The sequence below is a fragment of the Physella acuta genome, unplaced genomic scaffold, assembly GCF_028476545.2.
Source record: "Physella acuta isolate Inbredline_101_S28 unplaced genomic scaffold, ASM2847654v3 ptg000319l, whole genome shotgun sequence".
NCBI lineage: Eukaryota > Metazoa > Mollusca > Gastropoda > Physidae > Physella > Physella acuta.
In genome coordinates, this window is record NW_026731838.1 from 547,144 (window position 1) to 619,232 (window position 72,089).

General features: G+C 34.4%; 2 protein-coding genes across 4 annotated transcripts in view; one reads left to right on the plus strand and one right to left on the minus strand.

Annotated features, from left to right (window-relative positions):
* Positions 1–17,266: 17,266 nt before the first annotated feature.
* Positions 17,267–47,193, plus strand: LOC131940502 (adhesion G protein-coupled receptor L3). Of its 3 annotated transcripts, none has more exons than XM_059299159.1 (27): positions 17,267–17,453; positions 18,557–18,656; positions 21,530–21,727; positions 23,001–23,110; positions 26,157–26,201; positions 26,622–26,633; positions 28,083–28,215; positions 28,604–28,912; positions 30,476–30,760; positions 31,742–31,803; positions 32,052–32,243; positions 33,915–34,077; positions 34,435–34,584; positions 35,149–35,224; positions 35,700–35,820; positions 36,423–36,469; positions 36,572–36,692; positions 37,438–37,538; positions 37,815–37,917; positions 40,898–41,045; positions 41,722–41,791; positions 42,289–42,355; positions 42,908–42,993; positions 43,863–43,989; positions 44,814–44,855; positions 45,408–45,497; positions 46,237–47,193. In XM_059299159.1, the coding sequence occupies exons 2-27, from the start codon at positions 18,593–18,595 to the stop codon at positions 46,297–46,299; spliced, it is 2,985 nt and encodes a 994-aa protein (XP_059155142.1). In that variant the 5' UTR covers positions 17,267–17,453; positions 18,557–18,592; the 3' UTR covers positions 46,300–47,193. The 3 variants fall into 3 exon arrangements, with proteins under 3 accessions (XP_059155142.1, XP_059155143.1, XP_059155145.1); XM_059299160.1 differs by having other exon boundaries at positions 17,267–17,364; XM_059299162.1 differs by lacking the exon at positions 26,622–26,633.
* A 23,071-nt stretch (positions 47,194–70,264) lies between these two features.
* LOC131940472 (protein starmaker-like) overlaps positions 70,265–72,089 on the minus strand; it is a 7,075-nt gene continuing 5,250 nt past the window's right edge. The window contains exon 2 of the mRNA XM_059299133.1: positions 70,265–71,390. Within this exon, the coding sequence (XP_059155116.1) occupies positions 70,405–71,310 (906 nt within the window). The 5' untranslated portion in view covers positions 71,311–71,390 and the 3' untranslated portion in view covers positions 70,265–70,404. The remainder of the gene's footprint in view (positions 71,391–72,089) is intronic.

The following is a 72,089-nucleotide window of genomic DNA, read 5'->3' on the forward strand; positions in this document are numbered from 1 at the left end:
GCTGAAACGCTCCTAACATATGTTTTCGTTTTTGAGACGAAATTTTTAATTTGTAGGATATAGTCACGGTGCTAATAAGCATGATGATTAGACTTAAAGTAGGACAGGTAAAACCGAAAAGACGATTAAAATCCATAAACTTTTGTCCCTTTAGGAAATAAAAAGACGAGTATTGATAAACAGCGATTGTGTTTTTGAGTTCTTCGCTGTATTTCCAAACAATATCAAAAACAAAAAATAAGGGGATAAATGAACCGAATACAACCGAATACTGCAAATAATGAAAGTCAGTTGTGGGGTAAGTAGATGTTTCAACTGAAAGGGAACTACCACACTCAGGCACCGCTCGATGGCCAGGTACGCGCCGAGCAAGAAGGAAACATTGCCAGATATAACTTGAGTGAAAACGAGGTTCGTGTACGTAATGTTCATCCACGATCGCCCCAAAGCCGGAGAGACTAAAGATATTGGACCATAAAACCGGTGCACAAATCCAGCCACGACCCGAACCAGGTCCCAAACGGCGATGAATGTCATGGTGACATTCACCGTGTCCTTGAACCCTTGTCTTGAGAAAACGATGATTTCTAGAATGTTCGTGAGGATACCCAGCGCGCAGACGAAAAGCGAAACCCAGACGTCTAAAACGGTTGAGAAGATGGGCACTAGACTGTCCGGAATCAGGGTTTGGTCCAGCATCGGTTTACGTGATTCGATGCTGGCTGTTACTGCAGCGGATGACGTCAATAGACTTCCGTCTGTCATAGTAGATGTTGGTAACATGCCGTCTGTCATGGATGAATACGTTATGTTTATGTTTCTATACCAGTTTATACTAGCTGTCACGCAAGCAATATAACAGTTCGCTGTGTAATTTGGCTACCAAGTACTATTTAAAATCATTGTTCCGAAAATAAATTAATTTTTTTTTTATATTCCCATGAAAATTACATTCTACTGAAGTTAGTATCAATTTTGATTGAAGGAGATACATTGTTAACTTCGATACTGATTTCGTTAATAACAAAGTTTTCTCCTTCATGATGCACTACCATTTATTTTGGTAGCAATTATTCTCATTTATGTTGCAGACGTATAAGTAAATTTTAATTACGGTTATTTATAAATATCTGGTAATTTTCTTTGAAAAATGACTCGGATTCTCCTCGAAGATTCAGTCAATTTTACTATATTTTAATTACTGTAATTATATCCGCGAGCAATAAAGGTTTCTCTATGAAAACCTATTTAACAGCTGAAATAGATTTACTTATCTAGTTTTATAATAGTCTTTTGGTTTTTCTACGAATATTTGGTCGAGATTTTCGAAAGCAATTATAAACATTACAACCTAGTGTAGGCTATGTGAGTGGGGCAAGGCGGCCTAACTGGCAATATAAACTCGGTGGCCAGATGATAAGTAAAGTTTATCAACAGCGTGGTTGTAGATGTGGACTTACGTTTTTCTATGGTCTTATACAATATTTAATTAATTTCTGCGATACATAAAGTGTGAGAAGTCAAATCAACGCATAGTTTGAAAGCACAACTTTAAAAAAAAAACCGTTAATTTGTTCGGAATATTCATACTGTTAAACGTAAATTTCAGTGGTCAAACTGCTTGAATAATCTGTTTTATTGTTCCATTTTGCTTTGACAAAACATCAATAACATAAATATATAAAGCTGTGGCTTTAGGTGCAAAAATCGATTATACTTTTGTTCAAGAAAACTCAATTTTAGAAGTTTACTATAGTTAAAGCTTTAGACAAAAGTATATTGTATACATTTTAATATATTGTATTCTTTCTAAACGATAGCTATGCTGGTTATTTCAGTGAAAGGACTTCTGTATATACTAATACTTTGTTTATTGATTTTCTACCTTACGCGTTTTCTTTATTACAATAATATACACATAAAACATTACCAATTGATTGAATAAAGTTTTTGTTCATCAATACACTAGCTTGAATTGTGAAAATTATTACCCTTCTAAATATTTTAGTATCGTGTTATAGTGATGTTAATGACAATTTTGTTTTATATATGCGCGAGGGCTTTCTACACACATCTTTTGGCTCGTTCATAATCTTAAGAGTTCGTACTTCAGCGTATCAGTTCGGTCTTCATCACTGCTGGAGTTTAATTATAAGATTTTTCTCTACTATATTGGGTCCTGTGCCAAGTTGACGAGCCTCATCTACCTTGGATTAGAACTCGGGACTTATGACTCGCTTCCAGTCGTTTTCCATTCTCTTAGTTAAAATCATTTTTTTTTTGTTTCATACGTTCTGAAACTTGTTCTACGTGGATTGTTGTTTTTCCGACCGCTAATCATTGTGCACTTTATCCTGTTAAGGTTTTGTAATAATAAGGCCTAACAATAGTATAGCTGTTTCTACAACATTCTCAACATCTATTCCTTGCGTCAAGTGTTTGTTTGTTGGATGTAAGCTGTGTAATGGGACACGGCAAAAAGTCTTTCTGCCACAGAGAACTTTGATCTTTTAACGTTTGAAGAATCTTCTAGAAGCATTTGTCTTTGAAGCATGAGGTGTCTAACATGTGATTGACTTGACTGAATCATTTACTATGTGTGTAGCACAGGGCATCAAACATTGTATTTCCCTTGTCCGTTCACCTATTGTGTGTAACTTAAAGTTTTTTAAGGGCTTTGAAAAGTCCAGGGCCTAGGGGGGGGGGGGGGGGACAATGATTTAAATATATTCTTATATACAGTATGTTTTTTTTTCTTTTTTTTTTCGTCCGAGGGGCAATATGTATGCTCCGGGTTGGGGTTGTTGCAGAGGGAAAGGGGCATCGCGGGTTGACGGTGCCACCCTTCCCCCACACAGTACACGGAGAATTTCCTAAAAGTAACACTGGTTACAGGGGTCTTAAGTTATTTTTTATGAAGCCATGTAGGCCTACATTATGATTTGTACATTATTTTAATCTCGCAGAATTGCTATTAGGTTTTGTAAATGTGGCTTTGAGAGTACTGTGCTCGTGAGCTTGGTATAACATTATTAGCTTAGATTATTGCCTGGTCAATCTACAAACTGGGTGGGTATCATCGGTATACTAAATACTTTGTAACTCTGCCTTGCTTCTTGACATCATACAGATATTCTTTGGATGAGACGGATATGTACATATGTAGGCTGATGATTTAGTTATTAAAATACCTTTTTTATTGTGTGTGCCTCAGACGTATCACTTACAGCGTCAGTTTCCCTGTCCATTGTCTCTGATTAAGTGCGTGTGGTCTTGTGTTTCTATCTGGTATTCTGTACTGAAGGGTTGTATTAATTTAATTATGAAAGGTTAGAGTTTCTTAAGTAAAGTTTTTGTCAATATTTTATAATAACTGTTGAGTAAAGATGTAGGTCTGTAATTTATCATTTTTTTCCTGTCCGTCTCATGGTTAGGAATGAGTGTTATATATGCTGTGTCAGAGGCGTAGCGAGGGGGGGGGGGGGGGGGCGGAGGTGCGAACCGCACCGGGTGACACCATTTAGGGGGGTGACACCAAGGCAAAAAATAGCAAAATATATAGAGAAAAACTTGACGGGGGGTGCAAATCGAAAGTTTGAGGGGTGGGGGGGGGGGGGGTGTAAAATCGTAAACCTGAGCGGAGGGTGGGGGGTGCAAATTGAAAATGTGAAAGTTTGTCCCCGGGAAGGGTCGCTACGCCTCTGGGGGTGACACCATTAAGTGCCGCACCGGGTGACACCCGACCTCGCTACGCCGCTGTGCTGTGTTAAAATCTGTAGCACAATCCTCTCTTTCATATAAGTCTTGAAACGCAGTATGTAAAAGGAGTATTAAATCATTTTTGAAAGTTTTATAAAATTCACGGGTTAGTCCGTCTGGTCCTGGAGCTTTATTTAGTTTTAGTCCGTCTATCGTGTTGGATATTTCCTCTTTTGTAATTGGAGCGTTGATTTTGGTACAGTCATCCTTTTCTAGCTTTGTTGTGTATTTAAGGTACGTTTTCTTTTCCTTTTTTCTTTATTAGTTTTCTTTTTCTCTTTTTTTTTTCGCCTAAGACATGTAATTTACAGCGTCAATTGTCCTTGCATGTTTGTTTTAGTATTACAGTTGTCATCATCGCCTTGTGAGGACTGATACAGATTTACAATAGTAATACTTCGTTCTTACATGTAGCCTATTTTAATTCATTTAAGATGGTTTACAATACGTCTAATTACAATTTTATTTTTTAAAAAAGTCCTGAAAATGCAAATGTGTAATTAAATGATAATTCAAGGGATTTTATTTTCATCAGCGTTGTGGGTTGAGGGTGTTTGGGCTTTTTAGTAGAGCTGAAATAAATTTGGAATTAAAGAAAAATAAAATCATAAAAAAAATTAATCAACAGGAATGCTATGTTGAGTGTAATGAGACACATCAAATCAAACATTATTCCCTCTAATACTTCTGTATCTATAGCAATCCTCCTATTAGTTTTTGAGAGTAATTTTTTTTAAAGTAATTTTTTTCCCTTTTTTCTTTTTTTCTTTCTTTGTTTAAAGTAATAATGTTTTTTTTATATTCAGTGAAATGGAGATTGATTTGATACATACCTGGAAAAATTTGTACAGGATTAAAAATATATTTGTAATGCTTAATGATTTTCATTTAGACTACAGAATGATAATAATAATGTATTATTATCGTTATATAACTATATTGAAAGATGTACTAACATTTGTTTCTTAAATAATTGTTGTTAAAATTCTGGATTTTATGCATATTTCTCCCACAGATCAGTTTTTATTTTTTAGTGCATTCGGAAAAATAATTTGTGAGTCATTTCCCTTGTTAATGTACAACTAGAAATGGGGAGTAACTAACACATTTATATTCAGTACTTAATAGTAATATTTTTAAAAATCATATTGAGTATTTGGGATTGATATATATATATATATATATATATATATATATATATATATATATATATATATATATATATATATATATATATATATATATATACATATATATGTTATATCATCTTTTCGCCATCGACTTGTTTCGATTTATTTTAATTTAAGCTGTGCAGTCTATTTTATAAATGTTACAGACATGTTAGCAGCATACTTGTCTAGTCTCTATCGCTTAGGCCCGCCGTCCCATACGGCTAAGTAGACTCCTATGGATTTAGCAGAGGCGTTTCGAGGCAGGTGGCGGCGGGTGCGGACCGCACCGGGTTACACCATAAGGGGGGTGACACCAAGACAAAAATAATTGCAAGATGTATAGAATACATTTTTTTTTGCCAGTTCATTGGATGGTTGATTAGAGTTTTAAAAAATATTTTTAATTACATAATGACGATCGCTACAAAGGGGATGGGGGGGGGGGGAAACCATGACATAAACATGTAAACTATAGAGAAAACAATGCTACACCCAGTTGTATTAACCACCGACTATAGATAAACGTCATCTGTATTACATGTAACCACTTTAAAGCTTTTAGGGGGGGGGGGGGTTGACACCAACTACACAATTTAGAGATTTAAAAAAGGGGTGGGGGTGGTGACACTATTAGGTGTCGCACCGGGTGACACCCGACCTAGAGACGCCACTGGGATTTACAAATACTAGTGCATCGTTCTAAGGCGAAGTAGACGCCTTAGAATTTAGATACATGACCATAAATAAACTGCATATAAACAATGTTAGTGAGTGTAACTTTCATCCAAAGCTAACTTGGTACCAGGCTTTGATAGCAAATTTACTATGTAGGTTTCAGGAAAATGTCCTTTTGCCATTGTAATAGCCACGTTGTCTTAATAAGTGAAAGTCTACGTCACATTCATTGCAATCAATTTTTTTTTTCTATAATAAAAAAAAAATTCACACAATGACCTGGCTTAGTAAAAAATCAAAATGGATTATATTTTTATTTCCATCAACGTTTGCCAAATAACTTTCGTTATTATCTTTGAAAGATCAAGTTTAACCAATCATTATTTTTTGTATTAAGTCGAAAACCAGAAATTTTCAATCGTATATGTTTCATGATAAAAGATTCTTAGTAGTAAAGTTAAACGTACTGAAGTGAATTCTATGTTATTCAATAAAGCATTTTATAACTAAATATAGTAATGTAGACCAGTGGCGTAGCAAGGTCGGGTGTCACCCGGTGCGGCACTTAATGGTGTCACCCTCCCCCCACCCCCCCCCCCCCCCCCCCCAGAGGCCTAGCGACCCTTCCCGGGGACAAACTTTCAAGTTTCGATTCGCACCCCCCCCCTCAGTCAAACTTTCGATTTGCACCCCCCCCCCCTCAAACTTTCGATTTGCTGCACCCCCCTCAAGTTTTTCTCTATATATTTTGCTATTTTTTGCCTTATCACCCCCCCCCCCCCCTAAATGGTGTCACCCCCCCTCGCTACGCCCCTAATGTAGACTACTACATATTTCTGTTAAAGTAGTTTTATTCTCTAATAAACATGAGCAAAAGTGAGCAAGAAATGTAAGATTTAAAAATGTTTTAACATAACTGTATTTAAATTATTCAAGTATTAGTCTCCCTTCTCTGTTAATACTAGTCTACTCTTTCGCAGATTATAGACTACATTGAATATTTCTTTTGCTTAATAACATTTCTACCTATATGTTTTACATGATATACAGTGTATCTAGGTAAGAAACACCGTTACTACCTTTTTTCAATACACATATAATAAACACTATTTTATGACGGTATATGTCAACCATAGTGACATGACGCAAATGTGTTTGGATACGCAGATGAAGTTCAAATATGAGTATATAAGCATGCGGGAAAATATGCGGGAAAATATGCTGATACAAACGGCTGTGTTTAGAACACATTCCAATGTGAAATATTTGAACGTCTTATTTTATTCAATTAAATACATCGATATGAAATACTACTGCATGGAAATCGAGTTTGTGTTCTATAATGTTCATCAAAGCCAGCATGAAAAGACGTTTGAATATTTGAACGTGTATGATTTACAGATTAGGTGTACAGTAAGAGCTACGATCTTATATGAAGAAAGGATTTGTGAATACTAAAAGTCTCGTGTTATTGATAGTTGTTTGCTGACAAAAATATAAATTTCATTTTGACTTTGAACATGAACGGAATAACTTCACAAATGTTGTTCTGAATCTTGAACTCATTGAATAAAATATAAACACAAGTACAGTCGGGTGGATGAAATCTAAGAAATATAAAACATACATCATAACCCAGAATATATTGTTATAGTACCCAAACATTAAATAGTCTGGTTTTAGTAAAAAGAAAATGTAATTTACAACTCTGGGCACAAGGTTTAGCATGTGTTGGGAGATAACCACCAACAACATTTTTACTATATGTCTTTCCTTTGTTCACATTTGTGTTGTCCTACCTGCATAGGTAAAGTGTGTGAATCTCCCTTAAGCTGGCATCTCTTCACAGAGGGTTGTCTCAAATGATACGTGATAACGAAACTACTAGTTGTCAGAATTGCCCGGCATAAAGAAGGACATACAAATCCCATAATCCTGTTAAATGCCATAAACTAGTAGCCATGGTTAATATAGAAGTTTGAAAACTGGTAAATCAAAACGTCTGTTTTCAGTTCCTCGTTGTATACCCACTTAAGCTCAAATATAAATAAGATAGGCATAAACAAAATAAACACAATTATTGATATAGCTATACAGAGACTTGTAGTTATTTTAGGAGTGAAAAGTAGCTTCACTTTGAAAGGTAAAGCAATACTAGTGCATCTTTCTATGGCTAAGAAGGCTCCTGAGAAATTAGACACATGACCGGAAATAATCTGAACATAAACAATGTTAGTGAATATAACGTTCATCCACGATAATCCTAATCCAGGAGACATTAAGGCAATCGGACCGTAAAACATGTGCACAAAACCAACTGACACCCGAACCAGATCCCAAAAAGCAATAAAAGTTATCGTAATATTCACGGTTTCCTTCAATCCTTGTTTTAAGAAAACGATCAATTCAAGAATGTTCGTGATGATGCCGAAGCCGCAGATGAATATTGATACACAAACATCTAAAGCTGTGGAGATTACTGGGACCACTTAGACAGGGACTAAACTTTGATCGTAATTTACTCTGTAGGTTTCAGATACATTTACTTCCTCCACTGTAGTAACAACTACCTCTGATAAAGAGGCAGTTTCCATCACAGTTATTCTAATACATTTTTGTTTACAATTACTAAATTCGAACCATAAATATCGCTTTGACAAAAATAAAAAAAGGAAAGTGAATTATATTTTTATTCCAGTCAATACCGACACACATACAACGCGTTTGTTAATAAACACAATTTGAAAACTGATTTTTTTTTCATTTTATTTTAAACTTTAGTTATTATTTTCATAATATCAGAATTAACCAATTAGTTATTGTGATGAGTAAAAAAAACCTACTAATTTTCCAACGTATGAGTAGCAACTACTCCCACAAAGAGAGATTTAACAACTAAAATTAATTTAAAATGATTGAAAAACATTTTTAAGAACGGAATGTCAGAAGAGGTAGACTATTACATATTTCTATGAAAGTAGTTTTAATTCCCTATTAGAAGTTAGTAGTAAATGTAAATTTTATAAAACCGTTTATATTACTAAATTTAAAGTAAATTATTCGATTATTTAGTAAAGATCCTACCACTAACGGTTTATTTTCTAAGACGCAGTAGCGTTCCTTGTAATCATTTTGTTTAATGACCAGGCTAATGTTTTCTAAATCATAGAACACAGTTAACAGTTTATTTCACTTATGTAATCATGAACCAAGTGTTTGCATATGTTATGCTGTTTTTTTTTAAGGAAAGAGAAATACCTTTACTAAGATTGCCTACCTGTCTTCATTATAAAGTAAACGCCACCTTTATATGACTTTTATATGTCAAATATATTGGAATGTCTTATGTTGGTTCAGAAACAGTGAATAAATTAACATGCGTATTTAAGCATGCGAGAGAGTATGCTAACGAAAACCGTGAATAAGTTTACATATGAGTATTTAAGCATGCAAGAAAATATGCAGATACAAACACGTAACACTCTGGGATATGTGTACGTCTTATTTTATTCATACAAATACATCGATGTGAAATAATACTGCGTGGAAATCAAGAATGTGTTCTCTAAAGTTCATCAAGGCCAGCTTGAAAAGACGCAAGGATATTTAAACGTGTCGGATTTACATATTAGATGTACAGTAAGAAGAAGGCTTACAATCTTAAATGAAGAAATGACATGTAAAAACTGAAAATTGCGTGTTAGTGATATTGTTTGCTAACACAAACCGCAATATGGATCTATGAAACGTGAAAGTAGGTGTTATGTTTCTAGCTTTGGCTGTAAACATTTCAGAAAGTTGTAAGTTTAGATCAGAGAAGTATATTTATTCTAGCTAGTATAGTAAGATAGGTTAATGTATTGAATATCAATTGGTTAAACATTAATAAATATATTTTTACTCTGTGTGATGAATTCAATGTCAAAGTAAACATTTATAAACATCTTTATAAACTTCGGCACACTACAAGACAACATTAGATTATTATAGACATACCTACAAAAAAAGCCACCTGTATTTTAAATCAAATTTATTGTTTAATGGTAACAGAATCAGTACTTTTGACCTAATGGTCCCAAAGAATAATTACCGATAAGCTTACACTTTGAAAACGACGATGTATAAACCTAAACTTATCATTGTCCTGACCCTAACTATAGTCCAGGGCTTTACACTTACAGCAAAAGATCATGACAATCTTGACCTAAACAGTTTTAGTCCGAAGCGCGAATTAATAATAACACAATATTTTATTGAAATAGATTAATTGCGTAAATTTTGTATTGGAATGAGTTTTTTTTTCACGTTTGTGCGCAAAAAACTTGGGGAAGATGAAGTAGAGTTCACCTGTTTCAAATGAATAGTATGGTCAGCACCATGCCCAGCCGCCTAACGTTAGTTAGGTACCCATAAGAGCTGAGTGGACTCGGGGACTTTCTACTGATTTGAATCCCGGTTCCAACTTGAGACTTTCCGGTTAGCAGTCTAGTTTTCTACCGCTAGGACACAATGACCTTGTAATGAACTATTGGCAGAGGCGTAGCGAGAGGGAGGCGGGGGTGCGGACCGCACCGGGTGACACCATTTAGGGGGGTGACACCAAGGAAAAAAATATCAAAATATATAGAGAAAAACTTGAGGGGGGGGGGAGGGGGCGCAAATCGATGTTTGAGGGGGGGGGGGGGGGGAGGTGCAAATCGATAATTCGAAAGTTTGTTCCCGGGAAGGGTCTCTACGTCTCTGGGTGGTGACACCATTAAGTGCCGCACCGGGTGACACCCGACCTCGCTACGCCACTGACTATTGGAATGAGTTATTTATCGAATCTACATTTACTAGGTATATTTCAATACAGTAGAAAGCATAAGTAAAATTGGGCAAACGCAACGTTTAAATACGTGTTAGTTTTTCTATAATTAACTTATATAAGAAATGCAATGCACAATAAAATAATGATACCATTTCAAAAAATAGTTATGATATTCCAGAAAACATCGTCATCAATTGGAAAAGCAAGACAATTTTTGAAGATGTTTGCATTGGGTAAACCTTGGTCGTTAACTTTTCTTTCAACGAAATATTGATACGAGACTATGCTGATAAAGCTATATAAACGTCAATATATTAAATAACTGTTTATATAAAAAGATAGAGTTCTGATTAAACAGAAAGCGTGACACTCCGAAATAAATAAATGTAAAAGTTAACTGAAAACAAACTTGTAGTGTTTTTCCTGATTAATAAAACCTGATTTCCTAAACAGCTACCAATATCAGAAGAAAATAAAAATACAAATTTGCTCTATTTTCTCAAAATATATGTCCAAATTAAAAATCTAATTTTAATGCATGATTTGGTATGAAACATACCCAGTAGTGTGGCCCTGAACTTGGAACTCATGAAATAAAAAATAAACAGATGGGCAGACGGATGAGTAAAGTCTATGAAAAGCATGACATACAACGAAACCCAGAACATGTTGTTATAGTAACCGAAGGTGAAATACTCGGGTATTAGTAGCAGGAAAACACAATTCACTACTCGAGGTAAGAGAGTTATTATGTAAAGGGAGATCACCACCAATAACATTTTCACAACTTGTCTTTCCTTTTTTGAAATATTTTTTTGTTTACTTCCAAAGGTTTTAAGTGACACTCTCATAAGGTTCATACGTTTTTCTGAAGACATTCTCAAATAGTATGTTATAATTAGACTGCTTGTTATCATTATAATTAGGCTTAAAATTGGACATATAAATCCCATTGCTCTAGTAAAAGACAGAAGATTTATACCATATAAAATATAAAAGTTAGAATATTGGTAAATCACTACGTCTGAATGAAACTTTTCGCTGTATACACATTTCAGTTCAAACACAAAAAGCACTGGCGATAATAATGTAAATATTATTACAGAAATACTTGTGTTAATTATAAACGTTATTCTCGGAGTGAGCAGTAGTTTCACTTTAAAAGGTAAACACACACACACGCATCTCTCCACGGCCAGGTAAGCACCGAGCAGGCTTGAAACGTAGCCGGCTATGACCTGAATGTAAACAAGATTCGTGAGGGTAGCGTTCTTCCAAGATAAACCCAGTGAAGGAGAGATTAACGAAATTGGACCATAAAATCTGTGGACTAATCCAGTGCAGCCTCGAACCAGGTCCCAGAAAGCCATGAAGGTCATCGTGATGTTGACGGTGTCCTTGAACCCTTGTTTCGTGAAGACGATCATTTCTAGAACGTTCGTGGCGATACCCAGGGTACAGACCAACAGTGAAGCCCAGACATCTATAACTGTAGAAACCACTGGAACTACGTCATCTGACACCAGGCTTTGATCGTAGATCACTTTAAATCTTTGCGTTATTGTAGAAGTGTCTACATAATCACTCTCCAGGCTTTGATCGTAGATCCCTTTGAAACTTTGAGTAAATGTAAAAGTGTTCGCAAGAGTAACGTTTATTATCAAGTTCATCTTAACTTGCTTGCTACAAATGTCTGACCTAGTGTCTTGTTGAATTTCTCACAAGTGACATCTGTTCATGAACAGCTTTTATTCACCTTAACGCCGTAACACTGAACTTTCACCCGGCGTCATACGATATATTCTATAATATCTGTTATTAAAATGTCAATCAATTCAAAATACACTGGGCTCCAAGATTCTCTCTTGAGGTATACAATAATATTGACATTTTTTTCTTTAATTAATATCATCCGATGTAACGCTTGCGTGAATATTTCGAAAGCTAAAATTTTAACACAGTTTTTTAGAATAATATCGATTTTAAAATTTCAAACTGTTAAAAACGAAAGTATTATTTTTCAAGCTAGAGTTTATTTAAGAAAATTACATAAGATTAAATACTTGTTTTTCCAATATAATTTTGAAGGCAGACACTTATCTTTAGAAATAAAACTACAGTTTTTAAGCGTGAATCCTAGCGTAGGAGATAATACTACCCCAGGTAGCGTTGAGAGTTAGAATGTTCAATTTTCTCACACGTTGAGTTCACACCTATTCATTTATTCTGTGGAAATGTTGCTTGTCATTCTTTTTATAATATGGATAATTGTAAAGAAATACAATTCTGAATTTTAGAAAATCAATGAGTTTCTTCACTTTAGAAAAATCGATCAGATGTTTTGTGAAGTACAGAAGAACTAGACCTATGCTTCTAGTGTGAATGCAAAAGAGAATTATATTTAAGGAAGCGAAATGTATAAGCTTTGTTAAATATGCAACGTAGAGCTTTCATTAAGATTATTTTAAATAACGATATAGTGAATACTTGTGAGTAAACCAGTTTTTTTTAATAAAATAAACGGCGGACGTACCACAGACAAAACCACCATCTCAAATGTTAGACTACTAGAAAAGGTGGAATAGAAGCAGTTTCCGAAGTAATAAAAAAAATAAGATTGTGTAGGATGGGACACGCCGTAAGTAAGAATGAATCCAGATGATATCACAGAAATAGCGCTATACTTGACACCTCAAGGAGAAATAAAGAAAGGAAAGCCAAGGTAGATGTGGAGGCGCACGGCCGGGGAAGCAGCTGGCAGAGGCAGGACTGTCATGGGGGACTGCCAGGTAAATTTGCTGGTGACCGACAAAAGTGGATGAAGCTTTCTGAGGCGGCCCAGTGCGTCTTGAGCACACAAAAATGAGAATATGAGCATAGCAGTAACTTTCTTTGTACATTTTGAAGCTAGCGGCCGCAATTTATAAAGCTGCAAGATAGTGTATTAAGAAACATAATGTTTTATACATCCAGAGTGAGCATTTATTAACACTGATGCTATTCTGTAGCGAGGTAAAGACGGTGTTAAATAGTGAAGATGTTTTATTAATAGAGTGAATATGTGTTAACAATAATTGTAGTTGATTAGGGGCTCAACCATATATGACGTTACGCTTTTTATGTAGAGTTTTACCTCCCTCGCTCCCGACTTTAGCACATCGCTATAAAAAACCAGCCCTCGATCCTCTTAAATGTCTTCTCATCATGAGAGTACAACACCCCCCCCCCACCCCTGCCTCTGATTAAAATTAAAGTGTAAAATTTTTGAAAGCATCATTTTTTCCAAAGATATAAACTGAGCAATGTATGTGAATTAATTTATATTATAATATACTAAATTGGTTTCAAAAACGCAAAATAAAAAACTTAAATTTACTGTTTTTATTATTGTGATTTTGAAAATGCTGCCAAAAAAGATACTTGATGGATTCTTCTGTCTGCCTTTAGAATATAAATATATAAATGTGGTTACAACTTAAAGACATGTTTAATGTCACAGTTTTGTGATAAACGCGATATTACAAATTTAGGATTATAACTACTTTAGTATAGATGGTGTATCACAAGTTTGGGATAGACAAGATCCTACGGCTTTAGGATTATTGGATTTGTACAGCTTAAGAAAAAATACCAAGAACGATAGACAGATTCTCGCGATGCCTCAAGATCAATATTGAATGGATCTAAAAACAGAAGTATGAGAGGGAGGTAAATTACCGGTCGATGATACCAGAAACATCAAGAGGGGGGGATGTGGAGGTGCAGAACGCAAGGGCGGCTCCATTTTGATGTGACACTAGATAGAAAAACTGTAAATTGTATTGTCTAAAGTCTAAACAATGTTTTAACTATTTTCCAATAACACAATAGTAGGGGAGAGAGGTGACACGATACTGGAAATGGTAAATTGTGGGATTTGTACGGAGTGTCTCCCGAAGTTCTGAAGCCTTTGGATGATATCAATCATGATATTTAAAATAAAAATATCAAAAAATACAGAATTGATGTTTTAGTTATTTATCAACACGGTAGCGTAAGAGTAATTGGGTGACACCCGACCTAGTGGCGCCACTGGACATCGCAATCATAGTATTCTTAAGCTAAACTTAAGAAATAAAGAAACTAAAACACAATCACATTTTAAATTTTGAATTAAAGTTTTAGTTTTTATCAACACTTTAGTATGGGCGTCATGAGTTACAATCCACGCTTAGACAAGTGGTAAATAACTGGATGGCGGGACGATACATCAAGGGGAGGTAAGAGCTCAAGAGAGTTGTACAGAATCATCAAGGGCGACAACTTGAGAGATACTCATTGACATAATAGATGGACTGTGTACAAAGGGGAGATAATTAAGGACAGAAAGTCAGATGGTAATTATAGTTTTATTTTAATACAAAATGCTAATGACCATTTAATTTAGAATTAGTGGTCAATAACACAGATGAAGTAGAGTCTATCTAATTCTTAGACATTGGTATAAAAATGTATAATGGTCAGCTTTTTTAAAAAATTTTTATCTAACAGTATTCAGGGTACGTTGTATACATGTGTGAGAATCAAAGAGTGATGATAATTTAAGTTAGCCTGTCACCCCTCCTAGGTCATAGGCCTCTGAAAAGAGCTTTTTAGGCATCTCTGTCCTGGTCTAGTCTCTCCAGTTGTAGCCAATCTTCTTGGTGTCTTTTTCCAGGTCACATCTCCAGGTCTTCTTTGGTAGGCTTGTATCTCATTTACTGTGGGTTCTTGGTAAGAACATGTTATGCTGGATACAGGCTTCCTGAGTTTGTCGCTAATCCATCTCCATTTTCTCTGGAAGATCTCTTCTTCAACTGGCAGTTGATTTGTCCCTTGCCACTATACCTCATTTCTGATGGTTTTAGGCCAGTGTATTCGAAGTATATAAGGCATACATTTATAAACATTAATATTTTCTCAGCTGTGGCAGTTATTCTACATGTCTCAGCTTCCTATAATAAAATAAGATTTACTAGTGTGTTGAAGACACGGGTGTCTATTCCAAGAATTACTTTTCCAGAAACCCAAACATTTTTTAGTTCGTTGCATGCTGTTCTTGCCTTGCCCGTCTTAATATGTGTGTATGCTTTTATCATTCTTTGCTCACTTGTAATAATTCCAAGGTAGATGAATCCATCCAATTCTTCGATAGCTTATTCGGCCAATGTTACAGGCAGTACTGATGGTGAGCGATATTTAAATTGTATTTAAAAAAAAAAAATGTGCACAGTAAAAACCCAGCCACACTTACTCAACATCCGGCGAGAGAGAGACTTGTATTAATTTGTATTACAACATAGGTCAAGGGTTGCGTCGTGTTGAAACCTACGTCACAAGAGGTCAACCTACTTAACACTTATCAGAAGTCGCAGTATTGTTGTCAAAACGTATGCGTCATGTGATTTATTCATTAGTTCATCTCGTTATACTTTATACTTTAAAAATATGTATTTAATATACAGGATACAAAAAAAAATTAGAAGTAAAAATTGTAAGTGGGTTAAAACACTTTCAGAAAATTATAAAACAGTTGCTTAAAACATATTGTCCTACTGTTTTCAGCTTGATATAACGTTACGTTTGAACGTGTATTTTTGTAAGAACATTGACATCACCATTTTATCGGAACAATCTATCGTATGTTAACTAAAGAACAAACGAGATGTGTGTGTGGTGTTATTAGAAGGATGAAGCTACGATTAACTAGGGTAATTTTGTAACAAATTAACCTAGCAAAATGGGTTAAAATGAAGGGTTATTGTGTACAATTTGTTATATATTTATGTTATATATATATATATATATATATATATATATATATATATATATATATATATATATATATATATATATTTAAATATTTATATATACATGTATATCTTAACGTGTATATGTTAATCATTTTACAGTTTAATTTATTCTTACAAATGTGTTGCGCACATCTTCCATATGTGCTGCCTATGATGCATTATAAGTGTCACATGGGAAGACCTTGTCTCCAACCAAGACTTCTTAAAGCAAGCTAATGCCCTTAGTGCTCAGAGAATGATAAAAATCAAATCAATCTCGTTTGTTGGGGGGGGGGGTTCTATTCTGCCGCATATTTGACCGCCGAATCCCGAAAAATATCTTATACGGGGTTCTTACCAATGGCAAAAGACTTAAGGAACGATACTTGCTGAACTACAGACGTGTCTGCAAACAAGAATTGGGGCAACAGACATCAGCGATCACATGATGGAACAGCTGGCACAAGACAGAATAATGCGGAGACACGTCATGTGGAACGGCATCCTCATTGGTGAAGGAAAAAGAGAGAGAGAAGACGGAAATCTGCCAAAAAATGTAACGCTAACTATGATCTGCAGTAGCTGTGACAGATATTGCCGCTCCAGAATCGAAATGATCCGCAAGAAAAGAGGCTGCACAAAATAAAAACATCTTAAATCTCTGTACTGAGTCTGTATACATTCCACTCTCTCGAGGCAAAATGAGACGTAAATGAAGATCTTTCATATGTCACAAAAATAACAAAGGCATCTTACATCCTTTAATTGTTTCTGTGAATTAGGCTCTGGGTTTTCATAACAAAACAACAATTTACGTCAATTCTGTGTAAAAAGTTAGCATGTAAAATCTAAAGTTTGAAGTGGTGGTTCATTATCAAAATTACCATCCGTTAATAAAATGCTGCAAGGTTATGATAAACAGACAGATGGTATTTAAGTGGAGTCTAATTAAAACTCGGCCTACGACTGGTGCATTTCGCAACAAGGAAGTGAGTTATATAGGCGTTGTATCGTGTGTAGTGTAGGTTGGTTTCAAATTGAAATGTTCGTATCCATGTTATATCTTTGTTCTTTATTTCGCGCATTACCAAAAGTGAACATTTACATGCCAATAATTTAAGCTGTTTCGGCTAATAATGTGAGTTGCAATATATTTCTAACTAAATATGGACAAATAATTTCTGTTTTTTTTCTTGGAGAATAATATATAATTTCTTGCTGATAAAAGTATGTATTTTTAAAAATAAAATGTAATTTACATGAGGAATACGGATTGTTGATGCAATTAGGTACTTTTATATTTAAATTATATTTACTGTGTTATATTGCGTCTTGTTTATAAAATCACGTATTTAAAACAATGTATTTTATATGTGAGATAACTTCTTTGTGATACATTTACGTGCTGTTATAAAATGTTTTTAATTAATATATTATATAACTTTTTATTGATACAATCAATGTCTAAAAAAAGTATATCATGTATGAGATATTTTCTTACAGCTTAAAGAACTTGGTTCTAAACAAAACTGTATATCTAAGTAACAAAAAGTAACACAACCCGAAAAAAAATAAAACTTTGTGTCTTGAGCTTGGACTGATCTCCCTTTGCAGAGAGCCGTAATAAGCCACGCCTACCTCGGCAGTTAGATGGTGACATATAGACTGCAGACACATGCATTGACAGCATATATATTAACGACCGTGGTGTCTGTTTTCGTTGTTTGTTTTCGTTAGGACCTAAAGGTCTATGGCAGGTGAAGTAGAGTTCATCATGATTATCCTAACACGGCGAATAAAGATAACGTGTGGTCAGTACTGTGTCCAACAGTCCTAACTTTACCCAACAGTAAGTACTCATTAAAAGCTGAGTGAAGTCACTGGAGCCCGAGACTTTTGGGTTAGAAGCCGAGCGCTCTACCATCACGGCCACACTGACCCATCCGCGGCCTTCAGAGTTTCTTCCAGGCATCTCTTTCCCCCCCCCCCCCCCCCCACTCCCCCCCCCCCCCCGAAAAAATTCTACCGCCACCCCCCGAACGAAATGAAATTTATATAATTTATATAGAAAATATATACTTTTAACAGTGCCAGCACCCCCCCCCCCGAAGAAAGTACCGCCCCCCCCCCCCCCGAAAATTTCAAGTGCCCCCCCCCCGGAGAAAAAATCTGGAAGAAACACTGGCGGCCTTTACCTTCGACAACCTAATCTGCACCAATAAGCATCCATCTTTTACTACTGTCAATGCCGCCAGCCACAACAATAGTTTCTAATTTAACACATTTTTTATGACGTTTAAGTTTTAACTCCTTGTTTCTTTTATATACAGATAATTCCTTTATAATTAAATTCGAGAGACACCAACATGGAACAGCTGATTAAAATAATTTTACTTACATCACTGATGACCTCACTGTGCCAGACTAAAGGTAAATCATCTCAAGCGATGTTATAGTCAAACATGTGGATACTTACTTAATCAAACTCACGTCAAATATCGCGAGTATTTAAATATTTAAACAATTTTTTTAACATACAACCTGACATGTTTAATAAATTCTTATATAACTTGTCTCATCAAGTTTTTTTCCCTCCAAACGAGCGAGAGGAATTGTGACCACTTCTACTTGACCGATTTCTTTCAATTTTGACACGTAGGTTAAGATCGATCCCATGACAATGAAACATGGCATAAAATTTGAGTTCTATTCAATTAAGATTTCAAAGTATTAAACATTTAATAACAGAGATTTATATACGACATAACAATAAAAAAATTAGAATACGGTGTAATAAGGTTTAATATAATTATACATTTAAAGAAAAAAATATTATATATTTACACACATATATATATATATATATATATATATATATATATATATATATATATATATATATATATATATAATGGTTTAAATATTGTATAATCAGTCATTCTCTTTAATAACTATAAAAAATTCCATACGTCGCAAAAGATCAGCTAAAATAATAACACCTTACAGCTTTATGGCTATTAGAAATGCCAGACGCTTAATTTAAAAGGTGATCAAGTATTTGATCAAATACATTTTGATAGGTAGTATTTGCTACACATAACTAGAGTGAACTGTTATTCAACTGTATCTGTGACCTAGGCTTATGAAAGGGATACTGTGGTCAGCACTATGCCTAGTCAACTTTACAGAAGGTGAACTCTACTTCATTTGCCCCACAGACCCTGACGTTTGAAAAAAAAACTTTAATAAAATATTCCTGGCGCCATAATATTGAAAACATCCTTGATGTCAAATGAGGTTTAAGTGGGCATTCTGTTTAACCGCATGAAATAAATTATGGACAAGGATGCATTGTCGAACTTATTCTAAATGGGGTCAGTAGGTCTTTTGCTTGAGGTCAGTAGGTCGTAAGTGTGTACAGTAGTGTGCTCCGACACGCGACTATGTGCTACATTCTCTCTTGAGGGCATCGCTGTGTGCTCGCATATAGCTCTAGAACACACCAACACACGCTCTTGAACATACACTCATACTTCTACAAACACATATAAATGCACATATATACACATACATTTAACATTATCCATTTTGAATATTTATTGGAAGGCGTGGCCTAGCGGTAGAGCGCTAGACTGCTAACCCGAAAGGCTCGGGTTCGAATCCTTCAAGTCGTGGGGAAAGTCCCTGTGTCCGCCACATTTTGAACTGTACCTAACTCATGTTTGGGAAAAGTAAAGGCGGCTGGGCAATAGTACTGACAATACTATCCTTTCACATACCGAAGTCACAGAAGCAGGTGAACTCTACTTCACTTTCCCAGTGGACCGTCAGGTTCAAAAACGGAACATTATTATTTCAAATACTCAAAAGATGAATTATGTAATCTAAATGTATTAATAATCTAAATGTAGTAATTACAGTTACAAGTACATACGCATACATGATGGCGCTAGCGTGTGTTTAATTAAAATTATAGCAGCAACATCTTAGACTACACTTAACTTCGTAGATCACATTTACACAAATGCTGTACTTCAATGTTATCGATTGGAAACTTTATGACTTTTAGCCTACTGGATATCGCAAATACCAAAAAGCTTTAAAAAATAAAAAGCATTAAAAATTTCCATTAAGCGGATGTCATGAGTTTAAAATTGTTAACTAGTGCCTCTTTTGTACAAACGATGTTTTTTTTATTTACTGTTTTTCTTCCTTTCCTATCTTGGACTAGTGTCTTAATGTACCGTTTAGTATATATTGCTTTCATTAACCAACAGTTTAGTATATTGCTTTCATTAACCAACAGTTTAGTACAAATCGCGTTCATTAACAAACAATTTACCACATATCACTTTCATGAACCAACAGTTTAGTACAGACCACCTTCATAAACCATCCGTGAGTAACAAATGCCGACAACATGATTTAGAGTTTCTTCCAGGCATCTCTTGGGGGGGGGGGGGGGGGGGGGTAAACCCCCCCCCCCCCCCGAAATTTTTTTACCGCCCGCCCCCCTCCCCGATCGAAATGAAATGTATATAATTTATATAGAAAATATATACTTTTAACAGTGTCCCCCCCCTCAAAGAAAGTCAACCGCCTCCCCGAAAATAAAAAATGCCCCCCTCCCCGGAGAAAAAAGTCTGGAAGAAACACTTAACATGATGTGCTTATATTAACCACGAGAGAAGCGCCTACTGTCACCAACAAGGATGTAGAAAAACACTTAAAAATAGATGTTTCTATTTCTCCTTTACTAATGTTCTAATTCATTACTGTCCAAGAATTGCTTGTCTATGGAGCCACCGCTTGTCTGACACCCCCCTCCCCTAAAATAAAATATATTAATTAGGCTAGAAGTACTGTTTATTACTTATTGTTAATTAAGAGACGAGAATTGCATCTTTACATGAAATTGGATACATTAAAAGTCATTTTCAAAAAAAAAAAAAATTATGTGAGAAATAAAAAGGTTTTTAGCTTAAATAGTTTACCTTCATAAAACTTGCCTAACGCAGCAACGATATATAACTGGTAATTAAAAATATTTTTTCAACATTTTATCTCAGCTGACATAGTAGATAGTAAAAATCGCGCGCACTTACATACCCAAACACAAAGAATGTTTTGACCAAATATAGTTTTGTAAACAAATATATATATATATATATATATATATATATATATATATATATATATATATATATATATATATATATATATATATATATATATGTCTGTCGGTCAGATCGATAGCTGCATATTTTACTCTTATCATACGTCTTTCTTTTTTTAACGAACAGCGACTGAATTCTGCAAAGGAATAGACATAGACCAGGTTCAGTTGAACGGACAAACCTGGTGTATCAAATACGACAAGCGTTTACGAACATTTGACAGAGCAAATGCAGAATGTAACAAGTTTACCGGCGGGCCGAACAATTCGCTTCGTGGACATCTTGTAGAGATCTTTAGCCAGGAAGACAATCATGTTATTAGAAGTAAGTTTTTTTGTTTTTTATAATTACTAGCTGCATACCCGTGCTACGAAGCTATTTTTTTTTAATGTACTAACTTGGGAACAGAACATAACTAAATGCAAAAAACAAACGCAAACGCAAACACAAACGCAAACACAAACGCAAACACAAACGCAAACACAAACGCAAAAACACAAACGCAAACGCAAACACAAACGCAAACGCAAACACAAACGCAAACGCAAACACAAACGCAAACACAAACACAAACACAAACGCAAACGCAAACGCAAATGCAAACACAAACGCAAACACAAACGCAAACACAAACGCAAATACAAACGCAAAGATAAACGCAAACACAAACACAAACGCAAACACAAACGCAAATACAAACACAAACATAAACGCAAACACAAGCGCAACCAAAAACGCAAACACAAACACACAGAAAGTGATAACGAGTCTGTTTAATTTTTCCATTGAGTCGAGTTATCCGTTTGTTCTTTCACATCGCAAGCTATGTCTTATGTTGAGCGACCATATCCACTTGTAATTTCACTTTGTTGTCAAGAACTATTGTCGCGTAGGTCTATGAAACGGATGTTAATGTCGCAGAGTTATGTCCAATGAATAGACGTCAAAGGTAGGAAACGGATAGGGAAATTGTGACATGCATAGATTGAGACGGCGTGGCTAAGTGTTGGTCAGCTTACCCGAAAGTCCAGGGTTTGAATCCGGGTTGAAGTAAATAAAACACCATTAGGTACACCCTTCTGTTATGGGTACCTAACACGTTTGGAAAACTACAGGCATCTGTGAAGTGGTGACCGCATATTTCTTAGTCGAGTTTATAGAAACAGGGGAACAATGGGGCCTACTGCACTTGTGCCATTGACCATAAGGTTCAAAAATAGAACTTGATGATCGTAATCATTATTAAATCACACTTTAAAATGATCACGGTATATGTTATGTGATAATAATTATTAAATAATCATACTTTGAAATAACTACTTCATATGTTATATGATATAAATTATTATTTAATCGTAATTTGAAATAAATACCATTTAATATATGGTAATATTTATTATTTAATATTATTTTGAAATATATATAAATATATATATATATATATATATCTATATATATCTATATATATATATATATATATATATATATATATATATATATATATATATATATATATATATATATATATATATACATATAGCTATATTATGATGATAATAATTATTATTAAATCACACTTTTGAAATAACTACGCCAGGTTTTATACACAAGCAAAAGAAAAAAGATCCGTTAAGTGGTCCTGAATTTAGAGCGTTCATCGGACTTTACCATAAAAATAACACATACAAATGGGTCAACTCAACTCAGGTAATTTTTACATTAATGTATTAATTGACCTATTCTTTTGAAAATCAATAAGAGCCCTGATTTGTAGATACACCTCTCTACCCGGCTCTGTATTGAGCAGCTCTCTCCATTTAACCAGCTCTTTCTTCTCATTTTATTGTTCTTAGTCTTAGTTAGAAAGTTTGTCAGACTTCAATAAGGGCTTCACTTGTATGCATATTTGGTTATCCTGAAGAGAAACTAACTCGAATGAGATGGCATTGGGTTGGTGTATTTTCAGTTTCTGTAGATTGTGTATTTTTACGAGGCATAAACTGTTTATGGGCTAGTATGCATATTTGGTTATCCTAAAGAGAAACTAACTCGAATAAGATGGCATTGGGTTGGTGTAATTTCAATTTCTGTAGATTGGGTATTTTTACGAGGTATAAACTGTGGGTTGTTTTATTTTAAGAAAATAAAACAATAAAGAGGTAGTTAAAACGCGGTAGAATCTGACCAGTCTGGTAAGGCTAGTAGATAAACTGTCTGACAGTTTGTTTGCTATTTCTTGAACGCGGTAGAAGAAAGAAAATAATGAACTAAATTAGCTCATGGTAGCTAAATCGAAAAGTCTCGAGTTCGAAACCTCGGGCATATGAGACTCGACAGCCTCTTCTAAGAGAGAAAACTTCAATATCAAACAACTGCATCCTTTGTAATATGTGCTATGAAGGACAAAGGCTATGGAAGCAAATCAAATAAACCGGGAGTGATCTCCCCTAAACTTTCTCGAATATTCATATATATATAAAGCTCAGTTCTGTATGTAACGCATGTTTGTCCTTGGTCTTGCATGGATTTAAGTGTTGGAATATTATCGTGCGCATTTGTCTAAATTTATGAGTTAAAAATTAATACTGAAAGTTTTGGGAAATAATTTTCATTTATCAAACTGAATGTAATAATTTTCTGCATGTTCATTAAACAAAAGTTTTAAAAAAATATCATCTTTTACAAAAATTCAAATTATGTCTTTATTTAGTCCTATAGCACTTACTTCCCTTTGATAAATTAGGAAAAACACAATTACTTCCCTTTATAAAACATTGCAAATCCTGGAAAAGAATTTACTTTTTATTACTTTGTTTTCGTGTTGGGAAAAAAATAATTACACAATTAGCGGGGATTGATCAAGTGCAAATGTTGTAGGTATTTTACGGATAAGCTTGGAGTATTATAATTGTTCATCAAATTGAAATAGGCGCGTTCGTTTAAGTGAGTGCAAAAGACTATGAATAAGTTGGGGTACTATCGTCGTTCATTAAGCTAAAACAGGTGATTCCGCCCCGGGCGTTTATGTTCGCGTTAGTGTTTTCTTTGTGTTTAGGTGGGTTTGCGTTAGTGGTTGCGTTTTGATTTGGTTCGTTTTTGTTCTTTCTTTTTTCGTTTTTGTTTGTGTTTTTTTCTTTGGGTTTGTATTTGTGTTTTTGGTTGGTTTTGCGTTTGGATTTGGTTTGTTTTCGTTTGCTTTTTCGTTTTTTTTTGTTGGTATTGGTGTTTGTGGTTGGGTTTGTTGTTAGGTTTTTGTTTTCGTTTGCTTTTTTGTTTGTTTTTTCTTTGTGTTTGTATTGGTGTTTGTGGTTGTGGTTGGGTTTGTTGTTAGGTTTTTGTTTTCGTTTGTATTTGTAATTGTGTTAGCGTTATGTTTGCGTTTTGTTGTTTTGGTTTTGGTTGGTTGTGGTTTGGGTGGGCAATGCCGGGTTTATGATGATTACTAAACACACAGGTGATGGTCTTTAACAGCAAGGTTTTTCACAGAAGCCAGAGCAGGGCCTGGCCGGGACGGCTAGTATTCTTATATAGCTTGAAATATAGACATGATTTTTAATTACTTAAACTTTTAAAAATAGAATATAATCTCATAGAAAAAAGGATTGCGCACCAAGCGGACGGCAAAACAAAATGTGCATAATAGTGCGCAATATTATTAGTACTTTATACATTTACATGCGATTTTTGAGAAATCGAAAATAGCGTAAATTAGTACTTCCGGTCAACGGAAATTACTCAAAATTTGAAAGAAGGTAGAGAATTAGATCTTTTACTTATATGTGAAATAACATTTATCTATCTGAAATAGTACTCAAGTTATAGGCTTTTAAAAAATTCAAAGTAGAAAAAGTACCACTTCCGGTTATCGGAAATCGCTCAAAAGTTGATCAGTATCTACGTTTTGATAAACTACTTATATATGACATTTCAACAACCTAGCAGTAACGGTACTCAAGTTATCGTGTTTACACACAGACAGACAGACAGACAGACACACAGACATACGGACAAGATTGCAAAATTATGTTTTTCCGTATCAGTGAGGTAAAACGTCGAGATTTGTAAAAATCTCGATTTTTTTTTGTGCACGATTAAAAGACTTTCTCTGTACGAGAAAGTAAAAAAAAAGGCAGGCTGAAATTGGAGCCAACGGCCTACATTTATTAAATGAATTTATTAAAACAAAATATCAGGCATTTAATAATAAAACAATTGCCTATTGGCATTAACCAAATACAATTGAGTATTACAGTGGTAATTTCCTTAACAAATACAGTTTTGAGAGACAGAAAACTTAAAAAAAAACAATTACATAACCAGTTCAATTACAAAACCCAAATCCTCCCTCATACTTCTATTATATGGGACAGAGTGGTCTAGCGGTAGAGACTGCTAACCCGTAAGTCTCGAGGTCAAGTCAGTCCCTGAGTCCACCCAACGTTAGGGAGAGTAAAGGCGGCTGAGCATAGTGCTGACCACACTATCTATTCATATGCTGAGGTCACAGAAACAAGTGAACTCTACTTCACTTGCCTTATAGACCGTTACTTTTGAACGGGAAACTTACCTCTATTATGGTCACATTGATGACGAAACCATTATTAAGCTAATGAATATGGTAATTATAGCATAAAATCAATTCTCGCTCCTTGTTTATATTGGACATTTTTACAAACTCAGATTATATTAATAACATGTTATATTTTACAACCTTTCTCTTGTTGACTTTCTCTGTTTGCCTTTTTTTAACTAGGAGCCAACATATTTTGATGCGGGTGATCCAAGTTACTCAGGTTCGGTAAGTAGGCCTATACATGAATATTGTGTTCTAATATTGTCCCTTAGTTTCCACTTTCGTTTTCAGTGGTAATTGTGTAACCCCTGGATAATGGGTATTTCATAATCAGCAACATGTTATAAAATATAACACATAATATCAGACGTTATACGCGACAAATTTTGCATTATATTATTTAAAGAAATTAGTGAGTTCTTAATTACAGCCTATATTTTTGTATTCAAGATGATATTCTAAAAGTGTTAGAACTATGTTAAGACACTGTTGATTATTTTAGCCGGGGAAGGCACTCAGTTATTCCAACCTCGAGATTGTTTTAAATCAAACAATTTAATTTAAAAAAAAAATGAATTAAATATTTGTTTTCAATGTGTTTAGATTAAATAACATATTTCCTTACTAATACTGTTTCTATTTCAGAGGCTAAAAGTGGTAAGATGAGCATGTATTAACTGAAGCCAGATGTAAAGAATATACTTATACCCATATAATATATAACATACCTAGAGCCAGCCCAATATAAAACGTGTTATATTTCGAGCCTGCAATATATTATCATTGTATCCTCTACTTTCTTCATTTATACATTGACATATCTAGAGACTGCCATATCTACATGTCTTATCTAAAGTCGGTCATATCCAGAGCCAATCATATCTAGAGTCTGCAATATCTAGAGTCTGTCTTATCTAAATCTTGTCATATCTATAGCCTGTCACATCTAGAGCCTGCTATATCTAGAGTAAGTCTTATATAAAACCTATCATATCTAGAGCCTCTCATATCTAGAACCTGTCTTATTTAAAACGTGTCATATCTAAAGCCTCCATATCTAAAGCCTGCAATATCCTGACTCTGTCTTATCTAAAACCTATCTTATCTAAAGTCTTGTCATAGTAAAACCTGTGTTATTTAAATCCCGTCATATATAAAGTCTGCCATATCTAGTGTCTGCTATACTTAGAGCCTTAGCTAAAACCTGTCATTTTTAGTTTATCACACCTTTCCACTCTCTTCTTAAGCCTATCACCTTCCATGACTGATCACATTTGTAATCTGCCTTGTCGGGTCGTGTATAATATATCAGTCTAGTACCTTCCTTATGTATAGAACCTATAATATATACAACCTGCCATATATAGAACTTTAGTAGAGCATGCTATTAGTAGAACCTGACATATAGAATCTGGCAATATATAACCTGCCATTAGTATAACCTGCTTATATAGATCTTACAGTATATACAACCTGCCATATATAAAACAAGTCAATATATAACCTGCCATTAGTATAACCTGCTTATATAGATCTTACAGTATATACAACCTGCCATATATAAAACAAGTCAATATATAACCTGCCATTAGTATAACCTGCTTATATAGATCTTACAGTATATACAACATACCATATATAAAACAAGTCAATATATAACCTGCCATTAAGATAACAATGCTTATATAGAGCCTACAATATATACAACCTGCCATATATAAAACATGTCAGTATATAACCTGCCTGTAGTAGAGCATTCCATTAGTAGAATCTTCCATATATAGAACCTGCCATATATAGAACCTGCCATATATAAAACCTGTCAATATATAACCTGCCATTAGTAGAATCTGCCGTATATAGGGACTACTATAAATAAACCTGCAACAATTATATTATTACAGAAACTTCTATATAAAAAACTTGGCATTTATGCAAACTCCCATTAGGAGACCCTGACATATTATTATTTAGACCCAGGCCAAACATTGCATCTCAACCAATACAAAAATACTCAATACATAACTTGAACACTATTGAACTAATTTCTCGTCCCTGTTGCCTCATACAACACACCACATCTTTAATGTACGATTAATTCTTCAGGACGAATCTATGCCAACAGATGGAATTAATAAGGGCAGTGATTGGCAACCAGATGGCCCAGTTGTAATTACTGAAACTGATTGGAAAATTTATGACACAAACTCTACGACTTTTGTCTGTCAAGTTCCCCCCAGTAAGTTTAATACAGATTTAAATAGAAATAATACTTTTTTTCGACAGTAATCGTTCAAAAATAAACTAATTATAAAAAAACATATATATATATATATATATATATATATATATATATATATATATATATATATATATATATATATATATATATATTTACATAATTATGCTTAGATGGGATCCGAACGCTTGCTTGAATGTCGTTTTCCCAAATGGACATCTGACCAAATTTGAGCATTTGTCGCATTTAGAAAATCGTCCATTCTGGCTATGTGCCGTATTCGTTCAATTCTCACTTCGATATTTGCCTCAATCTCATTTAGATATATTTTATTTTGTACATGTACGCTTATATATACAATACATTTAACACATATTTTATAACCTAGATACCTCGATGAGCATTGCCTGCACGGATAAGGAAGAAGGCAGCTCAGGAACACTTTTTGAAGCGACACTTACTAGTCCTGACATTCTTAACTTCCGTCAACAAGATCTGTCACAAAACGGAAGAATAATCGTAGTTAGAAGAAACGGGCATGTTATCCGTGATAACTTAACGGTAAACAAAGACACAGTAACAGTGAAGGTAATGTGTGATAAGTGTAGCCTTGCCGATGAAGGACGTTATGTGATCAATGTATCAACTGTATTTAGGTGGAACAATTTTGAGGAAACGTGTGATCTGACGGTTTATCGTGAGTGCAACATTTTTTTCTTTCTGTGTTGTCGTGAATTTGTTCTATACGACATGTTATAATCTGTTATATGTGATAGCTTTTATTATTCCACTAAGCGTTTCTTTCACGCTTCAATCCAAGATGGGGGGGGGGGGCTGTTCAGCCAATGGACATTTATAAAGTCCAGATGTGCATATCGATATTTAATTGAAAAGTAAAATGTTTCTTAATCCCTAGCATTTTAAGCTACATAATAAACACACAAGTCATGGTCCTTTACAGATATGTTTTTCACAGAGGCTAGAGCAGGGCCTGGCCGGAAAGGCTAGTTCTAATCTAAGCTAGTTTTGAAACCAAAATATGTGCTAACTTTAAAGTCATTTTATGGTTATTAAAAACAAAGCTAAAACATTTGCATATAATTAACTGTTATTAAACAACTGTTAACCTTGAAGCCGTGATTTCAGATCCCGGGTTCAAGGCCGTCAGATGTCCCTGAGTCCACCCAGCCCTAATGGGTACCTGACTAACGTTAGGGAAACATAGGCTGTTGAGCACATTGCTGACCACTATATCCCCATGTATGCCAAGGTGAAACGGATGGACTCTACCTGGTTAACCCCATGTGTCTCGAGCACTATTGTGAACACGAGGACACTCCTTTTTAACACGTTTTTCTTAACTCAGCTTCGCGTTTGTTTGTTTGGATGTTTGTTGTTAAAATTGACATCGAAAATTAGCCCACTTCTGATTGCTCTAGAGATCTGAAATTTGGCATGTAGGCTACTTTCGCCTAACAATTTTAGATGCAATCATAAAAACTAGCAATTAGAGACCGTAATTAGCTTAATTTAATTACGCCCCAAGGACCATAAAATTGAGGACATGATTTCTAAAGATACCGACAAGACTGGAGGCCTATTGACACAGTTACTTCGGCCCCAATCGATGTTTTTTGTCATCAAATGTATGAAAATTTATTTTCTACTTTTTAGTCCACAAGAAAAACGTGGTTTTTTTTAAAAGTTTTTTTTAAGTATTTTATACTGGTGATCCAGTGTGTTGCAACATATAAGACGAACAATCACAAAATGGTCACAAAACACAAGACTGAACAAAACAAAGGCTCATCAATACTAAAATAGTGTAATACTAACTAAGCTATCAACACAACACAGACTATTCTAAATAGAAATACATACGCTGGTACATAAACTAAGATATACTTGTTAAATTAAAGTACACAGAAATAGCCTACCCTAGGCTTGTAGAAGAACTGGACTTAACTGAGGCAATCAAACACATTCTCACTCACTTTATATACATGTACACAAACATGTACAAACATCACTGGTACAACTCACCGTACGATGATTGAACAGGGACAGGGTACAACGTACAAACAACATTCAGCCCCATTTATCCCCCTTCGCTCATTCACAACAAGTACGAACGGGAAAAGATGATTTTTTTATGTTTAGGTTAATCTCGCTAATCCAGCTCTTAACATTCCAGCTAGGAAGCAATGCCCGGCTGATCTGAGTTAAGTTAATCCCGCTAATCCGGCTCTTAACATTCCAGCTAGGAAGCAATGCCCGACTGATCTGAGAGCGACTAACATTTCCTTTGAAACGGCCACGCTGACCTGGTCTCAAGCAATCAGTCACGGCAAAACGATGCGATACAACATAGAGCTGCGGTCAATTCACGGACAACTCGTCAATAATTGGACAGTGAATTCGGCGAGCAATTCACTCATCTCACATCAGATTATGTCCCTTGAGTCGGACACGTCCTACCTTGTGTCTGTCTACCCAACGAACATTTTTGGTGCTTTGAACTGTACACCAGTGAAATTAAGAACAGGTAAGCGTTGATGATAAGTATATGTCTTATTATTAAATAGTTAAGCAAGAGCTATTTATAAGACAACTAATTAATGTATTATTAAAAACGATTTAATCAATGTTATGTCCGGGTTTAGTTCAATTCAGAAAACAATCTTGACAATCTTTACTACTTTATTTTGTCTCAACTCTCCAAATTACAGAGTAGCCCTCGCTTTAACTACCAATTAACCCCTTTACAATCGTTCACTCAAACTTTTATACAGCATTCGACCTTGGGATAACAATACATAAGCACACCGGGGTTAACTATAATCTAGGGTAAACTCAACTCACACACACAATCTCCCCTAGTTCTAGATTATTCTAGCTTATTTCTATTTAAACTATTACTGACCCGTAACAACCAACAAGTAGAATTACAAACCATAGGTTATCAATAAAGTATCCTCAAGAAATACGCAAAAATAAACATTTGCGTCAATATTATCACCTGCGCACGAAATTTTCTATGCGTACAATTTTCGACGAATAATATTTACTTTAATTGTGGCTTATTCGAGAGTAATGATGGCTTCTTTTGCTGAAAATATTAATTTGTAACCTTTATCGTTATGTTTAACACTTGATATGTCCACAATAGTAGAATCTTCATTAAGTGAGGGGGTTAGGTTAGCGTTAACTGTAAACTAATACACTTTTCAAATATCAATGCTAAATATACAGAAACCCAATTTCTAATTATAACCGTGGTCATTTTTTGGGCCTTAGCAGTAGATCTCATAGTTAAGTACTTCTAAAATGTAGCACATCTTTTTTTCGGAAATATGCATCGTATTACAATGGTATTGGGAGTGCTCCTAAAATCAATAACTGATTTATATTTTTTGAGTCGTAAGAAATGTAAACATTGAAATAAATACATTTATGACGAGTTGCGATTTTAATGAGCGGCGCTCAGACTGACCATGAAGGAAATTGTTTCATTTTTTTCTCGAAGACAACAAAAATAGACTTTCGGAAGTGAACGTCGACCGTTTGGAAACCAGCCTTGCAAACTATGTAAGTAGTTCTGTTTATGTTTGTTATTTTTTTTAACACAAAACAATAACTGAAATAAACGTAAATGTTATTTGAAACATATTAAGTCGGTTCTTAGCTAAATATTGGCAAATCTTTAAAAAAAAAAGATTCTTCACATATTTAAAGACTTTATTCTAGAATTCAATCCATTTAGCTTTTTTTTTTTCCTAGAACACTTGATAAAAAAAAAACCACGATCACGCAACAAGTGAATGTTTTTATTTTAGACATTGGAGAAGCTAACAAACTCTAGCACCGATTTGTCGTTCGTGGTTAATTCAAAGGCAGATGACGTCATTAACCAGACAATTAACAGGAAGATTATGTCATCTGGGGTCAGGCTTCTTGTTCAATTTATAAGCACAACGTCACAAGCGGTGAAGGCATCGAAAACAGGTGTAGATGAGACAATGTTACAGGTAAGATGGGAGCGTCTAGCATTACAGGTGTGTTAACTATAAAGTAGACGTTACCAATATCATGCTGGGGGATAAGTATAACATTTAATATACACATCACGGGATAGTTCATTATTGTAGGGGAGATTGGTATACGATATATACATTAAATATCACAGTAGTAGGTGTGAAAGATATACAATTATATGCTCTTACCAACAAGTCTAGGTTATTGTTGTAGGTGTGGTACATATAAAATATATCCTTTATATAGTATGCCAGACTGCTATTAATGGCTTTTATACGTATAATGGGAGTTGCTGTTGAATGGTAGAGTGTCTGACTGCTAACCCGCAAGTCTCGAGTCAGGAACACGGGTTTAAGTCCGTATGTCGTCCCTGAGTCTGACTAACGTCAGGTAAAGGCGACTGGCCGTAGTGTTGACAACACTATGCCTTCATTCGCCGAGGTTACTAAAAAAGTTGAACTCTACTTTACTTGCCGTACGGTTAGAAAATATTCATTTATATGTATATGGTGTACCCTATCTATCGGTCTTGTTTATTATTATAGGGTTGATTGAGTCTTACATTAGTATCGCTTGTTGTAAAAGTCATTAGTAACAACAGTACGAACTTAGCACAAAACTTAAACATGACCAGCAGCCTTTCAATTCCCCAAATAAAATTACACAGTGAACAGACATCAGAATGTAGTAGATTTAGATTAGTTCTATAGATGTAAAAAAAAAACAAAAAAAAATACACTTGAATAAACTATTGTGCGAGGTAGCTCAGTGCTAATATATATATATATATATATATATATATATATATATATATATATATATATATATATATATATATATATATATATATATATATATATATATATATATATATATATATATATATATATATATATATATATATATATATATATATATATATATATATATATATATATATATATATAATTCTCTTCTTGGAGACCATAGAAAACACCAAGCTGTAAGCGCGTCTTCTAGCAGCCCCCTCTCTTCCTCTCTAGGCATATCGCCACCACACCCTCCCCCACATAGCCTGGTGAGCTGTGGTTCACGCTAAATGCTTACAATCTTAGAGACGGTTTTAGTGACGGCTATTAGGGGCCAATAATATAGTTTGAAACGATTTTAAACTTAGGGGAGGTAACTAAGAGGAGGCTGCTTTCACCGGGGGGGGGTAGAGGTTGGGGGAAAGGATGGTTGTAGTGTTTTAAAGCAAATATTTTCAGTGGCAGCATTCAAATTATGGGTCGGCTCGTACTTTTTAAAAGATAGAGAAATCGGAAGAAAATATAAAATGTATCCAGTGTAGGCCAATAAAGTAAAGTAAAAGTAAAGTTTCCTGTCTAAACCTGGTGGTCTACGAGGCAAGTGAAGTAAAGTTCACCTTTTTATGTGCCGTTTGTATTTGAAGTGATAGTTTGGTCAGCACTATGCGAAGCCGCCTTTACTTTCCCTAACGTGAGTCAGGTACCCATCAGAGCTGGGTGGACTCAAGGACGGTCTACTTGCTTGAACCTGGAATGGAACTCGAGACTTTCGGGTAAGTTGTCTAGCTCTCTACCACTAGACCATTCCGTCTGTACAAAGTGTTACAGCAAAAAGTTTTAAAAGTTCTATTCCCCATCACCAAAATGCTTCAACAGAAATTAGCCACAGTGACGGACATAAGCCTGAAAGCTGAACCAGCCGAGTGGGTCAGCCATGATGGTGAACAGACAGCCACTCAGCTATTGGTCGGGATGGAAAACATGGCGAAAGCCGCAATGAACCGAAATATTGATACATTTATTGTGAGGGACTCTTTAGGTTTGTATAATGGGTTAAATAGAGAAAGTAATTACTCTATTTATAAAGTATAAGAAAATACAGAAAAAAATATTGCTGAATTTAGTACTTCTTTACTTTTGTATTCAGTTGTTATAATCTTTTCCAAACAACTGAAAATGTTTCTATAGCTATATATAGCTCTCTCTCTTTCTTTATATATGTATATATATATATATATATATATATATATATATATATATATATATATATATATATATATATATATATATATATAGTGAGGATTATAACTAAATAACCTATCACTAAATTTGCCAATAGCGTAAACGACTTATGTATACATAAATAAAAAAAAATAGTTTACATTCTGTTTTACAGTGATAAAAATCAACGAATCAAACACAGACATCCGCTTCCCCGAAGAGGAAGACGTGAAGACCACTAGCTCAAGCATGGGCCACAATTTCTGGTTGTCTCAGTCCAGGAACAGCTTGTTTCTTCCACATAATGCCATTGCAGGCAGCACTGGTAAGCTGGCCATTTGCTCAACACTGGGCACAAATTTGTTGGTGATATATTATAGAAATGTCTACTTTGTATCAATATATATATATATATATATATATATATATATATATATATATATATATATATATATATATATATATATATATATATATATATATATAGCCGTATATAAATGTAAATATACATATAGCATATATATATATATATATAATATAACAAATGCTACATCTTGTTTTTAACAAATATTACAGTTTACTAAAGTTAGCCTATTAATAATTTTTATTATACTTTAAAATAAAATTCATTGTTTCTGATCACTTAATCACGGTTTTCAACATTAGGTCAGCGTTAAAGATGCTAAAATACTAAATAATAACCTCACAGCATACCCACATCAACACAGTATTCGACTGCTTAATCCGTAATTAAATACTACTGAGAACATTATCAACACCTCGTTTACGTCTCATTTTGCACATGCATATATACAATAAAAATTGATCTATTAATTACATCTTTATTCATACGTTGCGTTAAAACATTACCATGAATTCTGCTCATTAGGACCAAAGAGCTATTCTGTAATTGTCTACAACGACATCGCCAACAAAATTAAAGTGGATCCAGACAAGCAGAGAGAGTAAGATCAAATTGTAACTTTTAGTAACATAAATCTATCTTGTTAAGTTTACTATAAACGTGAAGCCAATTTTTTTATCAAGTTTTACATTTTGTATCTTACTTTACAAATATATGTTGGCTTTGCAACACTATATTTTACCAATACTACAAATCAATAGTTGAAATTTTAGTTCAGTTTAAGTTTTACTAAGTAAAGATCACAAACTCGCATTGAAATTGAATTATCTTACTGAATATCTAATTAACTTAATTACTTTTTAAAAAAAATATATTATTTTTCAATTTGCAAATAATAGAGTAGTAAAAAAAAAGTATTTCATATCAAGTAGTGCTGATTTTGGGGAAAGGATGGATTATGAAATGGATCCCTTTATGGCTTTTATTTATAAATACATTTTATTGATAATTTTATTTAATTCTTACTGATATTGTTTTAAAATGTAATTATACAAACATTTTTTTTTTCATCTTAGGAGTAATGAAGGGAAGGAACTCTACGAGAAAGAAATAGTTTCTGACGTTACTTCTTTTTCTATTAGAGGATTCAACGGGACTTTTGCCATACCGCTACAAATGAATTTCTCCATCAATGCTGTGAGGTTTACCCCATTACTAAACATCTAGTAGACACATAGATAGATAGTTAGTTGTACTTTTCCTTTCGAAAACGTTCATTGTGAAAGTTAACTAGAGTTGGCCTGTCTCTGCGACCTCGGCATATAAAGGAATGGTGTGATTACGTTAACTTTTAGAAAACCGTGACCTGAATAAAACAAATAGAACTGTGTAGTAGTTATTCAGTTCAATGTTACAGGTGGGGTGTAGCACTTTAGTCTATCAGGGTCGACGGAAGTTGTGTAAAACAGAACAATTAATGCATGCAGTTGCTCTAAGACTTTACATTGCAAAGTTGTCGCAGATGGATGTTAGTGTTGGAACAATACGACTTGATTAGGATGATAACAGTCATTTACATTATGGAATAAACTTAATACATTGTTCAAATCCGGGTTCATTCAGTAGAACGTCACTGAGTCCACCCAACTCGGATGTGTACCTAACTCGCGTTAGGGAAGTAAAAGCGGCTGGGTAAAGTGCTAACTACATATTAACTCTACTTCATCTGCCGAATGGATAATCAGGTCTTAATAGGATTTATTCATGTTTTTTTTTCCTTTTATCTCTAAACTGTACAGTCCAATCACAGAAACCCTTCGTGTGCATTTCTCGACACATTAGTCAGGTGAGTTGTACTATACCTACACAACCTATTGATTAGCATGCATGGTTATCATTATTCAATACACGCATGTGATATACTTGCTAATGTTATACATTGTATCAGTGGTCAAGGCGTCTGGTCAACCAGAGGGTGTCACGTGATCTACGCTGACCAGGAGCGCGTCACGTGTGGGTTCAACCACACCACCAACTTCGCTGTTTTGATGAGCCCGTACGCCGCCGTGGTAAGTTCCGAGTGATCTATCTTGCTTAGAGATTCTTTCAGGCATCTCTTTATTGGGAGATCTCCTGTAGTATATCTACCACCATCACAACGAAGCATAATGTATACATAATATGTACTTCCCTACCCCGGAAATTTAACAACCAGAGGCGTAGCGACGGGGGGTGGGGGACGACGACGGTGACGGGGTTACATATGTACCCGGGACCGATCCTACGGGCCCCAAAATAAGCTCATTTTAGCTGCTATTTTGAATTATAAATTTAAAAATAAATATGAGGCGGGGAAGGCAAATTGAAAGTTTGTCCCCGGGCGCCGGGAGGGGTCGCTACGCCTCTGTTAACCCTTCCCCCCCCTCAAAGTTTAAGTGTCACATTAGAGCATTGTTATAATATAACATGCCGTGTTATGACAAAGCAATGTCACATCTCGGGGTAGTTCTATGACTACACAACTTACACAAGAGCTATTGTCTACCCATTAAGATCACAGCTTCGTCGCACGGCCTTTTTCTTAAATTAACCAAAATAATGTTATCTAATAACATAAATATATAACACAGTATTGCTCTGTTTCTGTACTTAACCAAGTATATTATCTTCTGGCATTCATATAGTACTGTAGGTAACATGATGCGACATTGCCTTCTGGCATACATATAGCACTTTGTTGTTCTGTTACTGTAGTTAACATAATACTACATAACCTTCTGGTATACATAAAATACTATGTTATTGTCCATACAGCATCAACACAACTACGTCCTTGATTTAATCTCCAAGCTATGTTGTGCCATCTCCATCTTTTTTCTGGCAACTACAGTTATCATCTACGCCATTCTATGGAGGTAGGTCACTCAAATATATATATATATATATATATATATATATATATATATATATATATATATATATACATATACATATACATATATATATATATATATATATATATATATATATATATATATATATATATATATATATATATATATATACTTATATATATATATGTATTTTTTATTTATTTATGTATTTATGTATTTTTAATTTTGTTAATATTTCGTGCAATAAATATAAACATATATAAATATGTACAAGTACATACATGGCCGTTACCATAGATACGTAAAGAGTGACCGGGCTATCCTCTACGTCAACTTGTCTGTGTTCCTGGCACTCGGGTATATCGTGTTTCTAGTGGGAGTTACCAAGACGGAAAACAAAGTAAGTCTTGGTTTGGATGCTTCTTCTTACTTTATTTCGCAAATTTCTACAAATATATGGTTTTGATTTGATTTGATGTTTTTAACCTTTCTTAATCTTGTTTTAATAAATAGGCATAATACCTTTCTTTACTTGAAATATATGCACATTTATTTATCTATACCAACGTAATTGGAATTTTGTTTTAAAATAAAGTCATTAGTAGTCGATAAAACATAAAACATTTTAAAAACATGTACAAATTTAGGCTTGAAATGGTCTTGAAAAGCTGTTTCCCAATGGTTCTATTTTTGTTTTAGCCAGAAAGCATATTTTTCAACAAAAATTGGATATGTTATAACTTTTGTGTAATAAGTTAAATATTACTTTCTGGTTAAGGCAAGAAATAGTCGAATAAATAATTACTAGTAATCTATAATAATAGTTTCGCTGTCTCTCTATCTATCTATCTATCTATCTATCTGTCTGACAAGAACGCTCTAGAGAAAACACAAGGAATTTAAAAACCGGCACAGTAATTCGAAAAACGAAATATGACGTCGACACATTTAGCGTAGAGTAGAACATAATCTCAAACCAGAGAGTGCACACAGTAATGTAATGACGTCATTGAAACATTGAAAAAAAGGAAATGTTGTCTAATCTAAATGGTTTGCGTGAAGTGTTTCTTGCATACAATTCTTCGGGTAGGGGCGAAGCCCCACCCCCGCGTAAGAACGTCTGAGGGGGGTGGGGGTGGGGGGGGGTTGAGTGGGGGGGTGGTTTTAATTTAGACTTTTTCCTCCCCGGAGAGGGGTGGGGGTACTTGAAATTTTCGGGGGCGGGGGTAGAATTTTCGGGGAGGGGCGGACACTGGAAAAAGTATATAATTATATTTCGTTGAATGGGACGGTAGAGATGTTTTTTTAGGGGGGGGGGGGGGTTGTGGGTGGGGGGAGGGGGGGGGGGTGTGTGGGGGGGGATGGGGGGTGAGTGTGGGGGGGGGTGGTTTTAATTTAGACTTTTTCCTCCCCGGAGAGGGGTGGGGGTACTTGAAATTTTCGGGGGCGGGGGTAGAATTTTCGGGGAGGGGGCGGACACTGGAAAAAGTATATAATTATATTTTGTTAAATGGGACGGTAGACATGCTTTTTTTTGGGGGGTGGGGGGTGGGGGGGGGTGGTGGTGTGTGTGTGTGGGGGGGGGTGGGGGTGAGTGGGGGGGTGGTTTTAATTTAGACTTTTTCCTCCCCGGAGAGGGGTGAGGGTACTTGAAAATTTTGGGGGCGGGTGTAGAATTTTCGGGGAGGGGGCGGACACTGGAAAAAGTATATAATTATATTTCGTTGAATGGGACGGTAGACATGTTTTTTGGGGGGGGGGGGTGGGGGGTGGGGGGTGGTGTGTGTGTGGGGTGGTGTGTGTAGGGGTGGGGGGTGGGGGGGTGGTGTGGGGGGGGGTGGTGTGTGGGGGGGGGTGGGGGTTGGGGTGGTGTGGGTGGGGGTGTGGGTGGGGGTGGGGGTGGTGTGTGTGGGGGGGGTGGTTTTTGTTTAGAGAAAAGAGACAGCACTATCAACCTAGCGCCCGGTGTATCCTTCCTCAACGGGCCATTTTTCTCGTCTATAATAATAGTTTCGCTGTCTGTCTATCTGACAAGAACGCTCTGTCTGACAAGAACGCTCTGTCTGACAAGAACGCTCTAGAGAAAACACAAGCAAAATAAAAACATGCACAGTAATTCGAAAAACGAAATATGACGTCGACACATTTAGCGTAGAGTAGAACATAATCTCAAACCAGAGAGTGCACACAGTAAAATGACGTCATTGATTATCGCGTAAACATTGAAAAAAAGGAAATGTTGTCTAATCTAAATGGTTTGCGTGAAGAGTTTCTTGCATACAATTCTTCGGGTAGGGGCGAAGCCCCACCCCCCGCGTAAGAACGTCTGAGCCCCCCCCCCCCCCTCCACAACTCAAAAGAAATTTCCTCATCGATACTCTATAATAAAATTACCGCCTAATTAATGTGTCTAATCTAAAAAGTGGTTTTCTTGCAATGGGACGGTAGACATGTTTTTATTTGGGGGGGGGGGGGGGGTGGAGGGGTGGGTGTGGGGGGGGTGTGGGGGGGGTTGGGGTGGTGTGTGGGGGTGGGGGAGGTGGGGGGTGGGGGGTGGGTTGGTTTCAGTGTTTCTTTCAGACTTTTTCCTCCCCGGAGAGGGGTGGGGGTACTTGAAATTTTCGGGGGCGGGGGTAGAATTTTCTGGGAGGGGGCGGACACTGGAAAAAGTATATAATTATATTTCGTTGAATGGGACGGTAGACATGTTTTTTTTTGGGGGGGGGGGGGGGCGGTGTGTGGAGGGGGTGGTGTGTGGGGGTGAGGGGGTGGGGGTGGTGTGTGGTGGGGGGTGGGGGTGGGGTGGGGTGTGGGGTGGGGGGGGTGGGGGGTGTGTGGGGGGGTGGGTTGGTTTTAGTTTAGAGAAAAGAGACAGCACTATCAGCCTAGCGCCCGTTGTACCCTTCCTCAACGGGCCATTTTTCTCGTATAACAATAATTTAGAAAACAGTTTTATTTGTAATTTGGATTAGTAGAGTCATGGTGTTGTGGTGATGTTATATTATTTAATATAAATACAATACTAGGCTAAACATCAGAGTTCACTATTGTGTATTTTTATCATGGAAAACTATTGTTCTTACTTTTACTCTTTTACTCTCCTTGGCCATACTGGTTGACTTCAAAGAGAGGTTGAGGTCGGTTTTTGAAAATATTGAAATTGATGAAATAATTCTAAACGGATTTTCAAAGGCTTATATTCGATACAAAAAATAAATTTAAAAAATTAGTGTAATCGACGGTTCCCATATGGCTATACATTTTACAAAAATATATATAATTGTATACCTTGCCATAAGATTTTTTTTTTCAAAAATGTAATATGATTACATAGACTTGTTATGCCTATTGTGTGATTTAATTGATTCTTTCACTTTCAGCTGGTGTGTACGATAATTGCTGCGGTCCTACACTTCCTGTTTCTTGTTGTGTTTTTCTCCATGCTGGGTCAAGGTCTTGTCGTCCTCAAATGCGCCACTTCCGTTACGTCACGTTCTATTATTCGTCCTGTGCTAGCTTTAACCTACGGTAAGTTGTTTAACATCGTTACAAATTCATTACTGAACTTGACGGTATTTGTGCTGACATCTTACATAATGAGTTCTATAAATCTGAAATTTTGTTTAAAAAAAAATAACTTAAAAGTCAGTTTTGACAGCTCTGCAAGCATTTATATTAATAATCTCCACGTGAAAGTTTATAACTACAAGTCGTACTCATACACAATTATTATTATTTTAAATGTTTAATTATAATTGTTTTTATAACGATTCTCATTAAGGTAAAATCCAAATAGTATTTAGTTTTATATTGTAAATATAGTTTTTTATGGATAAATATATGTGTTTATTATGTGTATATAAATATGATTTTAATATGAGAGTATAAATATTAGCGTTTATTAGAGATATATAAATAAAGGTATTTATTAAGGATATGTTAATATAGGGGATTTTATGAATACGTAAAAATAAGTGTTTGAATATGCAAATATAGGTGTTTATTAGAGATGCAAATAACGTTTTTGTTATCCATATGTAAATATAGTTGTGTTATATATATGTAAATTTAGTACCTGTTAGGTCTGTGGTAACTAATAATTCTAAGGATCGCCCCCCCCCCCCCGTTGTTGTTTTGTTTTTTTAAATAACTGTGTCATTACCTAGTGGATATAATCTTATGTTTTATCTGTGTATCCCAACAGCTGGTCCTCTGGTTATAGTAGCAGTCTCTCTAGGGGTCACACAGGGTCAAGGATACGGCACGAACGACTAGTGAGTGTGTTATTGTGTTTATGATTTTATAACTCGTTAAAAAAACATTGTGTTATTTGTTTAATTTCACAATTAAATATTTTTGTAAGGATTATGATAAAATATACTGTTTTTTTTTTTTGCTTTTCAAAACTTTACTTTAAAATAAACATCTAAACGTATTTTTGTTCTTAGCTAGACTCAAATAAATACTTGTTTTATTTTTGTTGAGGATTCATTAGATTTAGATGAGCACTTTACTTATATGTCATACAAGTACTGAATCATTGATGATGATACACATTAAGCTTTAGCTGTCAATTAAAATTTGTTTTACATATAGACTTAGAAGAACATGTTACTTAAATGTGTAAGTCTAGATTTATGGTAAGTGTGGGATTTGATATAAGTAAGACATTAGCAACACACGTATACGCTAGTGAGGGTTAAGGTAATGAAAAACTATAAAATATCCCATTAAATATCCCAATCAAATATCCCATTAAATATCCCATCAGCTGCTGGTTGTCCATTGAGTCTGGTTTGTTTTGGGCATTTGCCGGACCAGCATCACTCATCATTCTCGTAAGTTTATTTTATTTTTATTTGATCAACCTTGTTTAGTTTAATCCTGGTCCAGGGGTAAAGCATGTTCGTGGTAACTGGAAAGTCGTGGGTTCGGTTTCCTGTTTGATTATCTTGTTGATTGACCAACAACCCCACCCATAACATCTATGCTTTACATTTGGTATAGCTACACACTCATCAAACCCGCCCCACAACCCCTTGTGGGTGAGAAAAAAAAACGGTGTAAAAAGTTAGTCGGTTAAGAACATGGGTGAAAAAAATTCGGAATCATTAACTAGCCTGATGTCAATTGCCCCCCCCCCCCCCACTCCCCCCACACTGCCAGCCTGTAATTCAGTTATGTCCCTTCCAGATAAATGACCGCTATTTAATTATCTATCTCCCTCTCCTTTGTATATTCATCATCATAATCATAATCTCTTAAAATGTGTTAAGGGCCAACGACCAAAACTCTAAAAAAAAAGGTCAATTACCTTTCTAATAAATATTGTTAGGTCAAAACGATATTAACTTAAACTTTTTAATCACAAAAAAAATATTGTTTTCCAGCTCAACTTTATTTTCGTGCTGATTGTTCTCAAAGCAATGCAGTCGTCACAATTTATGTCTAATAAAAACCTCACGGAGAGAACTAAGTAAGCGATATATATATATATATATATATATATATATATATATATATATATATATATATATATATATATATATATATATATATGTATATGTATATATATATATATATATATATATATATGTATATATATTTATATATATATATATGTATATGTATATATATATATATATATATATATATATATATATATATATATATATATATATATATATATATATATATATATATATATATATATATATATATATATATATATATACACATATATATATATATATATATATGGGGGTCGTCCATAAATGACGTCACACTCGTAAGGGGGGGGGTCCGTAATTTTGTGACGGTGTGTAATTAGGGGGGGGGTTTCAGGTGGTGTGACTTCACACTTTTGCGTCTAGGAAAACGGTTTTAATAACTTGTAATAGGAATTAATCAAAATACTCAATGTTGACAAAATTTTGGAAATTTTGAGGGGGGTTGTAGGCTGAAGTGTGACGTCATTTTAGGAGGGTCTGGCTTTTTGTGACGACTTGTGACGTATGGGAGGGGGGTTGACAATCGTCAAAAAAAATGTGACATCATTTATGGATGACCCCTGTATATCTCGAAACGTCCATTGTGCCTGTTAGTGTGTTATGTACGAAGTGTCTCAACCCAATGCACATTCTTTCAACTATGTGTTCATTCAGTGTGTGGTCTGCGGAGATGGGTATTTAAAAAAAATTACTTTATATGTATACAAGACAATACATGTTTGAATTGTATGGGTCATTGCATACCTTTAATTTGCGTTGACACATTCAAATAGAAGAAAATAGCATCATTATCTTCTCATACATCATTTCAAAAGTTAAAAAAAATATGTCACAGGTCAGTTGTCCGGTCCATCTGTATCTTGTCCCCAATCCTCGGCCTGTCCTGGGTGTTTGGTGTCTTGTCCATGACAGACCCCCACGTGATCTTCCAGTACCTGTTTGCTGTCACTAACGCACTGCAGGTTGGTGGCGTTGTTTTCTTATGTATATGGTAATGTAATTGTAGTACAGCATTATACCTATGTATACTTATATATATATATATATATATATATATATATATATATATATATATATATATATATATATATATATATATATATATATATATATATATATTGGTATTTCTAAGCCTTTTGAACTTACAATTAATTGTAAGCCAAAACTGTAAAAAAAAAACTACAATAAATTTAGGCTGCACAAGCGATTTATCACAGAAAAAAGACATTAAAAGTGGTCTAAAATGTACCACCTTATACATTCCATCCAGCTTGAAGACGTCGAGTTTTGATTTGGGTTCTGACTTGTGACTGTAGAAAGTTCCTAAATCTAATGAAGTTTAATTGGTAAGCCTACCTGCCTTACGTTGGGGAAAGAAAAGTAGAGGCATAATGCTAACAACGCAATCCCTTCATATACCGTGGCCGAGAGACATTACCTCTGCTGTATCTGCACGAGGGATCATTATGTCTAAAGATGAATAATTATCCAACGTTTATAGATTCATAGCTTTGATTTATCTCTCCTTTTCCGATGCATTATTATGTTGTGGAATAATGATTTCTATAAACTAGCCACTAAGAATAGAACAAAAACAATATACGAAGTAGAATCTGCACATATGCACTCTGTTAAAATAGTTAACTGTTAAAGTTTGCTTAAAATAAATTGACAAAGCAATATAACAATGCGACACGTTTCTTCGTTTTGAACTATCCTTTTTATTTCTTTCTATAACAATTTTATCCCTGGTTGCTAATTGATATACAACTATATTTCTCCTCAGGGTTTTTTTATATTTATCTTTCAATGTCTGCTTCAACACCAGGTATGAATACGTTTTGAAATTCATAGTACATTTCGCTTTTTATACAGATAAGTCAGATATAGTACACATTGTTTTATATATTCAAAACAACACCTGATTATAATATAATGTATTTTTCCCCAAAAAATTGCGAAACTTTTAGAAAAATGGTTAATCGAAATTTCAATGTCATTTCTTACTATACCGTACATTACCACTGAAGTAATTTGTACTATACATATGACAAATATTGCAGCCAAATAGTCAATTCCTATATTTATGCTATATTCCTCATTACTGTAGTGAATTAATTTTCTTCATAAATGTACATAAGAGTCAGCTTATAGTGAGTATTACACTAGTCAATATGTCGTAATTGAAATATAATATTCATTTCGATAGTTCAATATTGTACTGTGCAAGAATCATAGTCAAATAGACGATTACTTTTTTTAAAAGCATGTTTTGTATGTAATTCCCTCTGTCAAATGCTTAGGAAATAGATACTAAAGCGTTACTATACAGAGAGGTAAATGCTCCTTATTGTGTTTGTTTTGTTAATCTGCCCTGCAGGTAAAAGATGGCTTGAAGTCGATCAGACGAAGACACAGGGCTCATAGGTTAGACTCCAGCTTTCTCAACGGAACTTTTTCTGTCACACACGTAAGTAGGCAGTACTATATCTCATGTTCTCTGTCACACATGTAAGTAGGCAGGCCTATGTCTCATGTTCTGCATCATTCATGTAAGCAGGTAGACCTATGGCTCATGTTCTCCATCACTTATGTAAGTAGGCTCATGTTCTATATCGCTCATGTAAGTAGGTAAACATATGGCGCATGTTCTACATCATTCATGTAAGTAGGCAGACCTATGGCTCATGTTCTTAAGCGCTCATGTAAGTAAGGTCATGTTCCCCATCACTTATGCAAGTAGTCAGTGCTATGGCTCATGTTCTATATCGCTCATGTAAGTTTGTAAACATATGTCTCATGTTCTTCATCGCTCATGTAAGTAGTCAGACCTATGTCTCATGTCCTCTGTCACACATGTAAGTATTCAGACCAATGTCTCATGTTCTCTGTCACACATGTAAGTAGTCAGACCAATGTCTCATGTTCTCTGTCACACATGTAAGTAGTCAGACCAATGTCTCATGTTCTCTGTCACACATGTAAGTAGTCAGACCTATGTCTCATGTTCTCTGTCATACATGTAAGTAGTCAGACCTATGGCTCATGTTCTCCATCACTCAAATAAATAGGTAGTACTATGATTATTGAAAAATCGAATTTTAACCTCACAAATAACGTTACATTTTTCTCGCTACAGGTTATAAGAAAACCTAAACAATTAATATGTCACTTCTTTACTAAAGTATAACTTATTTATTTTGTACTAGCCTTCAACCACCACGACATCCAATGGCAAGTCTTTCACAAATTCTGCAACTACAAGTTATTGAAATTTTCGTTTAAAAGACGTTAACATCACGACCTATTGAGGAACAACCAAGCTTTGTTGCAATTGAAAAATTGAAAAGGCCTGAGAACATGTATAACAGCTAGTAATAATAAATTTATCTTGTATTTTTTAGAAAATGTTTGAGTTTAATTTACTTTTAAAACATTATTTTGTTTTTATTGTTGATTAATAGAAAAAGAAAATTAACTCTACCAATTGAATGTTTCTGTAGTTACATAATAATAAATATTACATTACCGTGTTATGAATATAAAAAAAATGAATTTTAATTGTGCGAAAAATTTAAACAACACAATAATTTTTTTTCTAGATTTTCGGTAATGGGAAGTGGCTCTTTCCTGTATCTCAAAAACTTTATATTGTGACGACCGTTTTAGTTAGGTTGACCAAAACGCACATTTTTCAAATGTGTATTTTTTTTTAACTTTTGAGCGATTTCCGGTAACCTTAAGTGTTAGTTATTCTCATTCTATTTTCTAAAAAAACAAATATCCCTTCTACCTGACCGATTTATCTCAAACGTTTCATATAGGTCAAGACTCAATGGTAATTTAAAAAAAACAACTAAAAAAACAACAACAAATGTTACTATTCTCTTAACACGGCTGTTGTATAGTATCATAATTAAACAACACACACACACGCACACGCACACACAAACGCATACACAAACATATACAGGCGTGCACAGACAGCTACACACGCACATATGAACACAAATACACAAAAAAGAAACACGTGCATTAGCACAAACACAAAGCCAGGCAGCATTTTATAGTCTGTGTAAAAAATGATATCAAATAAGAGCGTACTTTTTATAACAGAATGCTGATTTTCAGGTTTTGGTAATTTCATTTTCATTTTAATTTTTTTAATAAATAACTATCTTATATGTTTATATCAATCTGTTTTAGTACATGTAATATATAATAATATTATGTAATGTTTCTGAAGTTTTTGTTTTTATATTTCTTTCTTTTAACAGCATGTATAACCTTTTTTCATGCGCATTACGATTTTATCGTGTTCATATGTATATATTTGAATGGTGGAGCCAAGTTGACGAGAATCCTTCCATCATACTGTTGACAATGTTCAATAATGTTTTTTTTTTGTTTGTAATCAAAGCGACTTTAAATATAATAATAAATAAAAACTTAAACCTAAAAATAATTACGAAATTTAACAGTTGTTAGAATCAATGTTATCCAGAGAACTTAAACATATGTTTATGAGTTAAAGGCTACATTTCTATTTATTTTCATCAAGCTTAAATTATAACCCGATGTTTCACTTTCGTAAGACAAACATTGATTGGCTGTACAGAAACTCCGTGATCAAATTCTGACAGCCCCACATCTTCGTTTTTTGTTTATAAAACTTTGCAGACATAGTTTTAAAACAATAATGCAAATTTAAACCACATGACCTAGTTCTGCCTTTTTATGTTTACAAAATAATGTCTGTTAGCCTATCGAATAAAAGGATGCCATTGTTTATTTCGCAATTACACGTGAAAACCAAATAGTTTTTGCTTTTTTTAAAATTTTATTTAGTTATTGAACATATTTAAAACATCAAATCTTTAGTAAAGTCTGAAAAAAAAACAGACAGAATTTCTAACCATATTTAATTTTAACTACACCGTACATGATTTTGTTGAATATTTAATGGGCCTCTCAAATACCTTTGAGACATTTCTTGGGTCCATTTAAAGGATATGAGTATCAAAATGAATATTGTTTTCTTTTGTTTTAAAACTCACATTTTTGTTTGTAACTGCTTTTTAAATCAGATAATATACTTTATACTGAAAAATTAATGTGTGTTTAGGTTTGTGGTTTGTGTTAAGTCTCACAATCAATCAATTCAGCGAAATGCTACACAGTTTTAGTTCTTTTATTTAGATACATTTCAGCCTTTGTGCAATAAATTATAGCATATAGTTATAAAATATACACACATTTGTATACAGTGTTCATCTTAAAATAAGTATTAGATAAATCTTAAATAAATGCTAACACACTGTTGCATTGAAAAAGAAATTTTCTATAAAAAGCATGTTATTAAACCATAGACCTTTATAAATTAACAAACAGGTTTTAATATAATAAGCATTTTTACAATAGTTAAAGATAATGGTATATATTAGAGCTGAATACAAAATATTGTAATAAGCTGACGTTCTTTGCTTCGTGTTTGGTATCCGCCATTGCATTAGTGCTTTATGATTCTAAAATGTATTTAATGTATGCTATGTAAGAGTTTGATACGTCATTCCATTTGAAAGTTGTTCGTCGGTGTGCTTGCATTAGACCGGTTGTTTGACGTCATATTTGTAGAGTCCTATAGAACATAAAACATACAGGATAAAATACATAGAGTGTAATTGCTAACTAGACATACACACACAACACTTTAACTACTCTCTGCATACGTTTAACATGACATAAAACAATATATTTGGATTCAACCATTGTGTTAAAACTAAACCTAAGGTAAACTCTTACTCAAGTAAATAAAATAACGCTACATATGCAGATTGCTTTAGTTGGCTACTAAGTCAACGATTGTTATTTACACAATCAACAACAAAATATTTACTTTTACGTAATATAATACAATCAATGTTAATTAAGTTTATCATCAATTACACACATTTAAAACATTTTTTGATAATGGCGATTCAACTATTCCGCACATAGGCTATTATTTCACCGAACTTTTAAATATATCATACATTAAATACCTTTCCCCTAGACATCCGCATGCTACAGAAACTGATCCTAACAAATGTCAAATGACTATACATGCAGCACAATAATCAATTAGCAAACATTTAGCAAAAAGAACGAAGTTTAGAAATAATAAATAGCGAAGATTCAGTTATACAACTTTGCCTTTGATTTTTATACATTTATGAATAGCCTCAAATAATATAATTTGACAAAATGTGGAAATATCGTCAATCCCCATTTATGTTTACTAGCGCTGGGTATAAAATCACCTGCATTAAATTAAATTATATTTTATTCTCATCTTTTCTTGTGCCTTCGACAAGTCATGCTGTAGTTTGTTATTAATACGTAAAGTACTTGTACCACTGCCCATGTATCCGTTCATATATCATTTAAAATAAAGTACTTGTTAACATAATAAAATTATATATCAACTTACAGAAGAGGCTGAGAGAGTTCCAAAAAGGAGACTAAAATCAAGCCTACGTGCACGGTATTTTCGATGCATTTCTCTCAATCCGTCCCTTACCTACAAATAAAAAAAAATATTCTTTTAATTTTACAGCACTTGTTAAAAAAATCATCTAATTAACTACTGTAATTTAACTGAATAATGGAGTAGTAATCACTACGATAAATGAAATAGAAGAATGAAACTGTAGTATATTACATAAAGTACTCTGCTTGATATCAATAGTCTAGTGTATAAGATCACTATTTTTATGATAGTATAATCTAACAAGGGGTAAAGAGAATGACACTTAACACAAATAGCATTTCGAAATATGTATGTAAATGTTTGCGCAATTTTTATTATTTAAACAATTTTTAGTTACAAAAAAATATGATTTATATTTCCCAACCTGATGTTGAAGAAGGCATTGAAAGATGAATATAAACAAGCCCTGTGGATAAACAATTTTCAAATACAAAATGAAAACAAAATAACGGTGGTAAAATAAATTTGAAGAATGTATATTGATATACTATATTTATGTATATATAGGCGTGGCCTAGCGGTAGAGCGGTAGACTGCTAAATCCAAAATCTCGAATTCGAGTTCGGTTCAAGTCAGTAAAACCTAATTGAGTCTCACCCAGCTCTGAAGGGTACCTAACTTACGTTAGAAAAGGTAAAGACGGCTTAGCGTCACTGCATCAGCTGAACTCTACTTCTTCTGCCCCATGAACCATCATGTAGAGCGAACTTTACTTTTTCTATATTTAAAAAAAAATACTAGAAGAAATAACAACACTACCAACCTGCAGTGAGTTTGTGAGAGCAAACAGGTACTGGAAGATCACGTGGGGGTCTGTCATGGACAAGACACCAAACACCCAGGACAGGCCGAGGATTGGGGACAAGATACAGATGGACCGGACAACTGACCTGTGACGGAGTTTAATGAATTAGAATATTGGCATTGTCAAGATAGAGCTCAACCGGAAAATTAACATGGTTTAATAAATGAGTATACCATGATTGACAAGTTGTAGATGAACTACTTCACATACAAGCATTCTCCATTGTTTCGTATTGTAATTGATCACTTACTTTGTTCTTTCAGTCAGGTTTTTATTGGACATAAAATGTGAAGTCTGCATGGCTTTGAGAACGACCAACACGATCAGAAAATTCAACTGGGATAAAAATGTCTGCATTATAGTAGGCCAACACCAAGCTCATCATATTAAATTTTAGATGTGTACATTATATACATATATTATACATTTATTCATTAAAAGATATTTTCTATTGCCTTTTAATTAACAATTCAAAGCAACAAAAAGGTATAACAACTTTTTTTAAGGAAATGTTAAACAATTTAAATAGAACGGCTTATAAATTATAATTGATAGTTTTTTTAGAAAACAAAAAGAAGCCAATTATAATGATCTATATAACAGCCATATAAAATTAAAGTTGTACTTACAAGTATAATGACCAGTGCTGGGGCAGCAAACGCCCAAAATAAACCAGACTCAATGGAAAGCCAACAACTGAGGACATAATATTACTTATAAAATTAGGATTTTTGATTCATCAATTTATGTCAATATTGTAAAGTTATACTTATGGACATAGTGGTCAAGAAGGCGGTAGATGATGTAGAGTGCTTTTGTTCTGTGACTTAGGTATACATAAAATTAGTGTAGTAAGGTGTATAGTCAGTCACCGCCGCTTTCCTCTACTTCCTACATGTAGGCCTACACATCAGAGAAGTCCTTTGTATTCCGAGATCTGAGCTCGAGTCTTTCGATCCAGCATGAGTTATATCACATTGGAAACTACATATCTACCAAGGGCTTAACACCAGCCCTAACAATACACAAACCGCTTACACACACTTTTCTAATGACAATAATAATACTCTAATAATAATACTCTAAACCACGCAGACAGATTTACGAATTCAAAAAAACCATTAATAAAGCTATACTTATAGCTTATTTCGACATCAAATTTAAAATAATAATAATAAAAAGAATAGATAAATGTTTGCTAGGTTACAACAACGGGTCTTTTATAAAAAGCGTTGTGCAAAAAAAAGAAGAAAATTAATTGTTATAAGAAAGAACAACATACTAATCCTTCGTGCCGTATCCGTCACCCTTTGTTACTGCAAGAGATACAACTATAATAGCCAACGGTCCAACTAACAGCACCAACAAAAGAAAAGTACTTTGTTAAAATGTTTTCATCTTAAAATAGAAAACTTATTTTGCATTTTCTCTGATTGCTTTCCAATAGTCTTTATAGTAAAACAGGGCCTTATTCTAGATGCAGAAAATTAAATTGCATAAGTCTTTAAAAAATTAACATCTCCTTAAGTGTTGCGAGCTCTTTGCTATCATCTATATTCATGTAACCATCTATAATTGTAAATGAATCTATTTGATACATTATTTTTACTGGGAATAATATCAATACACCATGCCCTTTATCAATTTCGTTCAGGTATTTCTTAATTGCAAATATATATATATATATATATATATATATATATATATATATATATATATATATATATATATATATATAACATACTAGTCAATGTTATTACTATGTTAGCATAATCTTTTAAAATAGTTAGTAGATGTTTCAGTAATGCATATGTTAAGATGTTAAACGACTTACCATAGGTTAAAACCAGCACTGGACGAATGATGGAACGTGACGAAACGGAAGTGCTTGATCTGAGTAGGACAAGACCTTGACCCAGCATGGAGAAGAAACTTACAAGAAACACGAAGTGCAGAACAGCAGCTATTGCGGAGCACGTTACCTAAGGATACATATATACACGCAGATTTTTATTAATAGTTTTTCGAATCAATTTTACTACATCATTAAATAATCTTTCGAAAAGTATCCAGGGACAACGATAAATTGTTTTACAGCCATGGCTACATTAAATGTAGTATTATGGTAAATGAAAATTACTTTGTTGTCCGTCTTGCTTACTCCAGTTAAAAACACAATGTAGCCAAGTGCCAGGAACACAGACAGGTTGACGTACAGGATAGCCCGGTCAGACTTCACATGTCTATGATAATCGATGGACGATTTATTAAATCGATATCTTTAAAATATAACTTCGAATATATATATATATATATATATATATATATATATGATGAAATAAGTTAACAGATGGAAGTCCTAAAATGTTATATTTTTACCTACCTCCATAATATAACATAGATGAGAACTGTAGCAACTAGGCAGAAGATGGAGATGGCACAAAAGAGTTTGGAGACGACATCTAGGGCGTAATTGTCTTGGTGCTATAAGGAGTGGCAGGTTGTGAGTGGTAATGTTAAATGTTTTCGTTAGTGTAGGAGAGAACTCAAAATTTTACAACCGAAATTAAGGACATGATGATTTATTACCTTTAGGATTTTGTTTATTCTTGCATAATACGCGGTCTAAAATATATTTTTTGTGTTGGTTTTCATCGAGTTATTTCAAACAAGATTTTCTTTAAGTATTGAAAAGGAAAAACATAAAAAAAATTAAATATAGTATACAAAACGCAGTTAGGACATTTCATTATGATTTGCGATTGCCTTTAAACAGCCTTTAAACTTACCGAGACAGCAAAAGGACTCATAAAAACTGCGAAATTGGTGGTGTGGTCAAATCCACAAGCGACGAGTATTTGGTCATTGTAGATCACGTGACAACCTCTGGTTGACCACACGCCTTTTTCACTATTATTATATTTAACATAACTTGTATATGTATCATAATTTTAGGTACAATAACAATGAATTATTTTTCGTTCTAGGTTTTCGAAATACAATTTGCTGAAAATGTTACCCTATTCATAACCCGAACATTAATAATTACCAATCTGAAAATTTAAGATCTAGCTGACTTAAACCAAACTTTAAAATGTCTTAATTACTATGATGTTAAAATCTTTTTTACTCAAATACATTGATTATGGAACCGATTTAATAATTTAATTTTTTTTTTAAATTTTAGTAGGTTGGGGGATTCTGCAAGCGACTGCTTACAACACAATATTAAATTATATATGTATATATATATATATATATATATATATATATATATATATATATATATATATATATATATATATATATATATATATATATATATATATGTATATAAGAAAATATAGTGCGAAGGCTACCAGGCAACTCACCTGTCTGATGTATCAAGAAAAGCACAAGATGGATCAGTGTGATTCGGCTGTAAATTTAACACAAATTCAGTTGAATCGTGATAAAAACGCTTTGAATGAGAGCACGACTTAGCTTTGTGAAAGGCTATAGCAGGCTAAAAATTTTAGATGTAGGAGCTAGCAACCTAACTTCTTGCTCTAAGGTTGGTTGTTCATTGTCAACTTTCTATTATAAACCGTAAAACAATTTTAAATCTATATATATAATTCTCTTCTTGGAGACCCCAGAAAACAAGCTGTAAGCGCTCCTAGCAGTCCCCTCTCTTCCTCTCTAGGCATATCGCTGTCGCTACCACCCCAATCCCCACACGGTCCGGTGAGCTGCGGTTCACGCTAAATGTTTACAATCGTAGAGACGGATTTAGTGACGGCTATTAGGGGCAAATAATTTAGTTTGAAACGATTTGAAACTTAGGGCAGGTAACTAACAGGAGGCTGCTTTCATGGGGAGGGGGGGGGGGTTGTGGGAAAGGAGGGTTTTAGTTTTTTTAACGGAATATTTTCAGTGGCAGCATTGGTACTGTCGAATTCACAAATTATGAATTACTGAAAAGTAGAAAAAAAACTAAATAGCGGCGTATCATACGCCGCGGGTCGGCTCGTATATCTTATTTCAACAAGTAAGGTGGACGGGTTTACGAAAAACACATTAGAAGTTAATTTAAAATGAATTGCTAAAATAATAACTAAGAAGGAATAAAAACCATACTCATATTTTAAATAATATAAAATAAAACACAATTGCTTTCTTTAATAAAACCATTAGTCTCTAAAATATGAAAGCTAGTGTTATTTTCTAAATTTTAAGCGTATTTAAAAGTTTAATAATATATATAGATTTTACTCTCAAATCCATCTATACTTTCATCGAATTTATTATCTTGCTCTTGATCACTTTTGTTTATCGTTACAATAGCTATTTAGCTTCTAAACTCAAATAGAGCTATATACTAAGGGACGCTACTCTAATATACAAATAAATCTTCCATTTATTTGAAGTTTTAGTTCTTTAATGTATCTGGGAAGCCTCATTTGGAAAAAAAATATCCTATCCAAACTTAATGTCCCTGAATAATGTTCTTCGGCACATAAAAGGATAATATGGTCAGCATTAAGTCCATGAGACTTAACTATCGATAACATGAGTCAGTGGCGGAACTAGAAAAAAATGGCCACCCCGCAAAAAAAAAGATTTGGCACCCAAATATATATATATATATATATATATATATATATATATATATATATATATATATATATATATATATATATATATATATAAACACAAAATAAGAACACAAGATTAGGATACTCATTTCTGGCCTGATCGGGTTTTGACAAAAAAAAATTTTTCAATTAAAACAAATTACAACATATCATGTGTGTGAGTGCATTAGTCTGTTTTGACAATGTTTTATTTTATCTCCGCCATAAGACCTCTAAACCTCTAGTCGGTCAAAACAATATAAAACATGAAAGCGTTGAATAAGTAATGGTGTCTATAAAGAAGCAAAAGTTTTCTTAATATCTAGCGGCCTCTCGCGCGATGGACTTTGATTTTTTTTTAAAGAATTTTGCCGACAACAGCGTGTGTTTGATTGAAGGAGAAGGGGAGGGGCTTTCACAATGGTTTAAAACAAAGGGAAAAGAATATACAAGAGCGTGGGATGGTGTTTTTGAATAAAGATAATCAACCGCAGCTACAGTATTCTATTTACAAAACAACTATAAAAAAAATATTATGGTCGGCTATGTGACCCTAAATGGCGTGCCCCCCCCCCCCCCACCGCATTGCGGGGTCTGGCGGCACTGTAGTTCCGCCCCTTTTCATGAGTCAATAACCCCGTCAGAGCTGGTTTGATTCTGGCACTGAATCGAATCCTTTAAAGCCCTACAATACTACAACACCGCCCAAGAACGGATATCTCATCATACCATCATCGAAATGTGAAGGCTCAATAATACATATAACTCCATTATTGTTTTAGTTCCATTTATAATTTGGTTAGGATGCAAATGAACTTATATCTAGTTCCAAACTAGAATTTTAGCTCCCGTTAAAACTCGTATACTCATTAGAATGTAGGGCCTATACATTTCTAAAAACTGTTTTTCATGTCTTTACACTTACGCTTGTTGGACAACTCAATTATAAAATCTCTTACCGCATTAATGGAGAAGTTGATCAGCAAAGGAGTAACCAAAGAACCGTTAAATTCATGAATAGAAAACGAAATGATATCAGAGACAATTTCTTTCATATGAAGTTCCTTCCCTTCCTTGCTCCTGAACAAAAGAAAGTATTTGAAGGGAAATAATTCAATATATATTTTTTAATAATAATAAAAAATAAACAAGTAAACAAAAACAAAATATAATTTTAAACATTTTACCCTGGATAAAGGTTTAACTGAAAAAAAGTGTCTGTCTTATTGATTGTCGTTATTTCATACCACACAATATGAAAGTTTTACATAAATCTTGTTAATGTATTTTGTTGTATTCTTTAAGTTTAGATACTGATTATACCTTTTCTGTTTCGCATGATCGATATTGATCTTGCTAGTCGCATACTTGTAGGTCAGTATTGAGTAATTTATTGGCCCTGTCGAACATGAATATTGATATTGTGATTTACACAAAAATAAGCACTCACAAACACGATATTTTATCATACGGGTTTATGGTCACATATATTTAGGGAATAAAAACATTATAAACGAGCTGACCCGCGACGTAGCATACGTCGCTATCTAGTTGTTTTATTTTCGACTTATCAACAATTCATAATTTGTGAATTCGACACTACACCACCCCCCGTGCCTCCCCCCACCCCCACCCCACCCCGCCCAGTGAAAGCAGCCATTCACATACGACAATGAAAATATCAAGCAGAACTTATTATCACCCCTTAGTTTCAAATAGTTTAAAGGCTAAATTATTTGCCCCTAATAGCCGTCACTTATTCCAACCGTTCGGGGTGAACCACAGCTCACCTAACAGGTGGGAATGATGGTGGTGGCTAAGCTGCTTGATGTTTTCTATGTCTCCATGAAGAGAATTATATACATAGATACACATATAGTTATATATTTCACTTATAAGTTAAAGTTTACTGTGGCTTTTGTGTTTAGAAATGGACAAAGTCAAAAACGCAGACATTTTATCAACTAAAAATAATTATTTAGATTACCTGTGAGGCCTTTGACGGCGTTGTATGACAAGAACAGACTATTTTTAGACTGTGAGAACCAAGACGTGTTGCCTGGGCTGAGAGTTGATGATTCTATGTGTTCCCTCAAAGGAAATCGGATGTCGTCTTTTGATTGGCTGATCTGTATTGCTAAAAATACATTTTAAATTGTTTTTGCATTTGTGATTAAGAATAGTTTTATTATGGGTCAACATAATTGATAGTTCACTTGGCATATACGTGGGCCTTTCAGTGCCCTATGCATTCAAAAGCGGATAATTGATCAAATTTGATAAATGTATACGTTATCTTTTAATGTGGTATTACGTTAGATCCTATCAAACTGTATATTCGATTAACCTTCTCGGCTAGTCTTTGCTCCAGCCAGCTATTAATAGCCATGTTTTAAACAAAGCTCATACGTGTATGGGTGTTAAGTTTATTTTTCAAAGCCTAAAGCTGCGGTAAAAAAATCAGCACGTTTACTTTTATGCAGTTCTTGATTTAAATAACAACTGACGATCCTCGAAAAAAAACAGCTCGTTATACAAATGTGTTTGAATGTTTTGAAAAAAAAACATGAATGTGAATAAAACTATTATAAAGATAACCTCTTTTTATATATTACTCAGAATAACTGATAAGCTTTACATTCCGGTAAAAGTAGGCAAGAGATTGAACTAATTCAATCAGTTTAGATAATGTAATTATTATATTAGGCCGCGGTAAGTCAAGTTTTCGGTAAGATAAAACGGGCTTATTCTGTTGGTTAGATATTTCCCATGGGAATGAGATTGCACTGCACACCTTAATAACAAATACCAACGCTATCTATATCATGTACGCAGCATGCATGTACCTCGTCTAAAGCAGGTATGTTAAACCGACACAGACTTATACATTACACATTACTTTTATGCGGTATTAAGGATATATGGATATCTTATAAATTCATAATTTTTTTAGCGCAATTTCCATTCTGGAGAATTGCGTTTATTAACCTGTCATTTCTGGATGTATGAATGTATGAATGAATGGATGGATGGATGGATGGATGTGTGTCCGCAGCTTTAAGTCGTATCTCCTCCTCAACGAAGCAATATCGATGACTAGTTCCAAAGCAATTATGTTAAGCAAGTTACGAGGATGAACATAGGCCATAAAAATTCCGGGTTTCTTTCATGGATTTCCCGGAAAAGCCAAAAAACCTCGAAAAAAAGCCGTTTTTGGCCCATATCTCGGCAACCAGACCACTTAGCGACTTGAAACATATACCAATCGATTTCTGCCATTATTTTGAACAATATTGCCGAAGAAACTTTTCAAAAATATCCTTTCATTCGGTCCCAAAAATTTGTTTGAATTAAATAAAATTTGGACCGAATTAGTAGGCATGTTTTTCCAACCACACCACACGCTGCGCCATCAAGTTCAATGGCTGCGTCATCACGTTAAGTAGGTGCGCAATGGTTTTTAGTCATGTAACTCTATTGTAAATAAAACATGTAAAATACTGAAACTTTTTTAAAATAAAAAACGTTTTAATAACTAACCAATGGTTTTACTAACCCTGCTATTGATTTACGCTACGACAGAGCTATTTTTTAGATAACATAAGGACATTGCGCTTAAATGTCACTAGACTTTTTAGTTAACTTGTTTTATCTTCTTCTTCGTTCTCAATTATTAGTGTTGAAGGGGATCGAGAATTATCTGCAAGTGCGTTTGAACTCGAGACTTTGTTCAAATTTATCAACCATGAGCTTTTTTTGCCGACTCGACCACGCCGCCAACACAATTAAGCGTTACGTATCAACTGGTTATGCGCCATTGAGGCCATTGACTCCGATTTCAGCCTGCTTTTCTTTTTGGATTTGCTTCCATAGCTGCTTCCATAGCTTTTGTCCAACCAAGAACAAACTACAAGGCAGCAGTTGTTTAATTTTGGAGTTGTCTTTCCTAGAAGAGTGGCTATCCCCAGCTAACGAGCCTCATCTGCCCGGGGGTATGAACTCGAGACTTTTCGGTTTAGCAACCATGAGCTTTACCGACTCGACCACGTGTTGATTTTTTTTACTCAACACATTTGTATATGCATAAATAGCACACACATGTGAGGGCAAATTTTGTTTAAAAAAATCTAGAAATATGCTTCTGAACCAAAAATCAATAATCAGTTATTCTTGTCATTTCTTCTAGTATAACAACCTAGAAAATCTTTCACTATACGTGTGTTGACACTTCTGCCTTGTACAGAATCCACGATGATTTCCATTGCGACCATCATCTGAATTGCTGACTGTTCATCAAAATGGCTGACCCAAACAGTTTTGTCAACTTTGAGAATAACATCCACAACCGTGGCTAGTTTCTATAGAGATGTAAACTTAAAATTATTAGTATATGAGTCTTGAATTATTTTTAATTGAATATTTTTTACAGTTATATATAAAATTATATATATTCAACATAAATGGATAGTCTTTTATTAACGCATGAGGAAGTTTGATCTAGTGTTTGGTTTATTGCTTTCTTTACTGGCTGTGAAAAAAGTGCAACGTGTATAATTTAGCATATTTAGACCTAGCCTTACCTTAAGTAAAGGCTCATCTACATCTATGTTTTCTGTCCCCAATGTGAGTGACGTTGCGTGTATAGATTGGATGAAAATATTCAAATGTCGAGGTTCTAGGGTGTTGTTGTTAATCAATAATATGACGTCATCTGCTGCCTTATTCAACTCGAAATAAACATTCGACTTTGATTTGTTCAAACCAGGAAATGACTAAAAAGTAAATAATAATAAAAAAAATGATTAAAAAAAGTAAAGTTCTTCATTTTGAAAATAAAGCTTTTTCGCTTTCAGCCTTAAGATTATTAAATCGACACTGATTAAAATGTATTACGTTTTGTTAAAAAAACTTAAACCTGTTATTTATTTTTTTCAGCTTGAAATAAAGTAAATAATAGGCCTAATTATTTTTAATAAATGAACAGTGTTTTGATTTTTTGTTACTTTAAACTGTTAGCATCGACTTGTGTGAATCTTATAGAACGAGCAAGAAGTGAAATCATTCTATGTTACGTGGGAAAAGGAAAAGATACAGGTAAAAAAAAGTAGTAATTGTACTATTAAACTTCTCACTACATTTTCGAGGGCTATATTTCCGCGTCATAACAATATTTACTCACTTCATTTATTGGGCTTGTTTGTAAAGTAATTATTTCCTGCTCAGGGGGTATTTTTTCTGCGAAATAGTGAAACCAAAATGAAAGTTTATTATTATGTAATTATAATTTTTTTTTATTTCCCAAATATGGGTTCATTTATGATTGCTTATTATTTAATGAATCATATACATTTGGTCTACAATCAAACGAAGTGTCATAAAACTTATCTAATTTTATAATTCTAAAATATGCAACGGCTTCCGGGCTTACGTGGAGGCTAATAAAGAGGATTGCCCGAATCAAAGTCCGTTTGAAAGTGTGGCTGAAGCCTTTCGCTCCTCATGGGTGCCAAGGAAGGTCGAGGTCGTAGAGGCTGACCGACCACTGTCCAATTTGACAGTGTTAATTAATGAGGTCCATGTTAAATAAAGGCCTGATTCTAAGATTGTAAGTACTGGAAAATTGCTTTTAAAATTTGCCTCCGTTTTTCTCAAACATAAATTTCTGTTTATAAAAGGAAATGCGGCCTCTGATTAACTTAATTTTTGTTTTCGCGGAGACTATGTTTTCTACCACCCCAAGATTATTTTTGCCACCCCATAAAGTTGTAAAGAATGTCTCCGGCAAATTATTCCTCACAGCTTAGTGGATTGCCGATGTCTATGAAAAAAATCCAGATGTACAGCGTAAAAGTACACTAAGAGCTTTTCGAAAATTCGCCTCCCTTTTTATCATTTTAGAAAATGTGCTATTTTAAAAATTGAAAATACACCTTCCTGCCGAGGTTGACCTCTTTAAAGGTATTTCCCCAGCTAAGAAACTTTTTTTTTCATTTTTTCGAAACAAATTATACATAATTATAACAATTTCAACTCTTATTTAGACTTGTGGACAGTAATGGACATATGCAATTAATATATTAGATGTTGGTTTCTTACTACTAACCTGTTGTGAACTTTAAAGTTTCACAGGAAAAAGAAATCGATCGGTATGAAGGATTGACGATAACTACGTAGGTTGTGTTAGGTAGAAGTGGTTCAACCCGAATGTGTGTACGCGAATAACTTCCATTGACAGTCCAGTGTTTCCAGGAGAATCCATTGACTTGACCAACCCTAACGTTGTATAGTATAATATGTTCCTGCTTGTTTGCGCCCGTCCAGGATATACTTGATGAGTTAAAGGAAATGTCTGACACGTTTAAATCCACTGGACATTTTATTGCGGCTGTAATGTGAAGGTTAAAATTATTTTATTTATTAAGTTATTTTTTTACAATGTTTAGTGTAATATTTTCAGTGAAACTTTATAGTTTGGATTTAAACATTAGTTTCCGATTTACAACTGACTATAGTAACATTGTTTAGTTTGGATATTTCGGTTTAACAAATATTTATTAAGTAGCCCACGTATTTTTACCACAGTAACGATTAACATTTATAGTTTATAATTTGTATAGATCTAGATCAAAACTGAAATTTCGATACATTTAAATGAACAATTTCAAAAACATTTTACATTAAGCTACACATTTGTACCTTGTAAATTTGTAATCTTTTCCAAAAGCCGTTAACATTGAAATAAGTAGTTGCTGTTATTACATAGATCTATTGACACATATTATTGTGTACATAATATAGTCGATCAGTAAAAAATGATTATTTATTATTTAAAAACTTGTATTGCAAAAGAAGAATATATGCCTTTCCAATTGAATGAAACTTAAAAAAATAAAATTATTTTATGCGTAGGCCTACTTTATTTAAATTAAAATACATGAATTAATAATCTAGAACTCTAAACAACGCTGATATAATCGTACCTTAATTGCAATATATCTATTATGTATTTACTAACCGGTTGTAAATTGATGCCGTGTACAATTTAATGCCCCAGTGTTGAATGTTCGATTAAAGTAAACTAATTGGTAGGTTGTGTTGGGCATTATTATTTTTATTGAGTTTACTAAGTCCATTTCGACAACAGCATCATTTTTTGTTTTCAGTGCATTCAGCGGCTCAGCCACTATAACATAGGATCTGAGTTTTACTGATAAATTTAAAAAGAAAACACCCGCCGAATGAAACGTGATATCTTGAGATGTAGCTGTTCCCGGGCATGCTACAGCAGCTTGAGAAATAAAAGATTTAAAAGTGGTATTAGAGGTTATTTTACAAACATCATAATGTAAAATCTATTTAGAGATTGGATTTTAGGGCTAAAGTAAGTTTTAAACTCGTATTTAGGACATCCTCTTTTTTGGTTGTAAATTGGTTGTAGTCGGGGCTCTGCAAGACTATTAAAAACTTATAAAACACTGTCGTATAAAATACAATTTTTGGGAATAGCATAAAAGCAAATGCTGCTGCCCCGATGTAAAAAAAGTAAAGTTCCCTTTCAAACCTGACTGTCTATGGGGCAAGTGAAGTAGAGTTCACTTGTTTCTGTGCCCTCGGCATATGAAGAGATAGTGTGGTCAGCACCATGCCCAGCCGCCTTTACTTTCCCTAACGTGAGGTACCCATCTGAGTTAGGCAGACCAAGGGTCGGTCTACTGACTTGAACCCGGATTTGAACTCGAGACTTACGGGTTAGCAGTCTCGCCCTATACCGTTAGGCCACTCCGTTGAATTTTATATATTAATGAAATTGTTAAAGTGAGTAGTTCGAATAGACTGATCTAAATCTTGTTCTTGTTATACTTTGTATCCATATTACCAGCACATATTAAACGAGACAAAAGTAGATTATACATTTGTTTTTAATTTTCTATTTTTTTTAAACCACTCGTCGATAAAATATCATTAAAATAACTATTCCGTTTTATCTTCATTTCTATGAAACATTGTACTACCCCTACTCCAAGTAAAATTTTCACTTTTTTGCTAACCGTTGTTATATCGTGTATATGATTTTCTTTTCCTTTCTTTTTTTTTATTCATCTATCTGTCGGCTGGACTTTTGTGTATGCGCTGATATTAAAGATTTTTTTTTTATTTAACACCAAAAAAGTTGTTTTCTAATACAGTTGGACGACATATTTAATATATGGGCTTACACGTCAAAGTTAAGGGGAAAATATTCATTGATACAACTCATTATTCTTTACAGGGTAATGCAGATCAAAACAACTTACGATAGGATGTCGGCAAGACAATTGGGGTTAGTGGCAATCTCCTAATGAATCACATACATATTGCTATCTCTGCCCGTTCCAACCTCCCCAATCTCACCAAACTAATGATTTTTGTATTATCTAGTGTAATGGTCTACACAGTTTTAACAACTATGTATAAATTTTAACATCTTTAAAGATTGGAAAAGGTTTCGGTTACTGGGCATATGTGAATAAAGAAAATAGGGTTTTTTGTATAGTAAAATAATTGATTACGGGGCTATGGCTATGGCTATGGCTATGGCTATGGCTATGGCTATGGCTATGGCTATGGCTATGGCTATGGCTATGGCTATGGCTATGGCTATGGCTATGGCTATGGCTATGGCTATGGCTATGGCTATGGCTATGGCTATGGCTATGGCTATGGCTATGGCTATGGCTATGGCTATGGCTATGGCTATGGCTATGGCTATGGCTATGGCTATGGCTATGGCTATGGCTATGGCTATGGCTATGGCTATGGCTATGGCTATGGCTATGGCTATGGCTATGGCTATGGCTATGGCTATGGCTATGGCTATGGCTATGGCTATGGCTATGGCTATGGCTATGGCTATGGCTATGGCTATGGCTATGGCTATGGCTATGGCTATGGCTATGGCTATGGCTATGGCTATGGCTATGGCTATGGCTATGGCTATGGCTATGGCTATGGCTATGGCTATGGCTATGGCTATGGCTATGGCTATGGCTATGGCTATGGCTATGGCTATGGCTATGGCTATGGCTATGGCTATGGCTATGGCTATGGCTATGGCTATGGCTATGGCTATGGCTATGGCTATGGCTATGGCTATGGCTATGGCTATGGCTATGGCTATGGCTATGGCTATGGCTATGGCTATGGCTATGGCTATGGCTATGGCTATGGCTATGGCTATGGCTATGGCTATGGCTATGGCTATGGCTATGGCTATGGCTATGGCTATGGCTATGGCTATGGCTATGGCTATGGCTATGGCTATGGCTATGGCTATGGCTATGGCTATGGCTATGGCTATGGCTATGGCTATGGCTATGGCTATGGCTATGGCTATGGCTATGGCTATGGCTATGGCTATGGCTATGGCTATGGCTATGGCTATGGCAATGGCTATGGCTATGGCTATGGCTATGGCTATGGCTATGGCTATGGCTATGGCTATTGCACATACATGTAAGCAATTCAAAATGTTACCTGTAGCCTGATACAGGAGCAGCATAATTGATGTATGTACACATTTTGTTGCCAGTGGTCCCATGGTGTCTACTTTTAATAAAAGGTTCAAATCATCAGGGTTGCGCACAAATGTTAGAAAAAAATAAACTAAATTGTAACTTTATGTATTATAAAATAATTTTTATAAAATAACTCGCGTGACGTAAAAAAAAACAACCAAAAAAACCTTATAATATACCTATCTATTGAGAAAGAAAAATCAAAGAGCTCATCAAAACTTCTCGAATTCTCGTATTCTCGAATTAGCCCAACGCAAACTTGACATGATTGTATTTATCTATTTGAAAACACAAATAATTATCTGAAAAGCGTAACTATTATAATAGGCAATAGGTGGATTTAAAACAATTTATGTTGACGACACAAGACTACACACACAATCCGGCAAAGTTTGAGACAGCCAAAAGCGAATAAGTGGCAGCTTGAAGAGATAAATTATACTCTTGTGAAAAGCGGATCATACGAACTGTGTTATAATTATAGACCACTTAAAACACACGTCACTAGTTTATCTCGCGGCGCCACCACTTTTAACAGAAGTCTATTGATTGGTGTACGTGCACAAAGCGTTCTACCAGTTGACGTTATTTCACACAATTAGTGCTTTTGGGGTTGTACCTTAACGACATAGCACTCTTAAGGGTGAGGTGTGTTAGGACTTATTTTTGCATTAGTCAAGAATTGATGGAAACTGAATTTAGCTATTATAGCGCATTCTTAGAGAAATATGTAATTTCTGAGATGTAATGAAAAATGATCAACACAATCCTGTTGACCGAGATCAGTAATCTATATATATAATTCTCTTCTTGGAAACATTAGAAAACATCAAACTGTAAGCGCGCCTTGCAGTCCCCTCTCTTCCTCTCTAGGCCTATCACATGGTCTGGTGCGCTGTGGTTCACGCTAAATGTTTACATTTGTAGAGCCGGGTTTAGTGACGGCTATTAGGGGCAGATAATTTAATTTAAAACAATTTTAAACTTAGGGGAGGTAACTAAAAGGAGGCTGCTTTCAGGGGGGGTGGGGGTGGGGAAAAGGAGGGTAGGGGGGGGGGGGGGGTTATCGTCCTTAACGAGCTACTGATAGTGTTTTTAAGCAAAAATTTTCAGTGGCAGCAGTGTTACTGTCGAATTCACAAATTATGAATTACTGAAAAGTAGAAAATAAAACAACTAAATAGCGGCGTATAATACTCTGCGGTTTGGCTCGTGATTTTATAAATAAAACATTTTGAAAAAAAAGACAGCAACATTGTAGCCTGATTAGTGGGAGATACTTCCTGAGCCGTTGATATTCTTAAAGAAAGGAAACAGTTACCTTCGGTTTGGCGTCATTTTAGATGGGGGGGGGGGGGGGGTGGACGTTGTGACGTTGTACACCAATGTGAAGGTGGAAGCTTCTTCGTTAATAAAACATGACGTCGTTAATGGGTGACCCCTTATATGAATAGTAACTTTTGCTAACACTTAGCTACTGATTGCAAGAGAGCTCAAGATTACTAAACATACAGAACCAAGTTTCAACGCCCAGAGGTTCTTTTATCTGAGGAGGGCAACGTTGTTTAATGAACCAGATTCTTTGAAAATAATTCCAGCAAGAAATTTTAGCTAAAGTCTAATTTGGGTGGATATACTACGCATTATAAGCTGAAATGTAATATTTAATTGTTCGGTAGAGACTTCTTTCAACGCGAACACATTTAGGCCTCTGTACCTTGACACGTTTTGTGTGGTAAAAATCTAATAGAATAAAAACTTCAATGTAGCAACGATAGGCAGGATTACACATATTTTAATGCAATATTATTATCAATAGTTTTACTAGGAATAAAATTTGGTGTCTGATGATGTATAATTAAATATATTACATAGGGATTAACTAAATTAGGACTTAATTTATGTAAACGATTGCTACTTTTTAGCGCAATTTCCATACTGGACAATTGCGATTATTAACTCGTCATTTCTGGTGAGGGATGGATGGATGGATGTGTGTCCGCAGCTTTAAGTCGTATCTCCTCCTCAACGAAGCAATATCGAGGACTAGCAAATATGTTAAGCAAGTTCCGAGGATGATTGTGGGCCAAAAAAATTCCCGGAATTCCTTCCTGGATTTCCCGGAAAAGCCAAAAAAACCTCGAAAAAATACAGGTTTTGGCCCATATCTCGGCAACCAGACCACTTAGCGACTTGAAACATTTACCAATCGATTCCTGTCATAATTTAGAACAATATTGCCGAAAAAAGTTTTCAAAAATATCCTTCCGTTCGGTCACAAAAAATGAATTAAGAATTTTTAAACTGAGCATCGTGTAGGCATAGGATGATATTTTTAATTTAAACTGAGCATCGTGTAGGTTTTTAGCGCAAAAAATATCCTTTCGTTCGGTCACAAAAAATAAAAAATTGTTATGGATATCATAAGGAAATTGCGCTTAAATTGTCACTAGACTTTTTATTAACTTGTTTTATGAGTATGCTGATGTTGCATTTATTGAGAGCATGTCTACACTAATCCTTTCCCCTCCACTTAACGTTTCGTTTCGCAGACTCAATTCTAATCTCTTATCTTCAAGTCAATGACCCCTCCCCCCCCCCCCCCCCCCCCCAACCCCCACATTCTATATCATCGCTGTAGAACAATCTAATTTTAGTGAACGTTCGCATGTTACAAGTTAGTGTGTCAATTTCTGACACTTCATTTTCCACTCTTACAGAAAACAATTGCGTTATTATAAGCAAGCTTTCTCTTCTCGAATTGCGAAAGCACCTATCAGATGGTGGAGTAGTTAGCATGTTGTAATACGTGCCACTCGTACATTCGAGCTTGGCTTACAGCAAGAGTTGCATGAGGTCCTGTTTTACATCCTAATATGTTCTTAGAATCGAGATATAATCATTTTTTCCTGCAGTAGTGATTCTAAAAATGGTATTGCAATAGGCCTGTTGGTGAAATGGATAATTATTATTTAGATACAGACTTGTCGTTTTTGCTTGTCAAATGTGAGACAAATTGACAGGCATATAATTATCTCTAAAATTGATCTCTAACTTGCTAAAACGGCCGTTTATTTGACAATTATGTGAATATTTTAAATGAAGTAATGATGATTTAAAAGATGAACACATAGCCGTGTTTAGTTTTCACAAGAGAGAAGAGAATATGTGAAGAGGGAAGTAAGTTATCGTAGAATAGACACTTAAAAATATCTTAACTTCAAGTGCTGTTATTATTTATCTGAACGTCTAAGCCCCACTCACCATCCCCCACTGCAACACCAGCACATATACAGAACACTTGGAACAACGTATGCTGGTAGCCTATATGCCTAAAATTATTAACCATTCTAAACAATGTGTAGAAAGGAGGCAATTTATTTAATATAGTATGTCGTTTTTTAAATGTATCAAGGGGAAATAAATAAATATTTCAAAATGTATATCCTCCCTTTCATGACAAATAAAAGTTCACGCAAACATTGATCTTTGAAGCCCTGTTAAGCATAATACACGTAGGGAAGGGCCTATGGTTTAATAGAGTTACATTTCTTATTTAGAAAAACTGCACGAATATAAATGTATAAAATATGTTCAACAAATACAACACATTAAATACACAAAACGTGTCATATAGCCGCACAAAGGAAGTGAGCTCTAACCCAGTAAATAGACAAGTAAATAGAAGGGCTTCTAACTTGGATGAACGAAATAATGGCAAACTCTTAGTAGTCTGTGGTCAAACAGTAGCACTGATCAGACTTTGGTATACAATGTTTATTGCGTGTGTATTGCAAGTTGACTTACTCTCTCCTATATATTACTTGTTTCAACATTATTTATGATTTCAGTAGCCACCTTTTAGCATTAACCAATGGACATATAACGTTGAGTTAATTTGTTTCTTGACAGCAGCATATGGACTCTATGCCTGTCCTCTGAACAATAAGAGTTGGGTGGACACACGGACTCGAACTCGAGATTGATTGGTTAAAAGTCTAGCGCTCAACCACAGCTTCATTTCTCCCAATACAAATACGATGAGTTTTAAGGAGAGGCTATCATGATCAGATACATATTCATTAACTCATTGCAATAAGCCTTATCACATCAATAGCGTAATCAGGGGGCAGGAGCAGGGGGAGCGGCTATACACCTACGACAATTTCAAGGATAGTGTGGCCATTTTTTGGAGATTAATTCAAAAAATTGTAAAACAAGCTGCACAACACACAAAAATCAACAATAACAACAGAAAACACAGTACTGAAACTACGAATTAAAAACTGTCATGTTATGTATCCTAAATATCACATTTTTAAATAACTCATCACAAGTATAGATATAGCATGTGCGAGTTGCTTTATTTTTTTCACAAAGTATGTCCACTTCAGCGCCTGTGCATCTGCTGTTTGTACTGTTCCTGCTGCATTATAGACAGTCAACCACCTACAGATCGATCTCATTGATCTGTGTAGTCTTTGCTTGAGTTTTAATTTGGAATTGTTGAGTCATGGTGTTGTTTTTGTTTTGATAGGGGATGCTATATTATTTAATTTAAATGGATTACTAGGCTATAAACCATTGATCACTTTTGTGTATTTTATCATTGTAAATAATTGTTGTGACTTTTATTTGACTTCAAAGAGAGGTTGAAGGCGTTTTTTTAAAAATATTTTATTGGATAAAAGAATTCTAAACTGGTTTCAACAGCTCATATCAAATACAAAATATGAAAATGAGTGTAATCGATGGTTCCCAAACGGATTTCATTTTTTTAAAATGTAACTGTAATTTTAACACTCGCCATATTTTTAAAAATATTTTCTTCAAAGTTTAGTAAAACTTCATTGACTTTTAAACAGTTTCTTCCAGGCATCTCCTTGGGGGGGGGGGGGGGCTTTGCTCTTTCAAGTGCCCCCCCCCCCCCCCCCGGAGAAAAAGTCTCGATGAAACACTGTTTTTGAAGCCTTTTTTTGAGATGCTAAAACTGCAGATAAAATGCAACTTAAACATTTGGTTTTTATTGCGGTTTTATTTATTTAATGTGCACTTTTACAATACAAAACTTGTATATAATAATACTTGTCGAATCAGAAGACATTTTACTACTTAAGCAACACTTTGTTTTTCTAAGTAATTTGTCAAATATTTTTATTTACAAAATAGAATAATACATCGACAACAACATTATGTAGGCTATGTTTGTTTGCTTAGTTTGTAATATAACTCTAAAAATAAAAAAAAATGTAAATTTGCGACACAATATATCTATAAATCTATACATATATCTATCCATATCTCTCTCTCTCTCTCTCTGTATATATATATATATATATATATATTTATATATATATATATATATATATATATATATATATATATATATATATATATATATATATATATATATATATAGGCCTATAAAGCCGATTGATTCTTAAATTACATTCCCTATGTTCAATTTTAAAACATTCAAGTAGGTTCATCAAAAATTACAATACATGAAATGAAGATAATTTCAAAATACGTATACTTAAATACATTACAATTATATTAAAAGAACAACCCTAAATTCTGATACATTTTACATCTCATAGACTACTCTAAAGGCATATCAATAATGTTAAGTTACGAGTATAAAAATGTTTAGTTTGCTATAACAAGACAAGAAACAAAGATACAAAAGAATCTGATAAAATACTACATAACTTTAGCACACATTTTCTCCAAAAAAATATTGATGAGCTAAGTATGTTTACGTTTTTCCATAATGGGTGTGATTTTCTTTTACTGTAACATTTTAATTGACATTCTGTACGTCTAATGATAAATCACACTATCTGGAATATGTTAAGAGGAAATATAAAGCTTTAAAATTTAAGAGTTACATATGTATTTACTTCCGGCGAAAAAACATTTCCAGGGGTGTCATACAGCTTGGCGTAGTCGTTTAACCCATCGGCTGGTATAGATTCGTTTTGCTGATCTTTGTCTAGCTGTTTGTTTGTACTTGTTTTTTGCTCTGTATCTTTCTTAATGTCCAAGTCTTCGTTTCTCTTTATGTCAAGCTCAACATATTTTGTTTTCTCAAGTTGAACGTCTGTCTGTTTGTCAAACTGACCATCTGTCTTTCTGTCAAGGTGATCATCTGTCTTTCTGTCAAGGTGACCATCTGTCTTTCTGTCAAGGTGACCATCTGTCTTTCTGTCAAGGTGACCATCTGTCTTTCTGTCAAGGTGACCATCTGTCTTTCTGTCAAGGTGACCAATTGTCTTAAAGTCAATTTCTCCATTGCTCTTAACATCAAGCTTATCATCTACTGTTCTATCAACTTGTCCATCGCTCTTAACATCAAGCTTATCATCTTTTGTTTCCTCAAGTTGACCGTCAGTCTCTTTGTCAAGCTGACCATCTGTCTTTCTGTCAACGTGACCTATCGTCTCAATGTCAATTTCTCCATCCATATTAACATCAAGCTTCTTATCTACAGTTCTATCAACTTCTCCATCGCTCTTAGCGTCAAGTTGTTTATACATCTTATTGTCGAACTTTAAATCTGTTTTCGTTTCAGTATCGGACAAACAGTCCACATCACCCGCCTGATTCTCGTCAAGTCCAGTTGTGATCTCGGACTGTCCATCACTTGCAGCACCTTCATTCATGAAGTCCAATTCGTTGATAGAACTGTAGTAGTTTTCTGAATATGTTGCTGTATCTGAAATCTGGGCGTAGCCACCATTGGGGTCAACGGGTAACAGATATCCGTTACTGTCCATGGATGGAGGAAAAGACTCTACTCTGATTGCTGGAAGGGTCTTCAGATTAAATCTTCTCTTTCTTGCCTTGTCACGACGTACTGTAAGATAAAAAATACAATAAAACGCGTATTTTTTTAAAGTTTTAAACATATTCGATTTTAAATAATAAAAATAACCTTATATTTAGATTCGTGATGCCAACATATTTGTGGCATTGAAAGGATATTTCAAATAAATTTGCCTTAGATAATATTAATTTAAAAAAAAAACATTTATACATATACGTATTAGAAGACTACTCTGGATAAACTACGGGTATCAATTTTTTTTTCAAATTTTTGAATCAGCTCCATATTCATATAGCACTAGAGTATGTCTATTATATATTAATGCTAGGCATACTGCCTAGCTTTGCTTGTGTTTTCAAAAAAAAAGTCAGAATTATAATGAGAAATTAATTAGTGATTAGCTGTAATAAAGAGTTGATACATTTAAACAGTCTGAGTAATTTCATACCAAAAAATAGTTAGTGGAATTATTCGCAAACTTATTACTGGCAAGGTGATTCGTATCTAGGGCTTACTTAATTGTATAACTAAAATATTATATTACATTACCTTTAAAAATTAAGGTTTACAATTAAATTACGATAAATAACTTAATTGATAACGAAACTTCTATTTCAATAAATGCTATACTTTTTTTATTTCTGCTTTTGTTAAAAATAATAAAAAAAATAATTTTAAAATTAGTTATTCAAAAATTAACTCCCTTTGTACCGAAACCAAATGACGTTG

Coding starts and splice junctions, on each gene's coding strand:
- LOC131940502 (XM_059299159.1), top strand. CDS start 18,593: ATGGAACAGCTGATTAAAATAATTTTACTTACATCACTGATGACCTCA. Junction 30,761..31,741: donor ACCAGTGAAATTAAGAACAG/GTAAGCGTTGAT, acceptor TTTTTCTCGAAG/ACAACAAAAATAGACTTTCG. Junction 32,244..33,914: donor TAGATGAGACAATGTTACAG/GTAAGATGGGAG, acceptor ATGCTTCAACAG/AAATTAGCCACAGTGACGGA.